Below are 71,605 nucleotides of genomic sequence, written 5' to 3'. Positions count from 1 at the left end.
TCCTTTCCCCTTGCTTTAGTGCTATTTGTGCTCTGTGTCAATCAACTTTTCAGTCTGTTCAACACTTTCATCAGAATTTTTCGGTGTCAGAATATTTGGTGAAAAGAAAACGAAAATTGTTAGAAATTAATCTAAAATGGAAGCACAACGATCTAATACCTTAAATGTTTCCATCAAGAAAATGGAGAGCTCAAAAACTGAAGCGGAGATCAAGAAGAGCAATGAGAAACGCGGCAATCAAATGTCGACTGCTGGTATGGACGCAAATCGCCGCTTCTTTAAGATGCGTACCAGTAATTTGGGTAAGTGACATTGCAATTGTCTATTGTCGATGGTGGGAGAGGAACGGAAACATTATTGGTGTGCGGCGATTGCCCGTGTATTGTAGATTCAGAAGATGTCCATATTTTGGTGCTCATTTTGGACATCGATTACGGACAGAGCTACATTCAGCCGGGGAAAGTAGACATGGTCTTGAATGTGGTGGACGCCTCCATGGTGCTGGCCAATGGCCATCTGCTGGAGAGACCGCACAACGAGGTGGGGATCATCGCGTGCTCCAGGAGCATTGTGTAAGTAAACGCAGAGTCCTCTCCCCTTGGACGCTCCTTTCACAGCTATTTCCTCAGAATGCTGGCTCATTCCATTGATGAACCATTGACCACGTACGACTTCCAACTGGACACGATCAAGACCATGGAGTACGCAGTTTCGACTAAGGTCGAGGCGGAACTGAAGCGTGAATTTTCCATCGAAAAGCTGAACGAGGATAAGAAGTCCTCGCTTCTAGCCGAGTCCCTCGGCCTGGCTCTTTGCTACATCCAGAAGCGTCGTCGCCAGATCCCAGACACATCCCATGGACGCAGCGTCCAAGGGCGCATTCTCATTGTCACCGGATCAGTTCTGCACGAGGATGTCTACAAGAACTACGACAATGTGATCCAGGAGGCCTTGGAAACGAATGTGACCATCAACGTGTGTGGCGTGAAGGTGCCGAAGCAGCTGCCGCTGCAGCGTGCCACGGACACCACCGATGGCCTCTACTTCTGCACCAACGACACGATGAGTCTGTCTGGCGACCTAGTTGACCATTTTCTGTACCCAACGTACTTGATCAAGTCTCCAAGGTCCCACATTACGGTGCCGGCACGCTGTGCCTGCCACGGCTTTGGCAATAAGATTGGGTTCGTGTGCGGCAAGTGCAAGCTCGGTGAGTTTCTGGGTTTCTTCTCTTCCTCCTACAGAATTATACAGGAACTAATCTTGTGCGATCTCTCCTGCAGTGCTATGCAAACACTCACCCTACTGCGATGACTGTCGGTTAGTAGTATCTGTATTTTATCTGACTTTCCCCATTTTCACTCATTGATCTATCAGCGAGACCAAACAGCCAACGGGCACTGGAGCGATCACATGCAAGGACACCTATCAGAACGGCATTGTGATGTGGACCAAAGAGGTAATAATTTAACGAATAATTTAACGATTAGAAGTGTGATACTAAAAGCATATCCGCTTTATCTTATCCTTATCTGCGCAGAAGCCCAAGTTGATCCACATTTTGGAATCTCAGCTCGCGAGACGTGTGCAACTAAATAATACGGGAAATCCCTCCGCAAGACGCGTCCACTCGATTGTACGCATAACCAACGCCCCAGATGTAGACTTACACCTGACCATGTGCGGGCACTTCTAAGATTTTAGCGCCCCAAAGACAACCTTACTCTCAAACACCTTTACACTGTGTGCGGGATCTAATAACACAACCAAATGCAACTCAATCAACTCATGGGCTCACACTCTACAGAAACGCACTCTAACATAACAAGTTCATTCAAAAGGTTCATGATTAGCATTGAACCTTTTGGCGCTACAACATACGCCCTTTACACAATGTGGCATCTAAGCGAAGGCCAAAATGTGGCCAAAAGTTGCGTATACGCTCCACACATTTCCATTGGAAATCATACAAAAAGACAATCAATTAGTTATAATCGATACATGGCGCCCAAGCGGCAGAAGGTTCCACATCGCCATTGAACCTTTTAGCGCTTGAGAAACACTCAAAACCCTATATATATTTTGTTAAAGAATTAACTCTTGATCGCTGAAAGGTTAATACGCTACTATTGAACCTTTTAGCGCAAGAGACACACTCGTAACGTTTTGGCAAGAATTCCTCTGGCACATACTCGAATTTGAATTCATATTCTATTCCGAGAAATCAAATTGCAGTATTTAAATCCTATGTAACACTGAAAACATTCGTATGTCAATGTATGCTGAGTAAAGTACAAAAGCGGTTAAAGATTACCATTCATTCGTTTTATTGCTGCAGGAAAAGTGCGCTTGTCCTGGCGTCTTTTCACCAAATTCCTCCAAAAACACACAGAGAAATCACCACAATAACAGACAACAAACAGTTTGTGTTTACTAACCGTTTGGTTCCTTCTTTGGAGCACACTTTTGGCCCGCAGCCTATTTGGTTGATTGGGTTTTCGGGTTGCCTCTGGTTACCCCTCTTTCGATTTGGACTTGGCTTTGGCTTTGGTTTTGGATTGTCGTTCGTATGGCTGTTGCTTATCTTCTGCCGCTCAGTTTACACTTTTGCTGTTTTCTTATTTTTATTTTCTTTCACGCTTCGATGGACAGTTTTTTCATTGAATATTAATCATACGCACTGTGTCTGTGGCGCGGGATGAGCCGGCAGGAAACACCGAAAAAAAAGCACAACAAAAAGCAATCGTATAATTTCACTCTGCCCAAAAGAGACAAATCGGCATTTGTTATTTGTGCCGCAGCAGCAGACAGCAGCAGTAATTCCGTGTGTATTTTCCGCTCAAAAACAATCACGATTCGGGCTAAAAATGATGACAATTATCTGCGAGACACTTGACCGACTGTCTGTACGAATCACCGCAAAGTGAGGGACACTACTCTTGGCACTAGGACACACGTCACGACCTGTCGCTGTTCGGCGATTGTTCGAATGGCTGACTGGTTGGCTATGACTATGGCTTCGAGATGGTAGCCTGAATTGCTAACTGAATGGCTGGCTGAATCTGGCTGGTTCCGTGGCTGTTTGGCGCAGGCAACTGGCAGCAGCAGAGTTCGACGTTAAACTGAATGGAGGCGATGGCAGTGGCAGTGACAGTGGCGTCCCAGCACGGAGGCGCCTCGCCTCCTCGTTTAGTGGTGAGTTTTTTCTCGTGCCGAGTCGTATCGTCTCGTGCTCCGTCGCCGCAATGCCTGACGGCACGTGGTGAAGAGAGAAAGACAGAGTGAGAGAGAGAGAGAGAGCTGTGCAACGACCTTGGCTCTGGCTCGCTCTTTGCCAGCTGTTGATTTTTCTCTTCCTTTCGGAAGCGCATCGCCTTCCCGTGCCAACATCATCGGTAGCTGGTAGTAGTGACTGCGATTGTCACCGGAAATGGGACTCTCGATGGGTCCTGCGGCTGTGGATTGGGGAGAAAGGATTAGAAGGCATTCAGAAATGAGAAGGCCCGTTTACATACCAGAAACGAACTTTCCTCGTGCTGGAGCAGACCCATTCTCCAATCCGACCAATCCGAGGAAGATCCAAGTGATTAATTGCTGCTCCTATGGAACATCTGAAATAATTACAATTCGTTCTTTAATGAGCCAGAATCCACATAAGCGGAAAATGCCATCATATGGGATATGGGATAGTTTTCCTCGAACTTTCAGCCAAACTGAAGAACAATTTAAGGCAAACTTTAAGTTAATTCCGAATAGTTTTGGGCAATTTAGATACTGACGCCGATAGTGTTACTGGCCCTCTGAAGAAGCGAGGCTGAAGGCCAAACTTAAGTCAAGAAATTATGCTAATTGGACAACACAACACAACTTTTGACAAGCTACAACTGACACAACACTTTGGCTTAACACAGCACATTCAACACATCCCAACTCTGCTCATCCTTTCTCTATCACTTGCTCTATATGCAATCCATCGTGAGCGAGAGAGAGAGAGAGAGAGAGCAACTCCGTTTAGCAGGGAAAGTGGATAAGTCATGTGTTACACATCACTTGATTAGGCATTAAATAAATGCTCCGACAAGTTTACACTCAATTACATGAAGTTGGCTTACGAACCGAAGCCCTATGCCATCCATACGGGCAGTTTTAGGCAGAGTTATTCAGTTTGGAAAGTTGAATTGCTTGCGAGTCGGAGTCGGAGTCGTAGTCAGAATCGGAATCGCACTCTGCCATCGATGAGTTTCGATCCTGCCTGACTGACGGGATGGGATATCGAGTTCACTCGTTTTTCTATGGGTTCTCGAAACTTTGTAACAACTTGATGAATTAAGCAGCAACTGAACAGGGTAAGGGATGACTGATGGACGTGACTGAAAGACAATCGTGAATGAACGTTAGCTTAAGGGAAGCCAAAATATTCATAGTATTTATACATACCTACGAGAATTATTCTGCTCCTCATGATCATCGCTTCCTACTGATAGGTGTCACAGGGTATCATCGGAGGACACATCATAGCCTTAGCTGCCATGCAGCGCCATGTTGTGGCGAGAGTGATGCTGAGCATGCTCCCCATATAAATTATGCATTTTAGCCCTGGTCCATGGCTTGGCTACAACTTGTGGAATATTTGTGCATTTTCTCGTTGGTTTCTCGTTGCTCGGGTCATCAGGCGATTCGCTTTGCCTGCATTTCTCGCCTGCTCGACTGCCGGGCGGTCTGCCTGGCATGGCTTAATTGAGAAAGAGATTTGATTAATTTGCATGCCATAAACAATTTGCAATTTGTTTGTGCTCTCAAAGTCCGGGGCATACCGTAATTAAAGCAAAGCCCTGCGAAGCAATTCAGCAACTTTGCCAGCGAGATTCCTCTACACTCTCCACTCTCCACCGAGTTGATCTTGTGCCCCAGTCCCACCCACAGCCACACCGTTTGCAGCATCTGCAATGCTTTCAATGCTTTCAAAAGGTGAAAAGAAATGTCTGTCACCAAGGCAAGGTAAGCAGATTAAGGCCTGCCTTCTCTGACTTGGCAATGCAGCTCAAGTCCATGCCACGACATGCAAATGATGATGATGGGGCATGCCTCAGAATGCAGCAGTACCTAGAGTGAGATAGAGAGAGCCTGTAGTTGGAGTTGCTGCTGAATGTGTTTGCAAATATTTACTCAATGTATTCATGTGCAAACAATTACGCGTTCATTTGTGCGACTTTCGAGTGGGGAACACAACAATGATGCTGCAGATGGCGATGCAGATGCCCATACCGGTACAGATGATGATGACGAGAGAGAGAGAGGGTGACGATGGCATCTGTCTTTGGTATGGCACAGCCGGCAGAAGCACTCCATTGACTCCCATCCCATCCATTCTCTCGCCTTTGTTTCGACTTTCCCACTCACATATGCATAATATCCTTGACCCGCTTGCGCTTTTGTGCGTGTGAGAAGAGCGCCAGAAACTCATCCTCTTGGAAATAGGAAATGCAGGAATAAGCTATGCTGCTAATGGCGTGCACATAAATATTGATGATCCTTTGGTCGTGTTCTTCTTGTCTGTTTCTTCCATCAAAGGCTCTGCATCTAAAAGGAGTTGCAATATCAAGAAATTTAGAAATTGGATTTATAAAAGCCAAGATTATTGCTACACAAAAGGTGCCAGCGAAAGAGGAAATACTACCCAATACTAGATCCCTTTATTGTCCTTCTCTCTGGCATTTGCCAAGTCAAAGTCTGCTATCTGAAATTGTTGTTGTTATGGATGTTCTTAAGCTTAGGTCCTCCATTCCCTTTTCCTCCTGAGATCTGTGACCTGTGACTGGAACATAACCGACATAAATGTTCATGGGCTAACCAAATGACATCTGTCCGTCTGTCCGCCAGTAACAGTTCGTTAAGTTCACCTGATTTGCCTAGCAATGAATTGTCGGGGCACTGTCTCGCAGTCATCGACACGCCGATGTGAAAGACAAACAGCCTTATGACCAGGCTGTTAACAAAGTGAGAGGCAGGGGCAAAGTGCCAGTGGCAGGTGCAGACATATTGTTGCACTGTCCTGCCCGTCGACTCGAGTCGAATGCCTGGACAAGACAATTGACTGGAAAATGTTGTTAATGAACTTTGTGCGACATTTTGATTAGCTGTCAGGTGACGGCACCCGCACTCCCCCCCAGATGGTGGTGGTGTTCCAGTCTCGTTCGTGTCGTGTTGCAAACAAAGGTCAACAAGTGACTCAGAAGCCAAATGATGGATGTCAAAGTTGCTTCTGGTAACACTTGACATACATTTCGGTTACTCCTCTGTCTGTGGCACAAGCAGAGATAGAGAAATGAAGATGGAAATGGAAATGGGGAAGCAGCAAGGACAGATAGATACAGGGAGAAACGGAGACAGACAGCCATGGAGAAAGGGAAACAGAGATTCCGATTCCGGACCCGGACCCGGACCCGGACAATGCCATTTTGTCACACTGTGATAGAACAGCGAAAATAAACAGGCAGCGGGTAGGGGACAAGACGAGATGGGATGTGATGGGATGAGAGGAAAAAGTTTGTGCGGAAAAGTTGTAAACTTAATTTATAGTTTTTAAGCAGCCGCCAAAGGGGTGCAGGTTGCAGGGGGCAGGAGGCACGGGGCAGAGCTGGTTGCAGGGTCACAGTTAGAAAAATGTGTTTCGCTGCCATCGCACTCACACACACACACACACACACACACACACACGCGCGCAAATAGTAATAGAGAGAGGGGGAGAGGAAGCGCAAGAGAAGGGAAATTTTCACATTTCATTCTCGCCTCGTCGCCAGGAATTTCCAAATGAAATATTTGACTTTAAGTCTAAAAAGTCAGCAGAAAAGTTGGGCAAACAGACTGCGACTGCGACCAAGTACCCAAGTAGCTGGCAGGGCAGCCACCGACCAAACGCCCACCCGCCCCAAGCCGCATTTAAATGTGCATTAAGTTCATACCGAACAGGAATTCCCTTTAAATGTGTTCGAGAACCCCAGAAACACAGCACATACATCCTCTTTCCGATTTGGGGTGACGCAACATCCACGCGCTCGTCTTATGTGCACATGCATACATACATATGCACATATATATGTACATCTCACGTACCTTGTCTTCCTTATAATGTCTTCTGGGTGCAAGATTCTGTCTTCAACTTAATAATAACCATATCTTACGGCAGCCGTCAGCAATCCACTCACAAACATCTCCATCTCCCTTTAAAGAAACACCCGCGCAGCGCCAGTTCTTTATAAATATTGTAGAATACATGTGAGAATGGCTACGATTGCGCTGTTACATTTCGGTGTTATTGATCAGGACCAGTGTTGCCAGTTGGTTTGAGACCATGGTATATCTATAAAAGGTACGGCCATTCCACTCATCAATGCGCCTGAACTGTGCGCACATTGCTCTCAAAATATCGAAAACATCGGTGCCCGCAACCATCGAGTTTTCTCCGCTTTTGCAGCTAGTCATACAGTTATTAAGGTTTCGCGGCTCAGAAGTTTAATCCAGGGTTGTCCAATTAAGAGTGTGCCCATACCTCAAACTATCGACTCATATTGTGATCGATATGTAAGATGGCGATGTTGTTTTCTCTTTATTTATTCACCCAGAAGACATGCAGGAAAACAATAAGTACGCCAACAGGAATGGCAGTAATATTGAGGGCATTATGCAACCGATTACTTCCATGGAAAAACCTATGCTTAAGTCGGACTTGGCAAAAGCCATGAGGCAACTGGGCATGCGCGGCACACGGCCTCTGCGCAGCTACACGTAGCTGGCTCTTCGCAAGAGCGATGGTGCCGGCGCTGTCATTGTGAATCCCCCAAGCAGCGGACGCTCGTCGAAATATATATTCGATATTCGTCCCGAGATAAAGAATGCGTCACCTAATCTGAATGTGGAACAGGGACGGGACCCCTTTTCCTGGTTCTAATGCCAGAGGCAAAGCGAATGCAAGAGGTCGCAAGCTTATTCCACGTATTTATACCAAAAAATATCGTCGAGGGTGACCAAACGGGTAATGTATGTACATGTGATGGCAGTCGGCTCGAAATTTATTCTATCTTCCCAACGAAACGGGCTGCCTGTTGACTACACCCGTTCGATTTCACAGGATCTGCGAGAACGGTGACATACAGGCATTGATATTGGGCCACATTCAACATACCGTCGAAGGACTACCCAACGCCTATTCACATGTGAATCTTCAGCGATCCCTGGAAGCACTGTAGAAAAGATCTGGCAATTTTTTCAAAATATGCAAGAATGTAAGAGAATGTTCTTAAAAGTTCCACTAGTACTGTTCAATAAATCTGTGCATATATTTCCAAGGTCTCCACGAATAAGAATATACGAAGAAATAAAGGCCAATTAAAATGATTCACATACGTAGAACTTTGAACGGAAAACTATGCAACCTGCGATACCGAACTAAGGGTAATCCAATCCCCAGAGTTAGGTGTTGATGCCACAGCATGAGACTACCTGCTACACCTTCACTGGCAACAAGAGTCCATGCGAAGAGAGAGGAAATAGAAGCAAAAAGTTTTGACAGGCGGCATGGCACGACTCCTCGCCCTGATGGGTCCCCTCCCCACTTGGCCGTGCTACACGTTTCAGCCTTTATGTTAACACGTTCTGTGTGTCGATGTCCTCTCTCTTTGCTCCTGCTCCTTTGAGGATTGGAGAACGGCAACGGGTTGAGGAAATCCCATATCAGAGATCAATTCCATTCGAGACGAAGAGTGCGTAATTATAGACTTGTAGTGGGGCCCCGCAATGGTATGGTTATACACGTATCCATTGAATTTTCCAATTCAATAGGCCCTGGCGGTGGACAGATATTTTTTCGAGACAGTTCCTGAGAGTGGACGGGCTCTAAATGACTTGAGTGTTTGTCCATTGGCCAGGCAATGTCTTCCACAGCGCCCATTCAGGGTCCAATTTAGCCTTTATGTGTCCTCATCGTTGTCGTTGCCCCGCCCTAGGGATGTTTCTCCTTTTTGGAGCACGCACACGTAGACGACCGGACGAGTGGACGGGTGGACATTGGACATTGGACACACACAAAGAGCTTCATATGGGAATGGGAATTTGAAATCCTTGCGCCGACTTTACTGATTTTCCCTCAATGAAAATGCCAACATGTGAGAGCATACAGAAGGAATACAGGAATACAGGAACACAGGAATACGGCATACGGCATACGGCTACCCGGGCAGGCCAAAGAGTGCGGTGGGGTGGGGTGAATATGTTGTACGGAGCAGATACAAATGCATCGTAAACATGTCGCCGCGCTATATTGGGACGTCAAGCAGCCAGAGCATCGCCAGCCGTTGCCATTGTTTGTTTTCTTGCCCCCTTGCCTCTGATTGCCGTTGCAGCTTAAAGTCAAGAGTTTGCCAGTTGGCTTCTACGGTTCGCCTGAAATTGAACTGAGCAGCAGCAGGTTTCCCTTAGCATGCAATAATGTGGATAGTTCTGGCAACGTGAATTCGGGTATTATTGGAACGCAAAAATCACTTAAAACTCCCGCCTCCGATCCGATCGGATCTGATTTGATCTGTGCCACTTTGACTGTGCCGTGTGGCGTGTGGCATGGCCTGTCTGAATGCCTGCCAAAACATGAAAACATAAAAGACAGCAATTTATGGCACATTTGCAGCCTCAGTTGTATCCGCTCTGTCCGTCCGTTCCTTCTGCGTCCTGTTTTCAGGAGGACGTTGTTGTTGCGAGCGAGTCTGCTGCGGCCGTAAAAAAGTGATGCCCCAGAAAAAGGGGCAATAAAGCTGGCAAGCGGAATCAATAATGCGAGCCGAGCCGAGCCCAGCCGCCTTGCCAAATGTGACCCATAAACTGGCTTCAATTTGTGCGCCAAGGTGCCAAGCCCAGCCACGCCCAGCCCAGCCCATGCCCCAACAGATTTCAACGCACTCTAGTGGGCCACCAACTGCGGCAGCAGCTGAGCCACAATCTTCATCCCAAACGATACCCGCAAAAATTTGCGGATTAGTTTTCTTGTTCGGCTCTCCGATAATGTGCACAAGTTCAAAGATATTCAATTTGAAAGTTTGGGCTGCACCATCTCGAGGAAAACAGCGTACTGCCCAGAGTCGCACAGCCTCTCCGGTGCTGAAGCTCCGCAGCATACGGCGGCCGCGCATTTCAGATCGCTTTTGATGATCTCCAGAGGGACTGACGGAAGACGTCCCCTCTCTTATTCGGACTGGGTCATCGGACGGGTTCTGCATACCGTCACCAGCACGGGCACATGGAGACTCATCTCTTGGACACTGAACGTCAAGTCTCGCTCCGGCACGGCTAGATCCCAGCGGCCACGCACAGGTCCCGGCCTAGGGGCACGATTACCCTGGGCTCCCCGTCCATGTGGGCACTCATTATGTGGTTTAGCAAGTGGGAGTGGGCTTCCTGCTAGTTGCACGCGGCGATCGGGCAGAGTGGCTCATCCTCCTTGTCTTGGCCGAGGTCTCGCGTCACTGCAGGAGTGCCCGAGAAGTGACGAAGAGACGACATTGTGGTTCCCATGGTTTAACTATTTTTATTTTTGTACTCTACTCGTAAACCAAAATAATGTAAATGATGACATGTGATTATTTATTCTTCGAATTCCATTTGGTAAGCCAGTTCGGCCATTTCGTCGAGTGGGTCAATGGCATCGCCGTCCTTCTCCTCAAAGGAGACGTCTCCTTGGGCGCGTGAATTGCGCACTGCTTCCACGCACTTTTCAATATCCGCAATGAGAACATTTTTGATTTGCCGCTCGCGTTCCATCTTGGCGATAACGTTCCAAATGTAAGCGGTGGCCAGGCCTCCCACAATAGGGGCCATCAGGAGCACTACTTTCGGCAACATTTCTAAAGGAGAACATACGGATTCGCATAAATAATGTTTCTATTTATGTTATTTTATTTTGTAGCGTTGTAAGTCACCTGATTTTTCGTTAAGTTTGGTTCAAGCGTAATTTGCACTCCAATTGTAAGCAATTTTCTAATTTGTCACTGTTAGGGATGCGAGCTGCTGACCAGTGATGGGAGAAAAACATCGATGGTGCTATCGATGCATCGATGGTGCTATCGATGCATCGACGGTGCTATCGATGCATCGATGTTTTTTTTTCCATTTTTATAAACATCGATTGCCTGTTTAGGTTTTACGTCTGTTAATATTTAAATTTTGTACAATTAATTAACAATTTGTGTAAAAATATGAACCTGCGGGAACTGCCCCAACCATTGGAGGAGTTTTCTGTGCGGGGATTGGCCGTCAATTTGAATGCGCTGCAATAGCTAGCATATTATTCTACGGCTAGTACTTGGTTCAGGTGGTAGCAGGAGAAGCATTCCGATTGTCCGTCCGTGCGTATCCGGCGGACAACAACCGGAGCTAAGCGGAGCTCCGCCCCTGATGATGATGATGACGCGAGATGGCAGCGATGACCTGCCTCTTTATCAGTATCTCTTTCCCCTGCTCGTTGGGCACTCGCTTCTGATGGCGTATTAATGACCGGAATGTGGCATGTAGCTGACTATTTCTCCTCCATACCCTTCTTCATCATTACATACTCTTGCAGGAGGTACATATTACGTCTTAGAAGAGATACAAAATCGTAAAAGCCGCATCTGTATATGACAATATGTATGCAGCTTCCGTAGGAAAGATTTCCGTAATAATATCAGTGTAATGCTGGCAGCATCACCAAGGCTGTCGCAAAACTATAAAAGAAACGTGTTAGATCGACTTGGAAAAAGTATCAAATGCTTCGGTTTGGTGTCCTGGCTTGCCAGTGTGGTGTGAGCGGGACAGAGAATCCAGTGGCCATGCTGTCGGAATGCATAATTGAAATACGAATCGGGTCTGGATCCCATCGTCTGGAAGATAAGAAAACGACAGCGTCGCTCTGTGCCCGGGTGCATCTGAACAGAAAGAGAACAGACGATTGCTACGAGGGGTTGGAGGGGACACTGCCCAACAGGGAGAAAGTGATGGCGGTGTAACATGTAACATGGTCCAGCAGATGCTGGGTATCGCCAGAGTAGAGCACGCTCTGTCTCTCGGCACTGGCATGGGTTACTATAGGGCATCCAAGAGAAGGGTCAAGGGTCTCGGGCAAGCATAGGATAGGGAAAGGGAAAGAAAAGTGAGAAGAACAAGGAGGACAGAACAACGTGGAACAGAACAACAGTTTTCATGGTCCAGACGCGAGCAGCGGTTCTATATTCTTGCAGATTATAACCGTGCATACCTTACAGTCATGTTCCCCTGAATCGATCAAAAGACTTACATATATTCTATTCTGATTGCTTGAATTGGCGTACATATCATCCAAAAATGTATTGACCATATAAGCGGTGGCTGATCGTTGAGAAGTATCATGCTTAAATGTATCTTTTCAATGCCAAATCCGGTTCCTTCCCTCAGTTTCCACACACACACACTCACACACACACACACACACATATCACTCATGCGCCGCGTATGCTTGTGGGCTGCTCCGACGATGGCGATCTTAGTGCCGATATGAGGCCGCAACATCTGCCAGTTGTTGTGTGCTCTTATACGAGTATGGGTGTTTGTTCACTGATGTATATGTTTATATAATTCCCACTTACCGCTGCTGCCACACCGTACAGTTTATGCCCCGCTTCACTCCGCACCACTCCACTCCAGTCTACTCCACTGCTGCCCCTTCCTCTTTCTAGCTGTTGTTCCTCCAATGTTTGGCTTTTATTTGCTGTGTATGTGCTTAAGTCTTGGCACACATTGGCACACGGTGCGGTTCGGTTCGGTGGTACGGTGGGTGGATGCCGTTGCCGTTGCCGTTGCTGTTGCCGTTGCCAAAACGGAGCAAACAAAACCCGAAACGAGGCGAAATGAAAATTATGCTCTCTTTGGCATTAAGTTTATGAATAACGAGCACATGTAAGTCGGAGTCGGAGTCACAGTCCTCCAGTCCTTGCTTTTGGGGCAGTGTCATGGAGTGTGTGTGTTTGCTCTTCAGTGGAGCTTACAGGAATTTATTTTGTGTCATAACTAAACACACACATACACATTCCTGTCCCCTGTCGCATCCTGTCTGCCGATCAAAAGGTGTTAAATTCAGTTGTTCCTAAGCGCACAAAGAACCACAAAGACATGCACCAGCTAGCACTGGGGAAGGGATAGGGAACTCTCATCATTGCCAGATGTGTACCAACTTTTTGATACCCTATAACTCAAGTATTTTCTCGTGAATAGCCTTGAATACTCCACTCTGTTCGATCTGTTTCGCTTTCTGGCCCATCTGGACTTAAAGCAATGGCCTTTCTGCCTCATCTACCCTTTGAGTACAGGATATACACATTGGAGTAGAATTTATGCATTACCTGGCGGAAAGAACGAAAACTGTTTGCCTCATGGTTTTTGGGGCACCTGCATAAAGGGCGATCTTTAATCGACTTTCATCTATACATCTCTAGCATCTCTCGACTTGGCTCCTATCGACCCCTATCTCCATCTCTCAATTCTCAGCCATTTTGACTCGTTCGCTCTCCATCTCGCAATTCTTTCTCTCTCTCCTCTTAATTTTGGAGCTGCAGCTGTCGTCTTGCAATTGTTTGATTCAATATTTCAGCTGCTTGACAGCTTTATTTTAAATAAATAAAGGAACTTTTGTGCCAGAGCTGTGTATGTGTTCGTCTGTGTGTGTGTGTGTGTATCGGGTGCCTCAAGTTACAAATAAAACGCCACCGAAATGAGCTTAAGAGCTTATGGAACGCTAAACAAACAGCGTAGCGCGCAAAGCCGCGACGCTGACGCAGCGGCAGTCAGCGACTGAGAAGGAGACGGAGGACGGAGGACGGAATACCACCCACATACACACACACACATCACATGCATACATATACATATGTGCATATGTACATGTGTGTTAGGTCTTGGTCCTGGCCCTGGCTGGAGGATTCCAGCTCCTTGGCTGATTCCTCCTTTGACTAGTCGCTGGCTTGAAAGGGAATCGCTTTTGCCTTTTATGACTAAGTCAAATATGAAAGTAAGTTGCCAACAGCTCACTCTTCTGACTGACTGCCACGCCTCCTCCCTCTGACACCCTTTGACGCAGTCCCCCTCTCTCTCTCTCTGTTTTGCAACCACCATCCTCCATCCATCGAGCGATCCCCAAAGGGCAAGGAAGCAGGACAATTTGATTTATTGCCACTTAAAAGGCAACATTCAGTTTTCTTTTCTTTTTTCCTTTTGCAAAGCATGAGCCATGGACCATGGGTGCGGGTGGGGGTGGGGTGGGGGTGGGGGTGAGGATGTCGGTGTGTGAGTGGTGAGGGGGGAAAATAAATAACACGTTTACACATCCAAATGAAGCAGCCACAGAATGGTGAAGGGGCCGCAGGGCTGTGAGGAGCTCTCCCAAAAGTTGTTGAGACTTACAATGGCGACGAGATTGTTAATAAGAATGCATATATTATGCCAACACCCAACATGTGCGCCCAAGCGGGGGCGAGGACTACCCCACCAACCACACCCTTTCTGTCCGCATAATTAATCGTCAGACGGGGCCGATGCTCACGGCGCCCCTCGAGCGTAAGGAGCGGAACTGAGCAGGGGCGCCGCGCCATTCAAATGACCCGTGAATCGGAAAAGTTAGCCGGAAAAGCGTGCGCCAAACAATCGATTGGCACTTGCTGTGAAATTGCACTGCTTACCGATCGATTAGCCGGGGCATTTTCCACTTTACCTCTCACTTTCGACGACAATGAAGTGGATCTTTTAGGAGAGAGACATTTTTGAGACATTTCCCATGAAGTGTCCCATGAAGTCTCCATTAAAATTATCTCTCTCATGCGTACGTACATTTGTATGTTTTCAGGCTATAGCGGTTTTATACACATAAACATACACATACACATACACATACACACACACATACATGCATATATATTTAAATTTTCTGAAAATGCAATCTTTGGCTGCAGCATTAATTTTTCTTTGGTGGGTATAAAGCGCATTCAGACGGGGTATGCGAAAGCATGCTGCAATCCGCCTTAAATAATCATGAAATCTCGATGCAACGCCGATCAGTTCTCCATTCCATGGTTCATTGTAAGCTCTTTTCACTTTTGATTATTTATTCATCCTAGGCGGATTATATCCCAATAAAATTCATTCAATGCAAAACCATTTTCCAAACGGGGGGAAGCGCGCACACATTTATGTACAATATATATTTATAATTTGCCATAAATTATTTTTATATGTTTCGGCTTAAAACTAGACCAGGCCGCGGACCATACCATAGCCGGACCATTCCCGTGCCAAGCAGGGCACATAATTTTCGTACGCTTTAAAAACGCATTAAACTGCAATGGCAGCAGTAGAGAGAAACAGAAACATGAACATAAACACGGACATGGGTACGGACACGGACACGGACACGGACATGGACACGGACACGGACACGGCCATGGCAACATTGACCGGAAGCCTGTGGGTGGAACCACCACCCACCACCCATCTTACCCATTCATCAGGCATGCTTGATTTCATTTAGAACAGAAACACAGAAACAGACACCCACACCCACACCCACTCTCTGCATGGGTGGGTGGTGAAATTGGGGCAAAATTTATGACCGCTGACCAATTTTTAAATAGCCAAATGCGCACCTGGGTCACACCTGCGCATAATGCGGTTTTCCGTGCACATTATGCGAGGAATTCGCGGAGCTATTCATACTCTATTCCAACTTGGAGGAGAATCAAATGCAGGGATATGCCAGAAAAGTACATATAAATCAAAGTTTAAATTCCATCACAGATTCGTGGAATGCTTGGAATGCTGTGAGAATCCATTGTTCAGCTGTCTATACAATTTTAACGGATGATTTTCATGCAATAGGGTATCCATTGGTCAATCCGCTGCATTGATACCCTCTCTCACAATTTCGGAAAATTCCTTGGCAGCTCAGTGCTCGGAACATTTTTAATTAAAAAACATAAACTTCATTGGTTCTGTGTTGGGAGATTTGTTGTTTTTCGTGTTGATTTACTTCCTGACACGCCCATATACATAAATATATTGCCACCCCTGACGGCCCCCTGCCCCCACCCAGTGTGCACACTTTTGTGTTTAATTTTTATTATTTGCCATGGAATTTTAATTGAATTAGCCATTTAGCGTTTTTGGCTAATTTGCATGCTGCGGATCTAAGCCAGCAAAAAGGAGCAGGAAAATATTTGATGATGCAGCATGTTTCACGCACAAACGCACACACACCACATCCACCCCCCCACACATATGGATGCACATGCTCGAATCTATGAGTGTATGAGTGTGTGCATGTGGGGGGAAAAAGCAATTTGCTATTTTTATAGAGTCCGTTTTAGTTTAGCTTTAATGGTCGGTCCATTCCGCGGTTAAATTAATGTTCCAATTAAGCGAGCCGCAGGAGGCGCTGCACCCCCCGAGGCGGTACGGCGCATCTGCGATCAGAGCGGCGCCCCCGCCAATCAATTGGTTACATGATTTCCCCCAATTTTCCCCACAAAATTGTCCATAGATTACATCGTGTCCATAGAGTACTCGCGAGCGTGTGCCTTTTTTTACACGCGAATAATTATCAAGTTTGCCTTCGGCGCATCTCATTAAAATGCAGACAAATCAAATTTTCATTTACCAGAGCCAGGGCCAGGGCCAGAGCCGGAGAGTGCTTTCCACTTCTCCATGTTGAATTTCCCGTTACCGATTTGTGTGTGTTGCATTCAGCTGGGGGGCAGATTGCAACCGCTGCAGCGGTAACAAACAGGCGCTCCGAAAAAAGGAAGTTATTATAACAATATAATTTGTGCATGGAGTCGGGTTTTAATTACACATTTCCAATCGCGCCGGGGCCCCAGCAAATTGATTCCCCCTTGATTGGCCAAATCCCCAATCGAGCCACGGCCTCATCCATTCAAATGAAGCCAGGCCCGAACCAGCCGACCCCTGGAAGAAGAGGAGAAAACTGAATAACATTCACGAGTATTCCCGCCAGTCAAATGCTGCAAAAACATTTTCAATATGGCCCCTGACAAACAAAAAATACAACGGGGGAGCCAAACCAAGTGGAGAAAAGAGAACAATAGCCGGAATGTGCGAGAGGCAGTTACTCGTACAATAAAAGTGGAGCCCGGGGGAGCCCGGGGAGCAGGGAGAGCACGGGAAACCAGCTGCAGGTGGAAGCGAAGAATACCCTGATCCATGGGTCATGGGCTTCCACTTTGCATCTGAGTTTCCTCTGGCCATGTGCCCTGCGGCTGGGAAGCATCGATGCCGAAGAAATACGTTGGGATGTCTCTCTATAGGAATATCTACCTGTTTGTCCTTGGATCTTTGGATCGACATCATTGTTTCCACTGCCCTCGCAAATGTGTGATACACCTGCCACAATCTGTTAGGGTAAACAGGACACAAAAAAGGGGCTAGACACATACACATACACTTTTCTCTGCTGTTTATGAACTGGAACTGCAAACTCGAACTTCATTAGGTGGACCGCCCCCCATGTTTCTGGCATGTTTCCGCAGGCTTCGGTTCCCCTGTTAGTTGCTTGGGCGCCCCCACCAGCCCCCAGCTGCCCCCAGCTACCCTTATGTCGATTTGAAGTTCTCTAGAGATTGGGAATGAGAAAGAGAGCGATTCGCAGCTGTCCAGCTGGCGCTTGTTTACCTTGTGCCTTATTAGATCAAACAAGAAAAAGCAGAGATTGCACCAAAGGCGACAGGGCTGGGAAGGATCGCTGACCCTACACTTAAATCTATGGGAAATCAGTGTTGGAAAACAGTTGCTGAAACAGTAATCATTTTCGAATTCTTGAGCCACGTTTCGTTTGGTTTTGTTTCGTTTCTCATTCTATTTGGATCTGCTGCTCCGCCGTCTGGGAGGGCAATTAATCTACGGCAACAGCTGGTTTTTCTGTAATTACTTTTGTAGCTACTCTCCCTCTTGCACCTGTCTGGGACAGCCAGGACAGCCGCCCACCTACCATCTACTTGGCTGTCAACACTTTGTTTTTGCTTCACTGAGCTGAAAAATTATGCATAGACCCCGTTCTACAAACGCCCCTCCGCCTCAGTTTTTGGGCCTGGCCAAGGGCCATTGTGCCTAATGACGAACCGTTGATTTGTGATGTTCATTATTCGACAATGAAGACGGCAACGACGGTGGGATGGGTATGGGGGTGGTGGTGTGCTTCATAACTCACAACCTGACAAATGGGATTTGGAACGTGGGATGGCGCTCTGGAGCTCTCTGATGAACTCTGGAAAACTAATTAAAACACGTGGAAAACACATGTAAGCCCCCCCACCATAACATACATGCACACTCACACTCCCAAACAGCTGGCCATGGGGCAATGGGACAATGGGGCGGCATCCGGAGTGTTGCACATGAATATTTTAAAAGCCTAGAAACGACCAAGCGACAATGTCCGGCGGCTAAGAGGGGTACCATCCACACACCGAAGAGGGATGCCCATAGGATTTTGAGAAAAGTTTCATTGTAATGAGGAGGGCTAATGGGGAGAGCTGTGCTTCACTTTTACTCGTGTAATTTTGTGGAGCAAGCCCCTGGCAAAAATACTCTGTGAGGGTATTTCCTTAGTGCAATTGATTCGAGAGCCAGCCCTTAGAATTGAAAATCTGTTGCGGGACTTTCCAAGAATTACTCTTCCCTTCTCCTTCCTTCGGCTGACTTTCTTTCACATTCTAGCCCCCACCATATTTCATATGCAAGTCACTTTTCAATAGGGTTCCAATTTGTCAGCTGCTGCTGCTGCCAGTGACCTTTCCTGATGAGGTCCTGGAGCCTGACAGATGACGTGCGCTATATTCACTCGCCGGAAGTGCAGAGTGCAAAGCGGAAGTTGCTCATATCAACCCACAGTGAAACAGAGAATCATAAAAGAAACGAGCAGAAAAACAAAATTTAGCTTCCGCTTCGGACTTCCGCAGGCTGGACATCGCCCACCCCTACACTTCCCACCCCACTCGCCCACTCCCCACTTCCATCTGCCCCCCCCTACGTGCCAATTAAAGCTAAGGTCGCGACAAATAGCCCACTCCCCTTCCTGCTCGGAGCAAAAACAAATGAAATCTAAAATGGTGAACAAATAAAACTAAAAGTATGGCAGACAAACGACACCGCCAACACATTGACGCCGCTGGGTCGTAGGGCAAAAAACCGCACCACTGCACCACCAACGACCCCACCGAGTGACCGAAATCCAACCGATTCGAGAAATGTAACCAACTTCTGTTCTGCCCCGTTCTCAACATATTGTTTGTCCTGCTGGACGCAGCCTTGGTGTTTGGGTCTGGCTGTAGCTGGCTGTGGAAATGCTCTTATATTTGCGAGCTACGTATATCGATTTGGAACCTCTTTAATTAATTTTTCTTTCGTTGCTTTGATTGAATAGCCCTGCGATTGCCATACATTCTTCTCGATCACAATCTTCCATGTATCAAAAAGGGATCTGTGCAATTATGCCAAAGCTCCTCTTGGACCATGGATTCCATATGCTTCACTTGGGCTCCCACCTCGAAGGTCTTGATTCCCATCCTGCTGTACCTACGCCAACATCCGGACGCCCCCTTGACCGCATCGACCATTGCGATGGCGATGGCTATGGCTATGGCGACCACGATGCGCGGTGCATTAAAACGGAAGCGGAAACTAAAAGCAGTTATATTTTTGTGCACTTGCATCTGTTGTTCTTGCTGTTGTTTTTCCGTTGCACTTTATTTTGGAGTTTCCCCTCCGGCTATTGGCTGTGGGAGACGGACGGGGTGACCGTTTAGTAGAGTTCTGCCTGGGACAGTTCTGTATGAGACGCCCAACCGCCCCCCTGCATGTTGGCTCTTCTTGTACACCCTTACAGAGGGTACTATGTCCTTTACGGGAACTGGTAAAATATTACTACAGCAAGGCTACAGCAAGCAATGCAATCTGCACGATTATGTTGATCTTTAGATCTGCAATATGTACAATTTATTCAACAAATTAATCCTCAAACTTTGTGGTCGACAGCAAAGGAGCGACGATTGAACTCAAGACTTTTGGAGAAACGTTTCACTGATTTCTTGATCTTTTCCAGATCGTGCAGGTTCCGTTTTTTGCCAACGAGTGTTCTGTCAACGAACTGCATCATCTTAAGTTCCAGAAAGATCATTTGGGTTTCCAGCTCTATCAGTTGCATTCGGTGCTCCATCAGCCGGCATTTTGCGATCGACGTGAGGCGATAAATGCCCCATAGTACAACAAGGCCAAAAATGTGAAATAAAGCTGACCAAAACATTGTGGGAAGTAATTTACGAATTTACGTTATAGACTATGTTTTGAATTCAGCAAGGTTCACTGACAAACGAATTAGGGCGTAGAGCTGATGTGTATTCTGACACGGAAGTACAAGGTTCCTTGAGAAGAGTGCTATGTTCCTGCAGAGACCTTGAACAAATATCTGCAATGCAAAGAAGGAAGCTGAGCAGAGATGCTTCGATTGAAGGGATCCATCCGGAAGGGTATGCGGGGATTCGTCGGCTTCGTCGGCCCCCGAGCTGCTAGTCTTTCTTGCATGTTTATGCCCATGTTCCTGTTTCTTCTGTGTCGGGGACGGCTGTAGCTGTCGCTGACTGACTTTCTGTTTGTTTGGCAATTTGTGCCACGAAAAAACATTCACTTTTGAACTTTATCAGTGGCGGTGACTGGGCTGCACCACAATCACAATCCACTGATAATACACTGATGCATGCTGTATCTGTATCTGTATCTGTGTGTCTATATCTGCAGACGTATGTATCTCTCTGTGTGTGTGTTTGGTTTTTGTGGTTGACTTGGTGGCTGGAGGAGGGGCAGACTGGGAGCTGTCCTCAAAAATGTGTGTTGGTTTTTTACTTTTGCCAGTTGTCGTCTCCTCGTTATCTCTTTTCCCTGTGCGCCCGACTCGCTCTATCTCCCTCTATCTCTTTTTCTCGTTTTCATTTCAATTAAGTTGTAGTTTGCTTATTTTTTTGGTGCCGGAAATTGTTGCTTTTTTTGCCAATTTTAAATTACATTTTAACAAGTTTTTGTTAACAGTGCATTTTTAATTAAACTTTGATGTCCATTCGATTGGCGGCCTGTTGCTGTCCCTCTCTTGCCATGTCCCTCGTTCTCGTTCTTGTTCTCGTTCTCGTTCTCGCTCTCCCTCTCTCTCTTCTCCTGCAGCAGCCATTTTCGTTTTTAGGCCGCCATATTGAACAGTGACAGCGCCATCTAGCGAGCAATTAATGTGATTTACGATCGCACTTCATTTTCAAAATAAAACTTTTCCCCTTCGTTGCGTGTTTCGAAATTTAAAGAATTTCCAACACCACCCACGACTCACGACCCTGTGGGGAGCCTCCCGGCTAGGAGGCGGTGCCTAGCAGCCCCCCTACAATGGCTCCTCTGGCACACACAAACACTTACACACATGCAGGCTGCGTTTCTGGTGTGTAAACATGCGATTAATAATGAAGGAAATAAAAATAAAGTATGCACAAAATGAAATTTAAAATAAAAAACAGAGCAAAAAACAAAAACAAAAGAACGAGGGGGAACGTTGTGAGTTGCTGCGGACACCGCAACTCTACAGTTATACCCGATACTAAGTCAGTATGGCTCTCCTCCGGCAGACGCCGCTTATATTAAACGACACGACAAAGAGTGCGTGCGAGAGGGACAGAAATTCAGGCTGAGCGTGTCGTCGGGCGCTGCGTAGCCACTGCAAATTGATTTGTTCCTTTTGGCTGATCTGATCCAGATTCAGCAATCTGATAGATATGATCATTGTCTATGATTCTGCGTTTTTAGTTTTCTCGTATCCTCAATATTGTGGATGCAACACGGACGGACGGACAGACGGACAGACAGACAGGGCTCAATCGACTCGGCTATTGATGCTGATCAAGAATATATATACTTTATGGGGTCGGAAACGATTCCTTCTGGACGTTACACACATCCACTTTTACCACAAATCTAATATACCCCAATACTCATTTTGAGTATCGGGTATAAAAAGAAAAAACCCAGAAACAAAGCGAGCGAGGAGCAGCAGCGGAAAAAAGCAACACTGAAACAAAGCAAAGCAAAGCAAAGCTGCAAAAGAGCGAGAGGAAGGGTCGAGTATTCGATGATTCGACGATTCGGGGACCGAAGCATTAAATACCCTGGCGATCTACTCCTTGAAGTTTGAACAGGGGATCTCCTTCCAGGAACACACGAAAAGCTACATTTGGACTCACAATTTTCCCAATAGATATTTTCAATAGATAAATGAAAGTATCTACTGCTTGGAGTAAGGGTCACTGATGCCTGCAGTGCTTCGTCCATACAATCAAAAAGATGCACAGACAGACCTGGCTCGAAGTCATGGTCTCCTCTCTGCGAGGGTATAAAACGGGAGTCTAACGCTAGGGGCCTATGAAAAATCCTTTCGTGACATGGCCGGGGACGCTGAAGGTGGAGGGCGGAAGGCGGCAGGCGGAAGGGGCTGGCTGGTGAGGGGAAATTAAATATGCGTCTCATGTAGACGCTTTTTCCCCCGTATACTCGTATATTTTTGTTCCTTCTTCTCTCCTTGAATACGAGTATTTATTTATTTTATGTGCGCGGCTGTGCGTGCATTGCTGGACTGCGGAGTGGCTTGGATCGGTCGGTGATTGGTGGGGCGGAGTGAGGGGAGGAGCAGGGTATTTGAAGAAATTAAAAAAAGGGTGAAAGAATGAATTAAATGCGTATTGCATACATTTCTGGGTCATTTCAGGATATCCCCCCTCCTATCCCCCGAGGTAACATTTGCGGGCCTTGGCATGGGCCTTGTGGCAGGGCGTGGCATGGCGTGTGGCCCATGTTTGATGGCTCATAACTCAGCGGCTGCTTAGCGGATCTCGATGTGCCCTGACGTGCGATGGTACTCGTGTGGAGTGGAATTTATGAGAGAGGAGGATGGATGGGATTGTAGGGGGCTACCTTTTCGGATCCACTGTGTGAAAGTGGTTTCATCGTCATAGTACGTCTGTTAGCTTCTTTCATGATGATAACTATGCTGCCTGATGTTTTCCTTGATGATTCCCTTGCCACATCATGCCATTCCTTTCTGCTACTGCCGCATCAATCTCTGCATCAGACTTGTCTGTGCCGGCCTTAATGGAACAAACTCTTTTTCATTTGGTTAAACATTAAATTTTCAAAGATGCCATTTTATTTGCGCGACATTAAGAGAAAAACATTACAGATCCAAGGTTTGGCGAGTGTATTCCAGTCTGCGCGCTATGCGATCGATGGATTTTGTCATCTGCACCAGCTCCACGATTTCCAGTTGTTTTCCTTCACGTGTTGTCTCGGCGACTAGTTTAATTTCAATTACCAGAAGATTCAGGGGTATTTGCAAACGATTTATCCGGGAAAAGCGCTCGAACACCTGGCGCTCTTTAGCCGTCGTGAGGTAATAGGCCACAAACAGTACAGCAAGGCACGCAACGTACACAAGATACAACCAAAGCATGGTGAGAACTAATTTTAAGGTTTTTCGTCGATATTCAATTATATTCGAATGTTTTCAGAAAGTTTTACCGAAACACTGACAATAATTTCAATGTTGACTCTGAACAAAAAGGTTCCTTACAATTTTCTCAGTCAACATATTTTTGTATATTCCCAAAATCTTGATCAAAGTTTGCTCTGATTTGAGCCTTGGATGGAGTAAGATTCCTATATTATAAGCTGCCATTCTATTGGAGGTACCGATGTGAATGGCGAGAATTGGTATATAATCCATCAGGTGGCAGCTTGCTCTCTTTTGAGATGAAAATGAATAAGCTACGAGCATCGGAAGCTCTGGGAATCGTCCTTCCTAGCATCTCCTTCGTGTTCGTCTCAGCTATTTTGCCCCTCAACCTCCACCTCAACCATTTAAGGTAATGCGATAACAATGCACATATCCACATACATTTTACACCCGAATTTCGTTTGTATATCGTGGCAACAGGGAAAACAAGTTTCAGAAGAAAATCAACAACAAATTGGAGAATGAAAATGAATATAAAAATAAAATACAAATAAGACGAAAATGAAAGTGCCAAGAAAAACGAGGGGGAACGATGTGAGTTGCTGCGGCGACCGCAACTCTACATTTATACCCGATACTTAGTCCGTATGGCTCTCCTCCGGCAGACGCCGCTTATATTAAACGACACGACAAAGAGTGCGTGCGAGAGGGACAGAAATTCAGTCTGAGCGTGTCGTCGAGCGCTGCGTAGCCACTGAAAATTCATTTCTTACGTTTGGCTATAATAATAATCCGATCTGATCCAGATTCGGCAATCTGATAGATATGGTCATTTTCTTTGATTGTGCGTTTTTAATTTTAACCTTCATTTAACCTTCAATAATGTTGCCACCGATTTTCGTCCTTTTCGGGGGCGGAAGGGGGTGCTCTAGCTCTTATAGTCATTGAGAACTAGGCGCAGACAGACATGGCTCAATCGACTCGGCTATTGATGCTGATCAAGAAGATATATACTTCATGGGGTCGGAAACGATTCCTTCTGGACGTTACACACATCTATTTTTACCACAAATCGAATATACCCCTATACTCATTTTGAGTATCGGGTATAAAAAGGGAAAATACCAAAATGGTGGAAAAAAAGAGCACAAACTTGTGTGTATGTGATTGTGTGTGTGTGTCCGTGTGGTTGGGGGCTAATGAGGGAGGAGGAGGCAGCAGGTGCGTGTGTGGGGGCATCAGAGGGAAGGAGCACTCAGGTGTGAAATTTTATTGAGTCGAAATACGAAATATATGCAAATTGCGAAATAATTTAATGGCGCGTTTAATTGGGTTTTTAGCGATGAAGGAAAGAAACGAAACGGAAACTCCTCCGCGGACTCCCGCACAACTCCGCCAAGAAATTGGTCTTCAAGAAGGATTGTTTTGGGGCTGATTGGAAAAGTTTTTTGCTCCGTCTTCGAGCGAATTCTGGGGGCGAATCAATTGAAATTGAGCGCTAATAAGAATTTGATGTGCGGTAAATGGGATGTGGGGCACGGGGCATGGGTCATGGGGCATGGGGCATGTGGGGCACGGGGCATGCCGAATAAGTAGGTGCGTCGGGAATAACTGTGATTCCGTGGCAAAACGGCAATCAAAGTTTTATCATTATCATTTCTACGTGAAAATGTCTAGAAATTGTGCCCTCAAGGAAGCAAAAAAAGAAACACCCAAAGAACCCAAAAGAAGAGAGGAAGATGGAAAGGCAGGAGAGGCATACCTGAGGAAGAGATTCATTTCAAATTTCGTTTGAATGTGATATGCCGTGCGCCCTGTGTTCCCCGTGTTCTCACTACATTTGTGCATTTTAATTGAAATGTGATGCCGGGGGTGGGGTTGGAAACTTTCCTTTCGTTTTCATTAACTTGAAAAGAGATAGTACCAGTTACCACTCGCACTCGCACACGCACACGGACACGGACACGTATCCTCACACAGAGATCTCTCAATACCACAGGCCGGAAGAATAAAGTTGCTGCCAAAAAAGAGCCAGAGCCGTTGCCATATTCATAAGCCAAGGAATGCCAGAATACCGCAAAACGCACAAAGTTTCAGGTCCTTAAAATATTGAGAATAAGTTGTGGACGGTGGAGGGGAGGCGGTGCTCGGCGGGGGCAGTGGAGCAGGTGACAGACTCATCAACGACGGGCAGCAGGACACAGGTGAGAGATGAGAAAGAGGAATAAGCAGCCCCATACATGTTGCTCCAAACCAAAGTTATCTCCCCGTCAAAGTACTCGCACTCGCACTCGGACTCGGAGGACTCGCAGGACGCAAGAGATGCCAGAGGATGGTGTTAGGATGGCATTGGGTGGCTTAGACATATCGTCGCCCTCAGCTGTGGCCCATCAATCGGCCCATTCCCGGGCTGGCCAAGAAGTTGTCGTCAATGTCAGAGACGAGGACGAGGACGAGAACGAGGACGAAGATGGGGGCTTTGGTTTCCCTCTGGCTCTGGTTTTCGAGTCCTTCTTCTCTTTTTTTATGACGCGCGCAGCTCGGCCATTATAAATTATTATTCATGAGCGGATGCGGATATTGAAAAGTTTCATTTTGCCGCCTCCATCGCTGCCACTGCTGGCGCTGCTGTCTCTATCTTTATTTCAATTTTTGTGCCCCGTCGTTTGTTGTCGTTGTCATCGGTTCCCTCGGCTTCTCGTTCTCGGTTCTCCTTGGGTCCTACTTCTACTTCTGCCACTTCTCGGTCTTCTCCATTTCGCCTTCTCTGTGGCGGCTCCTTTCTCCATCTTTGTTTCGTTGTTGTGTTTGGCACACAGCGCGTGTTGTTTGGAAATTAGATTTGTGCACGTTTCTTGTTCTGTATTTCCGTTTATCGGCATCTAACTCCTGCTCCTGCTGCTGCTCCTTTTCCTTCTCCTTCTTCTCCTTCTCCGCCGTTTGCTCTCGGTCTTCTTTTGGTCCCTTTTGGCCTTCCGCGTTGTGTCCTTGCAAAGGGAGCATTATAAAATTGGTGAAATGTTTGCTAGCGCACAAAAGAGCTTTGGATTTCGCTTTCAATATCCAACGGAAATGTAGCTCTTGTCTCTTCGACACTAAGCCCTTTTTTAGATAGGGAATTTTAGAAATTTAAGTAAACATAAGACTATATTCAAATCAATGAGGGCACACATCATTTCCACTTGAGCCCCGAGAGGGTATATCATTTGCGGTGTTTTCATGGATGGATTCGTATTTTCCTGCATTATGTTGTTGTTGTTGGTCATTTTCTTTTGGCAGTACCTTTCTTAGCTGTTGCTTTGTTTCCTTCTTTCCCTCCCTCGTCCTTCTGTCCCCTCTCCCTTCTGTTGAATGCAACAAAGAAAAAAAAGATTTGTTGTTCGTGAGTCTTTGATTCCGTTTGCCCGCTTGGAGCTTCTGTGGGGGGCATGGTGTCAGAGGTGGGGAGAGGAGTTGGTGGGCTATTGGTTGCAGGAGGTATGTCGGTTGTTGGCCAGTTATGATCCAATATTCGTGGTTGTAATTGAATTAGATGAGAGGCAAATAACAATGGCTGCTGACAAAATTGGAAAGCGCCATGGACGGAGACGGAAGAAGGCAGTCCTGAGGCCCAAGAAAAGGATGCCCTGCGAGTGGCAGGCAAATGAAAGTCCCATAAATGAAATGCAGCCTCAATAAAACTGCACAGTCACTTGATAATATTCATTCTTATAGAAATCTGACAAGGGATTATAGGAAACTATTGAGATTGTTCCATAGACTCTGACAGCCATGGCGGCTTTACGCCAGTGCCTTCCTCTGTCCTCCTGTCTAGGATCCTGTATCGTGTATCGTGTATCGTGTATCTTGTATCCTGTATCCCACAATGAGATACCTCGGGGCATGCGGTAGAGCCGCTTACGAGAGTACGTCTTATGCTCCTGTCCTCTTTGTATCCCCCAATGCATCAATCCTTTGGCCAGCTCTCCCCACATTCATATCCCATATCCCATATTCCTTTCATGCTATGCTGTGCCACATCACATACGTACGGATAGGAGCCCGCCCTTTTTTTCATGCTTGTTGTTCGCCTTTTTCCAGCTTGCATTTCAATTTCAGTTTTGACTCGGGCTTAGCGTCAAGTTATTGTCATACGCCCTGAATACATGGCCATATGCAGACAGACAGAGGCCCTGTTCTTCTCTGGCCCCATGGGTGCTGGGTTCCTCTTTCCTTCTTTATTCAGGCTCTCCGGCTAAGCCACTGTCCCTTGCTTCCCTCTTCCCAGTCTCCTGTCCATACATCCTACTTACACACACACACACACACACACACACACACACACACACACACACACACACACACACACCACGCATCTGTATTTCTGTCTATTATCTGTATCCGCATCCGGATTCGGATTCGCTAGGCCAGGCCAGGCCTTCCTTCCTTCCTTCGCCTTTCCTTCTGATTTCTCTCTCCCTCTCTCTCCCTCCCTCTCTCTCTCTCTCTGTCTCTGTCTCTGCTTTAAAATTGATATTCCATTGACGTTTTGGCGGAGGGCCCCCCTGCACTCGTCACTCTCCTCTGCTCCGCCAACGCTCGGAGCGAAACTCAAGTTATTTATGTGCTCGTTTACAACTTTCCTCCGCCGGTTCGGTACGGTACGGCTCGGTTCGGTTTGGTTTGGTTTTGTTCTGCTCCTAGATGCTCGTCCTGCTGCTAGACGTCGTCCTCGCACTGTTGTTTGTTTGTTGCTGGAAACCGCATTGATTGAAACAAACTTTCGCTTTGCGTAGTCCCATCTATCTATCGGTCTCTCTATCGGTGGCAGGCATCTCTCTTACCACGAGCAGATATCTATCTGTCTGTCCGTCTGTCTGTCGTTCCGCAGTTTGATTAGCGTCATTGAGTGACGTGCGAACTTTTTAATCAAACTTCTGGATGTCAGGCCAGGCCCGGAGCAATTAAGATATTTTCAGCCACTACTTAGCCTAGCTCTCTGCACTCGCTTTCTCTCTCTCTCTGGAGAGGAAACTTTGATTGTTATTTTATGAAAAAGAGCTACAGTTCTCGACCTGATCTAATTTAAAGAGTAAGCCCCACCCTCTCTCTCCTGGCGTATGGAATATGGGACCATGGCAGCATGAAGAGCATCAAATCTCATACACAAACCGGATATGGGCTTTTTTATGGCATACCCTGGAAAACCCTTGCTCGCGCCGCATCGAAATGCCAAAAGCACCACACAAAAGCGAGCTGCAAAATTGAAATATTTTGATGTGGCCTGCGAGAGACCTAATCTGGACTCCCCCCACTCGCACTCCCACTACCCCTACCAACCCAACAGAACCCAACCCCAGAGCACACGCACACATTCGTGTTGAATTATAATAAACCAGAAATGAGGCTCCGCAAATACCGGAAATCGCTAGTCGGACAGGCCGACCCGAAATCGTAGCCGGACTCGGACTCGGACACGGACACGGACACGGCCACGGCCACGGACTCAGACCCAGGGCACGTAAAATATACGAGCTCACGTACGGATCCACCGACTGAGAGGTGGATATAGGCGAAAGGGTGGTTCTTTGGGGAGGGGGGAGTGAGCAGGGATACGGGATGCCCAAACTTGTATTAATATCCATTAGATTTATGTTTGGCAAATGTAACCACAGAAATTACGCTTTAAAGTCGGACCCCCCGAAATGAGCTGCAATTTTTCGTCGATATCGAAATGGGAACGGAACGCAGACGACGGGGACAAGGTAGTAGTAGCTGGGAAAGGAAGGCAGGGGAGATGGAATTCTTTGGGTTGCCTCGACCCGACATTAGATATGGCCAAGAAAGGCAGGCGGAACGGGGGGCAGGGAGCACAGAGCAGGGAAAATGTGGCAGAGAGTTGTTTTAATAGCTAGGGTCGGCCTCATAATTAAACTCCCCGGGACTCCGAGCCCCGACCTCTCTCTCGCTCTCTCTCCCCCTCTGGGGCCGCATCATTGCCGCTGCCATTCCGTGTGTCTTGGCTCACGGAAAAGGGGTCTGGTCTGGTGTCTGGGGTCTGGGGTCTGGGCACGACACGTACTCCGACCATACATAACATGGACAACCATTTGGCTCCTTGGCTCGTTCGTTGGCGAAACTTATGGAAGGCACACGGACCTTAACACTTTGGTGCCACATTAAGGCTGCAAATTGTTAAACGTGGCGCAAGGCATTGTCCTTCTGTCCCGCTCCTCACCGACACCTGAGCTGTGCCCGGATGGGCGTGTCGGCCACCAGGAGGGCCAGGACTTATTACCCAAGTTCATTAGCATTTGGAGAGACCAAGACTTCGGGCCAAGGTTGACTCTGGTGCGAGTAGGTGGCGCATCGAATGTCAGGCAATTGACACTTGACACGGAGCCACTGACATGGGACCTGGACAAGTCATTTGAGTGGGTGAAGAGGGTGACTCCGGACTCAGGACTCCGGACTCAGGACTCCTCTGAAGGAGCTCGCACTTCCTGGGTACTTATTTATAACTCATGCTCGTGCTTTTCTCCTCTCTTCAATCATCGTTGAGTCTTCAGCTTCTGTTTCTTTTAGAGCCGTTGCCACCCCCCAAAAACACACCCACTTTCTTCCAAAGATTCCCCAAACTACGTTTGCTCCTCTCTCATGTCTCTCATGTCTGTCATGGCTAGAGAACTTTCAGTTAAATTCACCGCTTTAAGCGAATTTTCCAAGCGCTCTGCTGGCAACTTTTGCACAAGTTTTCCGCATTTTCATGGCAGTCAATTTGCTAAATCAAGAATGCGACAGCAGCACAAAGGGCAGCGAGAAAGGAGGCAAAGAGGGCCAGGAGTCGAGGAGTCGAGGAGTCGATGGCGAGCAGAGGAAAATAAATATGCCAGCTTTCAGAAGGAATCGGAACTCGATCCCGGTCCCAGTGCCCGTCTCAGGCATCAGGCATCCTCTGCCTTCCGTTTGCCGCTACCCATTTTCCCTCGCTTTTCCCTATTTTTTATGTATTTCACTTATTGATGAGTGGAAATGCTGTTGACATTATTTGTGTGGTCGCCGCCAGTCGGTCGCCCAATGCAATGCAAATTTGTTGACACAAACTCAGCTACAACGACCAGCCACAGGGACCAAAGAGCCAGAGACGACGAGAGACCCAGTGAGACCCAGGGACCCAGAGATCCAGAGGCCACCGACCAGATACTAGAGAGTGGTGTTGCACATGCATATATACATACATACATACAACTGTATATATGTATGTATGTATATCTGAAAGGCCTGAACCTTTCTCGACTCCTTCTCTGAGCAGCAGCAGCAGCAGCAGCAGCAATCATTTGCCCATGAGAATCAAAGTCTCGATTCTCGTAAAAATGATTCATGATATCGCATTATTTCCGTATCATTTGTAATTTCCAGTTTCCTGCTTATTTTGCACCCCCACCCTACACCCAACACCCAACACCCACACAGACACACACACAGACGGAACTGTTGCAATTACTATCTATCTGGTATTTTATAACTTTTGTGCCACCGCTCTCCGCTTGTGTGCCCCCATGCTCATCCGTATCCCCAGTCGTTGTAGTCGTCGTCGTCGTTGCTGTTGGCTGCCTCCGCTTACCTCGAGTCTTGTGCTGATTACAGCACCAAAGTCACAGTCACAGTCAGAGATAGGGATACACACATACACACACACACACACACACTCATAGAGAAACAGACACAGATACAGATACAGAGGCAAAGAGTCACAGACAGAGGCAGAGACAGAGACAGAGTCAGAGTCAGAGTCGAAGAGCTACAGTTACAGGCGTTGCCGTCGTCGTCATCATCAAGCTTCTCAACCTCATCCTGCTCCTTGTCATTGTCCTTTGTTCTCTTTTCCTTTTCCCTTTATCTGTATGCGTCTGTGTATCTGTATCTAGGTCTGGGTCTGTATGTGTGTGTGTGCCCAACACTTTTTCTTGTAGTTTTTGATGAACATTTAATTGAATTCTCTTACTACATCGCGCTTTGTCTCCCACACAGAAACACCGCCAACTGGGAGCACAAGTCGGAGAAAGCATTATCAGTCCCTTCCCTTCTCATTACCCCCTCGAATGTCTCTCCCGAATGTATAGACGTGTGGCTCCGGGTCCGGGTCCGGGTCTGTGTCCACATCCTTAGCGTTTGTCGTCGTGTGCAGCACAAGTTATGCTTTCACTGCTTTCTTTTCTGCTTCTTTGACTGATTTTTCTGTGAATTCTATTTGGTCGTTTTCTTCTTTTTTAGGGTGAGAGAGGGAGAGAGAGAGACAGCTGGCATCTAATTAAAATTCCTCTCGGAATTTTTCTAGCTTTAAGCTGCCATGACAAAATACGTATCTGCATCTGAAAGTCAGCGAAAGATCCAATGCACTGCATGGAGTTTTTGACTGTCAAGGATGGCTGTATAAATGAAAATTAAACAAGGTCCGTTGGGCTCGAATATGGGCATATTAGGAGAGGATCCAACATTGAACTACGTTTCTTACGGTGGAATGTTTGTTTTAGGAACTGCAGTGAACACTTTTCATCTAGGGTTCATTCAGGGACGACCTTCTAGTGTATGACTCTTGAATGTCTCTCCCGCTGCATAAAGATTTTCGCAGAGAGCACCAAGAGCTGGAGTGGCTGCCCACTAAGGCAGGGCAGATCGATAAGAGCTGTGGATTCGATTGGGCATTGAAAGTACGCTCTCGGCAAAAGGCGGCTGGGTGGCTGGGTGGCTGGCTAATTGAACTAGTTCCCTGCATGCCATGCAAACAACCCGAGGAGTCGCCCTCTTCCCATTCAGTTTCAGGCTCTCATTTTCATATTGCTCGTGTTGCCTGCCCCCATGGAGCATCGCCACCACCACCAGCAGGAGGAGGCCATGCTGGGGGAGCTGCTCCGACAAGGACACCGAGAAGGACCCCTGAAACACACAAACACACTCACACAATGACAGCGACGATGACGATGAGGACGGTAATATCAAATGGTAAATAGATAAAAACAACATGACTTAATGAGTGGTATTTATTTTTATGCTAATTACTTTCGAATAAGCAGCGCTCCACTTGATGCAGCTCCTGTGTTGGTTCTACCACCCTCCCTCCCTCCCTCTCAGTTGGCAGTCGGGTAGTCTGGGGAGCTGCTGCACAAAGTTCCACCGTTAATGAGCTGGGGTTCGTGGCAATATTTGTGGTGCAGGCGCCTTCACAGAAGCACACAAGCGAATGGGGCAGCATCGGGATCCTACCAAGCGGAGCTCTCCGTCCCGCGGTCTTCCAGTCTCCCCTGGGGTGCCGGAATAACAGTTGGCGATGGTGGCAACGATGGCATAAAGTAAATGCCATTATAGTACAAGTTCCACAGTAAAATTCATTGAAATCTACAAGGGCACTCGCGTTGAAAGCCGTAAAGTACGCAATAAGACAGGGCACAAAGGAAATCCTTACTCAGTACTCACCCTTTTTCTCTCGGGCATCCGTCTTCCGAGAGGAACATCGGGATCCTTCACTGAGGTTACTTCAACACCGTTGACTGCTCATGGATGATCACCGCGAGGCGGATCTTCCCCTTCCGGACATCCCTACTTTTCAATGTTATCCGCCGTGGATGCACCATCTCAAAACCGCGCCAGAGGTCACCCGACGGATGCAGCTGCGGGACTGCGTCATTCCCTTGTCGCGCACAGTGGCCGCATGCAGGCCGCTTTCTGGGCCCAGACGAGGTATCCCCTTTCCACCCAATGACCTATTTGATTCGAATTTCACAATATATTTTATTTTCTTTTTCCATTTGTTTCATTACGCTACTGCGTATCTTTGCATATCTCGCTCTACTTTATGTGGTCAACAACGCTTCCTTCTGCGTGTTACACACGATCCTAAGCGCTTCGAACACCGGATATAGGAATATATCCCTACACTCTTTTAGTATTGGGCATAAATACAATATACAAAGCCATTTAGTATCGTATTCCCATGGTTTCCTCTTTGGGTCCCAATATTTTCTTTTGATTTGGTTTGCTTTACGAGTACATAACTTTATTGACTAAGATCAGAGTTGGTTCTTTCGCTTGCGGCCCGGACGCACTGCGTAGACATCGTCGGGCAGGAGCTTCCCGAGGCGGGTGGCCGCCAGGAGGCGACGCTCGTGCACCTTGCGGTGCTTGGTGAGGTGGTCGGAGCGGGCGAAGCACTTGGCGCAGTAGTCGCATTTGTAGGGCTTGACGCCGGAGTGGGAGCGACGGTGGCGGGCCAGCTCGTCGGAGCGGGAGAAGCGCCAGCTGCACTCCGGCCAGCTGCAGGCGTACGGCTTTTCGCCCAGATGCCTCCGCAGGTGGGCCTTGAGGTGGGCGGGCTTGGCGTACAGCTTCTCGCAGTTGCCGAACGTGCATAGGTAGCCCCTCTCGCCCGCCGCATTCTGACTGAGCTGGGGCACGGTGGCAGTGTCGGTGGCAGCATCGGTGGCAGCATCCGTGGCGGGGGCTGTCGGAGCTGGCTCCAAACACGAAGGCGACACTGGCGGTGCCGGTGGCGGCGGTGGGGGGGCGGCCAGACGCAGGTTGCTGTTGCTCTCCTCGAGGAAGTCATCGCACATGTCCGTGCAGAGCGGCGTCCGCTCTGGCAGGAAGTCTATCAGCTCGGGTATCTCCACAAAGTTGTCCAGCAGCCGCTGCTCCCATTCGCTGAGCTCCGGGGGAGAGCAGCCGGCGGTGGAGCAGCCAGACAGATCCTGATCGCTGAAGTCGAAGAACAGTCCATGGTCCTCGTCCTCCGGATGGCCGACGGTGTAGTCGTTGCTCTGGTTGTTGTTGCTGTCCAAGGTGATGATGCCGTAGTATTCGGTATCCACCACTGGCACCTGATCGCACTGACCTCTGGCCTCCGCATAGCCGTAATCCAGGTCCGAGCTGGCGGTCAGAATCAGATCGGAGGAGACGGAGACAGAGACTCCGCACTCGTCATCCAGCTCGCTGTAGAGCTGCTGAAAGGCACCCGTGGCAAAGAACTCCATGATTGCAAATGAGCGGAGGCCGGCAAGTGTCCAAATATTTATGGGATTTATGGATCTGATGTGTCGCACACGCACTCGCACTCGCACTGGCACCAATGTCCCACCGATGACCACGCTTGACTGACACTGACAAAACAGTCCCGTCCCGGAGTCCCATCACGGAGTCGTGATGATCGCGGTCCGATCGCTTTCACTGATTTCTCGCGGGGCTCCTTGGGGAATAATTAGCCAGCCAGGGAATGTAATAATGTATGCGAACGCTTGGCGTTTATCTGATTCGCTGCCGGCGTCATTAGGCTGGAGAAGATAGCCCGAGCCCACAGACAGTCCTCACCAGATGTTTGCCATTGATCGTCGGCTGTCCAGCATGGCATGGATCGATCAGTGGCGACACATGTGTTGCTGGCTGGCTCTCTCTTGCATGTATCTTGTATCTGCGTATCTGTGTATCTGTGCTGTATTCTGTGTTCTGTGACTGTGACTGTGGCCAAGTGCCAAGCTGTGTCAGGCGGGGCGAGATAGCTGCGTCATTGATCTGTGCGAGCTCTGGGATAAGCCCGGCGGCACCTGCTTTCCCCCCCTCCTCTCTGTCTCTCTCTCTCTCTCTCTCTCTCTCTGTGTCACTCTCTGCATTTCCATTTGCATTTCTGCATAATTTTGTTTTCAGTGTTCCATTGTTTTTGTTTTGGTCTCGGGCCTATCAACAAATTTGCTATTAATTAATGAGAATAACAGACAGAACTAGATATGCCCAGGGGGCCATCCCCAGATTGGATTGTTCAGTGATTCCAGCCACGGCACAACATGTGCGTGTGCGTGTGCCTTCGCATGTGTGTCATTAAAGAGAGGGAAATGCAGATATGGTGTACATTTGAAAACTATCCACAAGTCGGAGTATCCTCGGGTCTTAACCCTCAACCGAATGGCATATATCCTCATTAAGTGAATATCTTAATGGACTGGTTCTTCGTGAGATGATTGATTGATTGATTAGAAGACGACTCATAAATGAAGCAAAGCAAAAACCTTCTAGAAACCGTCTATAAATCGGAAAGCGAATATGCCCCAACTGGCGGGAATCTCGCAATGGACGAAAACCTTAATTAAAATTAATTCCGAACGAGCCCGGAAAAGAAGGGAACCCTTAAGGAACGAGAGACACACAATCTCAAAGTGTAATCTTTGTAAAAACAAGATTCTCACTCGCTTCTCTTGGTCTGTTGTTCCCTCATCCCATCCGAATTAAGAGCATTATCTTTATCTGGCTTTCATTTGCGTTGAACATCTTCATCTTCTTTGACTGCTCACATTCCGCATTTACGCGATTTCTCTAGCCTGCTGTCTCCCCCCTTTTTCCCCATTTACCGTTTCGCATCCTAGGGGAATTTTCCATTTTCCATTTTTGGCTGGGAAAATTAACATAAATTTAACGTGCGGCTGGCGTTTAAATTTACTTTTGCCTAATGAAATAATCAGGAGCTGTAAATCGTTATGAGGGATGTGGGAGGGGGCTTGTCTCCATCCCCCTCGAGTCTCCACCACGCGCTTCATGCTAATTGATATTGCAAAAATCAAAGGCTGTGGCGCGGCATTAAAAAGGATTTAGGATTTAGGATTTAGGGGATGTAAACACAGAGCGACAATGGTTTGGGTTTCAGTGTCTGGCTTTGGGTTTCAGGCCTTTGCCTTTGCCTGGCAATTTGTAATTACGAGAGTATTGAGATTTTGATTTCTCTATATCCCCTGCCTGCAACCTCCCCTTTGTGTATGTGTGTGTGTGTGGCTTCATTTGAAGTGGCTCAGATAACATAAATTAGGATGCTGCCGGCAGGCATCGTATCGCATTGCTCCTTGCTCCTCTGTATGCACACATATATATATGTATATGTATTTGTAACCACATCTGTATGTGCATCTAACTGTAAATACATACGACTCTCTCTCTCTCCATCTCTTTCTCTGGAGTGTGTGGCAGTCGACCGCAAGTGTCATAACGAAAATTATGCATAAAATTTCACTGTAAATTGCACTTGGCAAAATGTTGTCACCTCGACTCAGGCCGCACTTCAGTTGCCTCCCGCCCACCCACAGGCACACACACACACACACACACACACACACCCACTGGTGCTTCTTAAGCCCTTGGTGCAAATGCTGCCCAGCTCCGACTGTATTTGCGGGGAAAATCCTAGAGATTTAAAGCCAACTGGACAATATCATTTCGAATGTCGTCCTAGCAGCAGTCAAATGAGCTAAGCGGTTGTCAGGATGCATCTTCGAAGCAAGGACAGAGAGAGAGAGAGAGAGTGCCGGAGGGGTAGGTGGAGGGGTAGGGTATAAATCAGTTGCCTAGTTAGTTCAAGTTTCCCTTATCAATCGCAGCTGAGCAGCTGAGCTGCTTGTTTTCATTGGATTAGACAAGTTTGTTCTGCTTTCAAGTTCCATCTGCAATTCTGTATGGAAGAGGCAAGACGCAGATGGGGCAAGGGATGGGCAAGGGCATGGGCCAAAGGGATGAGGTATGAGGGACTTAGCGCGGGACGAGGGATAAGGATAACGGGCCGACAAAAGAAGAGCTCTCTGGTTGAGCAATGTTATGCGGCTTATTGTTGTGGCAAATTAAATCGTATCTCTTTTTCTATCTGCTTGTGTGTGTGTATGTGTGTGTGTATTTGTATATATTCGTTTGTTCGTTGTGATTATTGAAAGTCTTTAGGCATTTATCGGAAACATTCCTAATTCCAATATTAACAGAATATGAATACCATTGTTTGGCCACAATTCGAATCGAACATTCTTCATTGTCATGTCGTAAGAATTCAATGGTTTTGGTTTTGCTTTTGCTTCTGCTCGAGCAGGTCCCATTCCGGTCGGGTGTTCGAGAAAAGAGGCTTAAATCAAGCGGTCACCTATCCGTATGGCTAAATTGAATCAATTAGGAGAGGCTTACATTGGGATTAGTTACATTTTGCCATGGCATTCCACAAGATGACAAGTTGCCCATCACATTCACTGATCAATATGTACATGCCAGAAGAGGAACATTCCCCAAAGCCCCATAGAGCCGAGCCCTAAGCACCGAGCACCGAGCACCGAGCACCGAGCACCGCCGGAAGACATTCCCAATTAATTACCCAATTTAGACCAGGAGGCGTCGCGCCAAGTGGGGGAAACTTCTGTAACTGTTCGAAGGGAAAGGGGGCTGCAATGTCTGGAGTACAGCAGGAGCTTGTGAGCGAGAGAGAGAGAGAGAGGGCAACAGGTCAAAAGTTTTTACTCCGAAAGCTAAGAAGTCCTTTGCCCATAAAATAGTTAGAGTCCACACTGGAGCGAAGGCATCGCCTTCCAAGTCTCATTTCTGGTCGGTGGAAAGTTTTAATAAACTCGCCAAAGACAATATTTTGTGTGTGGATTCGATGTCAGGGCATGGCATGGCAAAGCGGCTAACCAGAGAACCGAACCGAGACAATAATTTGATTTCGGCCAGCTGGAAGCTTGAAGCTTGAAGGGGAGAAAGCAATTTGCTGTGTCTACACGTCTCCGGGGCCAGCTCATCCGAAAAACCGTTTCGGATGTGGTCCGGCAATGGCAGGCAGCAGGACAGAGGACACTCACGCCAGGTACTCGTCTGTCTGGTCCTTCGGATGAGTCTTGAGACGGAACGCAGAGGACGGACGACGGAGGACGAAGGATGGAGGCAAGACCGAGATTAAGTAAAATGCAAACATAATCCAAAGACAAGTGAGTTAACTGCTCTGACCCAATTTAATTATACAACACAACCCTCGGGGTCGTGGTCGTGCTCGGGATCGGGGTCGGGGTCGAATGGGTGTCGTATTGGTTTTAGTACGAGCTCCATGTAGTACAACTTGCAGAATTAGTATTTGTGTTGTTCTAGCCACCAAAATTGAGGCATCAGGCCTTCCTGGCCACCAGAGGATGCTGCCTCATGGCTCATCGCAAGAGCAAAGCTAATGCCCGTGCCAGTGCCAGTGCCAGTGCCAGTGCCAGTGCCAGTGCCAGTGCCAGTGCCAGTGCCAGTGCAAGTGTGTGTCTCCTCTGTGCCTGTCTCTTACCCTATATGCTAGTAAGCTGGATTTACACGCCATCCCACCGACACCACCACCGACACGCATCGAAATACATCCACGAGAACACATGACATTATTGTAGCAAAAGACAGCAGCAGCAGGAATAGCAGGAGCAGCACCGACAGCAGCCAACAATTAGTGTTGACAGACATTGCACTCTGGCAAAACCCCCAAAGGAATTTGAAGGCTTGTTCTACACAACACTAAGGCGTCGCCCAGCTCTACGCCATCTGTGGATGGGGTGTGCAGGGTGAACAGCGTGTTGGAGGGGTGTAGGAGTGTATTAGGATCTAAGAAGGGTGTACTGTGTGTGCGCGAATGTGCGAGTGTGCGAGTGTGTGTGTCTACACGCCCGATTCATGTACTTGCATATAATTTGAGTTTTCCCGTATACTCCTGTACTCCCATGCTCATATATGTTCTTGTTAAACTGCAATGAAATTTATGTTTAGTGCAGAGCACAGAGCACAGAGCACAGAGCACAGAGTGCCCTAGTCCCACGAAAGGTTTGCCTTCGTTTCGTCTAATAACTCTGGCGGAGACAGCCTGACAGTATAACAGTTGGTATAACACCGAATCGGACACTTGAAATTGATGGATGGAAGAGTCTGGTGCGGGCACATACGGGTATGGGTATGGGGGCAGAGAATGGTATAGAGCTGAACGAGGCATTGGCACCCAAGCGGATTTGCTTAAACATTTTACTAACAGATTAAGCCGAATTAAATCACTTTGCGTTTGCAGCCAACATAATTAGGAAAGCCAACAGGAACAGAATGGCAATCACAGAATGGCATTCAAGTGAATGGTCAATGGTGAATGGAGAAGGGGCCCAGGCAGAAGCAGAAGCAGAAGCAGAAGCAGTGGTATGCGTGGGTGGGGGCATTATGTTGCATATGCTAAACAATTTGAGGTTACGTTTACTGTGGCGGCAGGTGCACCGTCTCCATGGTGGATGCATCGACCTCAGGGCCAGCCGCAGCCAGAGAAACACAGCTCCGTGCCACAATGCAAGTATGCCTAATGAGGGGGTGGGGATGGGGGTGCACCCACGGATGGGTGGATCACTGTTGATGGCCAACAATAACAGCTGCCACAATGGCATCAGGTGCCTGGCCAAGAAGCAGCTGCTCTTCAGGCCGTACAACAAACAGCGACCGACCGACAGCAGCCAAAAGGGCAAAGGGCAAATAATCCCTCGATACCCACCAAAAGGCATCAACTCGGGCGATTGGCCAATTTGGACCCGAGGGCCGAATGAGCATACTGGTGTGTGCCCGAATGTGTGCATGTTAATGAAGTGCCGTGTGGCCGCCTCCCCCTTCCCCTTTCGCTTCCCCTTTCGCTTCCTCTTAGCGTTCTCCATTTCCAATTCCCATTCTACATCCCGCATAAGCCACGTTGGTGTAAATACAATGCAACCCACGTTGATGTACAAAGTTTGTTGCACACTTTTCGGCTGCGGCGTAAATACACAATTGAATAGAATGGACAATGGACAATGGCAATGCCCCACTCTGGACCCTCACACATCTCTGTTATTGTTGTTACACTACACGAGTGGTGGGGTGGGGGAGGTTCCCTTGAAAACAAAGTGGCACAAAAATGACATTACACAAAAGGGATTTAGTTAGTTTATTTGTAGCATATCAGCAGCCATAACTGTCAAGTGGAGGATGTTGTTGCTGCTGTTGCCGTTACTGTTTGGCAGGGCAGCATGACACAGACACAAATGCGACACACAAGAAGCAAGCAGTGGGAGCAGGATGGGGAGTGTTGGGGAGTTTTGGGGAGTGTAAGATCTAGAGCGGCCATCATCATCAATCATTTTGATTTGCGCTAAAAACTATGCTACGCTTTGTTACAACAATCCTGCATTGCATAATACATACAACAAAAAGACAACACCCACCAACACCCATTCACCGAAATAAAAGAACAACAACAGCTAGCGCTACAGCCATCCACCAACAACAACAACAACGACAAACACTGGAGACGATAAACTACGGCGGCAACAGAACAGCAGAACAGCCAGCGGGGGGCGGGGGCATGGGGGACAGGGGATAGGGGGCAGCGGGCGGCGGGCAGGGGCAAGAGCACTGCCAGACAGAATGACAACAACCATTCATGTCGACAAGTTGCGCCGGCGTTTCTTTTCCCCCCTTTGTTTGCTCTTGTAGTTTTTCCCATTTGATGCATTTAGTATTTTGCAGTATTTTTTGCATACGCCATTTGCATACTACCCACCCATCCACATATCCCCATACAAACATCCCCGTTCTCGTAAGTATGCACTCTCTATGCATGCATTAGGTTTTAGCTGCTCCACTTAATAGAGAGCATATAGCGAAGGGTGTTCTTTTCTGCTCTTTTCTGCTCCTTACTGCTCCATTCTGTTCTGCTGGTGACGGAGTTTGAATTTGAGTTTGAGCTGCGAATTGGGGATGGATCTGGGTCTGGGTCTGGGTCTGGTTCTGGGGTTGGGGTTGGGGAAGGCTGGGCTTAAGTATTTTTACGGCTTGCTCGTAAAGCTGCTTGTCAAATATTTTTGCTGCATTTTAAACATATCGCTTCTGGTTGTCCCCGAGCAGGCCAACCACCCACCCACTCCACCCATCTTCTTCCACCCATCTACCACTGGCAGAGGGAATATATATGAGAGACATAATGAAATTTTAATTAAGCTCAAGCAGCAAGCAGAATTAAAAGACGAAATGTGCGCCTTTTAATTCAATTTATAATTACACACACAGACACTAAGAGAAACTGAGGCGGAGAGGCAGAGGGGCAGAGCCAGAACCTGAGCCAGAAACAGAAACAGATGAGAAGCCTTCCACTGGTAGGTAGATCTAGGTAGTTTCTGTAGCTGTTTCTGTTTGTGCCACGGTTACCCGTGCGGCTGTGCGGCTGTGGGGCTGTGTGGCTGTGGGGCTGCCACATTGCAGCTGCTCCTCGTGCTCCTCGTGCTCGCTCGCATCGCTGCGAATCAATTAAAAAGACATTTGCGAAAATGTTGCCACGGCAAATTGAAACTGAAACGACAACACGAATGCTTAAATGAGCGAATAAACGAAGATGAGTCTGGCAGCGAGAAGAGAGAGAACGATACGACGCGATACGATACGATGCAGAGGGAGAATGAATGCATAAATGAATGAATGCCACATTGCACGAATGACTGATGATTGTCCTGATGATGACGATGACGAGGACGAAGCAAGTGCGAATGTCCCACCGACCCGACTCGTCTCGAGTCGACTCCCCATTGCGAGTGCCAGTGCCTGTGCCAGTGGCAGTGCGAGTGTGCGGCTCAAGACGTTTTCCACTTCCACTTCCCTGTGGCACGTCCGCTGAGCTAATGTGATTCAATAACCCAGCATCTGGACAGTTGGATATGATTGCTGATTGTTTTTCATTCGCCAGAGCCGCCAGAGCGCTTCGAACGCCACTCGAGTGGGGTGCAATTAATGATATTCGAGTGCACAGGACAGATCGAATGTGGTACAGTACGTACGTACATTCAAGAATAAATTGAATATGTATGACAACCCTGGAGTGGAGCAGTGTGCGGGCTTTGTTAAGCACAGTTTATTGTCCAAACTGAAGCGGCAATCCGAATGCCGAAAATCCATATGTGGGCAGATCCAACGCCCTGAAACATAAATCACAAACTCAACGAAACCTTCAAATGTTCAATAGGAGAATGCGAATGCATCCCAATTCGCAATCCCTTTCCGCATTCCCAGTCTCTTTTTCGAATCGCAATTGAACTAATCTCATGCCATGCAGCATTCCCTTTTCGCTTTCGCCGAAAACTTTCTAATAATTTCTATTTGAAAGCCCGGCCAAAAGTTGTGCGTGGTGTGCAAAACTGTCATAACTCATAAGTCGCCCAGGCAAAAGCCAAAACTGAAACTGAAAATGAAAATGAAAATGAAACGGAGACAGTGGCAATGGCAATGGCGGTGGCGGTGGCGGTGGCAGTGGCGTTGGCAGTGGCGGGGTTGAGGATATGGATAGGGGCTAAAGTGGAGGCTGTCTGTGTATAATTACATGGTTCGACTGTTACGGCGGAAAACAAATAAATGAGTTTACTTCGGCCCAAAAACTTTGCCATCGAAACTGGGGCTTCCCCCACTCTCTCTGTGCTGCCGAAGAACTGCAGTTTGTGGCCATCGATCCGATCCGTCCGGCACATGCATCAGATTTTTGTTACGCATTCATGGGCCCTTAAAGTTTTATGAAGCCAACATTTTGGCATCCAGATCAAGTTATGGACGCAGGCAGGCAGCATATGGCCAAAGCCCCCACACCTCACCCACCCACACGACTGAACCACTAAAAGTTCTACCACTCTTCCCCCCTCTCGAGAGCAATCAATCGATTTAGTGTTCGGTTCGGTAGCAAATCCATGTAAATTGTATGGCAAATCAATAGAAATTCCCAATTTATAATAGGAGCCCAGCAGACCAGCAGACCAATGCAGTGGCCCAGTGGGACGCCTTCGAAATACCTGAAAACCTGGGACCCGAAGGTCCTTGGGATTCAAAATTAATTCAGATTGCAATTCCTTTGAATTATACGCATCACCAAACTATGATTTCTCATGAAATATTAATGCCAGCATGCGACATTTGATATTTGGCGATGCTCTCGCTCCCGCTTTTTGTTTTCCATTGACTCCGCCCCACGCCCCACGCCCCGCGCCCCGCGCCCCACTCCCCACTACTCACTCAACTATCCAGAGACGGAGACGGAGACGAAGCACGAGTAGAGCCAGAGCCATGACCAACTTCGTTATCATTGTCAACATGCCATTGAGTCTCGTGTCTGGAGAGTCTGGCATGGCATGGCAGGGTCCGGCCCCGCCCGGCCCGGCCCGGCCCGCATCCGTCGTGCGTTCTCCCCATCTCTCCGCCGCATAATCAGAGCAATTTCAAAGTTGTGTCTGTCAGAAAGGCACAAAATGTGGCCCACGGTCGTCGCTTCATGCCCCATACTGTCCTCTGTCCTCTCCTCTGGTTTCCCTGGGATTTTTTTCGTCTTCCCTCTGTCTGTCGTTTTTTGTTGGCACTTCCTTTTTGACACCGGCGTTCCGCTACGTTTCACGGCTGCCATTTCACCTGGCTTCACCTTCCACGTCCCACATTCACGTCCCACATTCACGTCCACGTCCAGTGTCTATCAATGCCGGCGATTGTCCTGCCGCCTGCTGGCGCCCGGCTCTTGCTTGTCAGCCGGAAAATGTGAATTTATCACACGAGCACGTACGCATATTCTCGCACCGCGCCATTGTCCTTTTTTTACCAGCTCTCACTCTCTCTCTGTGGGTGGATAAGGGCCGCAGAGTGGCACGATTGCTTCATTGGAAATGCTGCCAAAGATTAGTTAATATTCGCATTTGAATTTGGTTGACTGCCACTGAGGTCAGAGGTCGCACAGATTCTCCTCCAGAGGGTCGCTCTATGGGCTTCCCAGCATGTGAATTAGAATGTCTTAATTGCATCCTGTTTGCGGCAAATTCACTTCTGCAACAATTAAGAGCCAATTTCTCAGCCGACTACAGCGACAGCGACAAGGATAGCGATAGCGACGGCAAGGCAAGGCACGGCACGCCTTGGGGTTTCTAATCAACGCGACAGGCGGCGTGGCATGCCGCGGCATTCCGCGGCATGCAGCGCGGAGGCATGGAGTAGAGACCCTCTTGGAGCTTCGCCTTTGTTTCCGCTGCGCGTCAGATGACAACGCGACGAAAAAGCCCCAGCCATTAGCCTTTCGGCTAAGAGGAAGAACACCATCCGAGCACAAATACTCCGCTCACTCCTGTGGTGGCATGCTCTCAGATTGATTGGCCTATCAAAGGGGGCTAGGGGGACACTCGCTGGGCTAGGAGATTTTTTACGCACAGACTGCATGTAAGTCATCTTAAGTGGCACTAAAAGCTTGCACCGTGATTGAGTGGCACATCAAAGAAGGAGCCCGCCTCCACGACTGACCCCGGGAGGCTTGAGTTGACCGGGAAAGAGCAACAGTCTGGGTGGCAGGTGGCGCACTTACCACTGGCACCACACGGCAAGGAGACAGATGGAGGTTTCCCTTTCGGAATGCAGTGCTTTATTCTTCAATTGACATGTGCTCGCTGGTGATCAGCAGAGGGTCCCGATCCTTGGCAAAGGCATCCGGATTGGCGGAGCTCTGGCGATGGAAATGCGGCGGATGCGTGCACGGGTTCGCGAAGGACACAGAAGTGTTCAGGATCCGCGTTCCCATCCGTTTGGTCAGCTCAGTGACGATGTCCTCGTTCTTCTGCAGCCGGACGGGTACCCAGACTTGGCGACGCGTCAGGAGCACATCCTGCCACTGCATGCGATTGGCCCGACAAATTTTACCGATGCTGGTGTCGTACTTGAGGGCCAGACTGGTCAAGGTGTCATTCCTGCCCACCGGGTGAAGCAGCCAGCACTTAACACTCGTCAGCTGGCTGCCGCAAATATTGGGTCCCCACAGCTCCTTCAAGTGCAACTGAAGCTCAGATGGATTTGTCTTCATTTGCCCATGGGCTTCGTCATCGCGGCCACTCATGACTGACACAGAGGGGACAGGCTATCCGATCGGGAACTCGTCAACTACAAATCGAACTGTCGTGCTTGTGCTTTTGGATTTCTTTGAGGCATATACAAAAGCCACTTTGATCAAAAACAACAACCGACAACACGGAGGAGTCTTCATTATATTCACATGCCCCACTGCACCATCGTTATCGTTATCGTTGGTCGTTGTCACCATCGTCGTCACCTTCTTTGATGCTTTCTGTCGCTCTGTAGCCCTCTGATTCGCGGTTTATGCAAATTACTTGGCACGCATTCAGTTCGGATGGGCCTCCGCTGCGTGTACTTCGCTGCTTGTGTCGTAATCAACTCATGTGAGCGCGGCCATCGCTGCGTATACGTAATCAACTCCTCCCACATCTCCACGGTACTCCATCCTTGCCAGCGTACAGCTGCGGAGTTGTGTAAGCGCATAATACGGACGTTTGGCTGGCTGGCTGGCTGGAGGGCTTGTGCCCGTCCCGGGTCAACCGCAAAGGTGTCATCACAAGCTCGTCCTCGTCCTTGGGCTGCTCGGGGCAATCGGCCAGGATAACGATGTTTGCAGCACACGGCTGCTTAAGCCGGCTGCTTATAATCTCTTCCCTCAGCGGTGCTCTCAGTGCTACTGCTACTCGAGTGGAAGGGGCATTTGGGAGTGGCAATGGGACCGGGGACGTTGGGACGTTGGGACGTTGTGTTATGGGAGCTTTACGCAATTTCGGTAAAAAGTCAAAGTTACTTACGGACTAGTCATGGAGTTGTATAATCCCTCCTGTAAACAAGAAGGGCGAGCGCAGTGACTGATTCCGAGCCCGAATAAGTGGTCTTTATTTAAAGGAATAAACATTTTGTGCGGCATTCAGGGGATAACAAGGGTAACATCTCCAATCCTGGGGTCTTCCACCGAATGCAGTACATCATTATCTCTGAACGGTAAAAAATACCCAGAATGTGAACTGTTTGGCCCCATATTCGTTATCGGATTATCTGCCTCGAGGTGGCACTCGCACTGGCACCGAGTTCCATCCTATTTCCGTATGGTTTTATAGGCTTTCATGTAATGCCATTATTATTTAATCGTTGGTTGTTTTTTCAACTACTTTTATTTGCACGGGGTGTGATGACACAACCTCAGTGTTATCCATTAATCGATTTTATTTTATTATCTGCCGGGGCAATCGAATTATTCAGGAGTTTACGCTGCGTGAGTGGAGTGCTTCAGGGCTTCAGGGCTGCCTGTTCGCAATGGTGTTATTAATTTGTATATGTTCTCCCCAGCCGGAGACAGTCGATACATACCTATACGAGTATATATACTTATTTTAATATAAATCAAAAGAATTACTGAATCGAGAATCCCCCCAAAAAGAGACACTGGCAAGCGACTTACCTCATTGATTGCGGAATAAATTGAATCCCAGGCTAACACTTCCTTCCTTCCTTCCGCACAAATTCAATTTGCTTTTGTTTTGTTTGCTTTAAATTTCATAATATAAAGAGGGCTCAATTCGATTCGATGTTCATCCTGCCGACTGCCGACTGCCATCTGCCATCGGTTTCATTTGCGTTCCATAAAATATGCGAAATTGATATGACAAAAACACGGAGCAGGAAAAGGGTTCTCCTGCAAAGGAATTATTGGGGGAGGATATTCCTGTATCCAAGGAGTAATCTAGTGTGAAGGCATTTGACTATCGCGAGATGGAGGTGGAGTCGATTAAGTCCGCTCCGATGTGGCATTACGCCATGAATGAGAATGAGAATGAGGTCGGGGATGGGAATGGGGATGGGGATGGGGATAGGGATGGGAATGGATAAACAAACATTCGATACTCGTATCAGTAAATTCGTAAATCCGTTAGTCCGTAACTGAGCAACAATTTACCTTTGCCGAAACTCTCTCTCTCTGTCTCCCTCATGACAGTGGCAAATGCCACAACCAAATGGGGAAAACGAATGTGAAAAAGTAAAGAGAGCTGGAGTCACTCCACCTTTCATCCAGAGATATGCCGCCCGAGGCCGAACAGACGACAGCGAGATCCTACGAGGAGGACAGCGATATACCGACGTGCCGCAAGGCCCGCAACTTTGTCATCTTCATGCTCTTCCTGGGAATGGCCAATGCGTATGTGATGCGTACCAACATGTCCGTGGCGATTGTGGCGATGGTCAACCACACGGCCATCAGCGACCACGACCACCGGCACAGCCAGGGAGGGGAGTTCGTGTGGAGCTACAAGACGCAGGGCTACATCCTGTCCAGCTTCTTCTACGGCTACGTCCTCACCCAGATTCCGTTCGGCTTCCTCATCAAGTACTATGGGGCCAAGCACTTCCTCGGCTGGGGCATGATGCTCAATTCGGTGGCGGCCTTTGTGGTGCCTGTCTCCGCCCGCGAGGGCGGTCCCATTCCCCTCGGCGTGGTCCGTTTCATCCAGGGCCTGGGCGAGGGTCCCATAGTGCCGTGCACCCACTCCCTGCTGGCCGTCTGGATCCCGCCCGACGAGCGGTCCCGGGCGGGGGCCGCCGTCTACGCGGGCGCCCAGTTCGGGACGATCATCTCGATGCCGCTGAGCGGCCTGCTGGCCGAGTACGGCTTCGACGGCGGCTGGCCCTCGATCTTCTACGTGTTCGGAATATTGAGCACCGTCTGGTGCGTGCTCTATCTCTGTCTGGTGCCTGAGAGCCCGCAGGCGAGCAAGAGGATCACCGAAGCGGAGCGTAAGTACATTAACGAGATGATCTGGAAGGCCCAGCCGGAGGACACCGGACGTACGCCGTTCCTGAGCTTCGCCAAGTCGCGCTTCTTCTGGGCCATCATGGTGGCCCATGCCGGCCAGAACTACGGCTACGAGACTCTGATGACGATGCTCCCCACCTACATGGACCGCATTCTCAGTGTGAACATCAAGGCGAACGGAGTGCTCTCGTCGCTGCCCTATCTGGCCATGTGGCTGATGGCCATCGTGTTTGCCATTGTGGCCGACGGCCTCATTCGCCACAGGCTATCCATTACGGCCACGCGGAAGATCATGAACAGCTTCGGGCAGTACGGCCCGGCCCTGGCCCTCATCGTGGTGGGATACGTCCATGAGAGCCTCATCCTCACCATCATCGTGTTCGTGCTGGGCCTGGGCCTCAACGGGGCCATCTACTCCGGTTTCAAGATCAACCACCTGGACCTCTCGCCCCGCTTCGCCGGCCTGCTCATCTCCATCACCAACTGCGCGGCCAATCTGATCGGCCTCACGGCCCCCATGATCGCCGGCCACGTGATCCACCACGGGCCCACCATCGAGAATTGGCGCATTGTCTTTCACATCGCCGGCGGTGTCTATATCTTCTGTGCCACCTTCTACAACCTCTGCGGCAGTGGCAAGCCGCAGTGGTGAATGGACGTGGAGACCGAAGCCAACTGAAACTGTTCGGGAAAAACAAAAATGGCAAAACAAATACAAAAAAAGATATATAGCGGAGCTTGTTTTGGCCATCAGCCTGCGGATGACAGGACACAACCACTGAAACAGACACACAGAAGAGTAGAAGAGCATTGGGGAGGAGAGGAGAGGAGAGGAGAGAGAGAAGTGCCATGATGAGCGCACAAGGACATCAATCAAACGGCCGCTTGCCCCTTTGCCTCTTTGGCTTTTTGGCCATTTATTTTCGCATTTGCGCCATTTATTTTATGAAACATTTTTGCTCCTAATTAGCAGGGATCGGGATGCACTGGTCCGGTCTAGTCTGTCCTCGTCGCGGTCAGCCAAACACCAGCCTATTCCTATTCCATCCATTCCGCTCTTGTTGGACCATCAACATTGCATTTGGAGCATCAACAGGCCAATCTGCATAAAATAAATTCCAATGAAACCATTGAAGCTAAGTTTTACTTTCGTTTCGATGCGTGCACTCATTGTGCATTCGAAATCGCAATCAAAATTAAACTTGAACGCATTAGCATATGAATGGAAACCAGTCCGGTCCGGTACGGTCCGTTTTCTCAATTCGAAATAAAAGAATTCCACATTCAATTTGTTTCAATATTTTCAATATTTGCAGAGCGACTTCCAGTCGTCCAGCCATCTGTGAATCCTTTCAAAGAACTCTTACTCTTGCGGTTGCGGTTTCACTTTCCATTTCCGCTAACCTTCGATGCTTTCCCTGCTTAATCTCCGCTTCGTTATCCTCTAAACTTTTCAATTTTCCTCCAACAATTCGAGCTTCCCTTCTGCTGCTCGCCGCGGACTCATCATATTCCAAATCTCGTTAAACATCCGCGACTTGCGATGATATCTGAATCATTGCATTGGCCATGGGCCAAAGGAGGAGGGATGCAGGGAGGGATGCTGTGGAAGAATTTCAACAAGTTTAACCTGCTTAAGTTTCATTGCAACAATAATTTGCGTGCGCATCAAGAGCACACAGAGAAGGAGAGAGAGAGAGAGAGAGAGATAGCTCCATATCCTTCGCTATCAGTCGCAAGGCACAGTCCCTGCTCCGAGCATCGTCCTCTGTGCCCATCCTTGCATCCCTTTGCCCATCGTTAAACACACTCGCCTGGCCACAGTTGCAGGTGTTTCACACACATACACACATGCACACACACACAGATACATACGCATACTCACCTGGCCACAAAATGTTCGCCACTCTTGTAATAAGCAGACTAGAAGGCAAACGGATGAGCTGGTGCTGGTGCTGGTGCTGGTGCTGGAGCTGGAGCTGGAGGGCCAGAGTCAGATTCAGAGTCAGAAAGAGAGACCCCGATGGGGATCTGACGGGTGGTTGGGGGGGTGAGGGACGAAGTGGTAAAGTTGTGTTGGCGGAACAGTTGGCCAGAATGTTAACTTGTCTGCACGTTTCGTTTTGTCGCCAGTGAAGCGACTAGATAGGGAGGGACATGTAATTGGGTTTTCACTTGATTCAACATGCGCCAAAATGTCAAAGTGCACCGCAAGTTTTGCCGTCTATTTTTGGTTCGGGTTCTGGTCCTGGTTCTGGTTCTGGTTGTGCCCCCTCCGACGCTCTATGGCTGTATGGCTGTATGGCTGTATGGCTGTATGGATATGTCTCTATCTGGTTGGCTTTTTCTGGCGCTGACTGCGATTCCGATTGCAATTCCAGGTAGTCACTGATGTGACAGTGAAAACTGGCAACACTGCATCGCATTCCACGAATTGATTACGTGGCATTTGAAAAGCTTGTGACTCCCGCATAAGGCTAAATGTTCCTGACCATCAGATGTGCATATAGTGCATACATGCACACTCCTATCTGATGGGTGGTGCCAAAAGAAAGCGCGAAATGCCAACCGCAAGCGTTTCGTTCAGCAGATAAAAGCTTGATGGAAAGACATCAAATGAGATACATATTTGTCTCAAGTTTGGGGAATCGCAAATGAAATAAAGGAAGAATGCATCTAAATTTAAGTAAATCCCTCGTTTAGATGCCACAGACTACTGTACGTACTGTCCTGTTGCCAGTGATTCCGGGTCTCTTTTGTGTTCAGGTGTAAATCCCTGACCTGCGGATTCAATGTTTCCATTATAACCAATACACAAATGTATCTGTATCGATGGTATACCTTTGTTTCGCTGCATCTGCATCTGCATTTGCATTTGCATTTCCCCAACCGAATGAGGACAGTAATCGGTTTTTGGCATTTGCTTTGTCCCCCAGAATTATAGATGTGAAATGCGCTAATTAGGCGTCGAGTCCTAAATACCCTCGTTAACGGCCGCCTCCTACCTCCCACCTCCTCCCTCGCCACTCGGAGATACTAAACCATGAATCTGAATCGCGGAAAGGGCAGCTGATGGCGAGTCGCTTTCAAGGGACGCATCCATTTGTGTTTGTGTGCTACTCGTAAATAAATGTCATAATTCCCGCTTTCAAACGGGGTTTTTTTTAGCTCTATTTTACGAAGGTATTATGCTTAGCGTAGGTTTTTGCGCTTTTCCATATTGATATGAGATATTATTCTACCCATTTGCAATGATACATACACACATCCTGGGGGCCTATCAAGCGACTGACAATCAGCCGCATATCAAAAACAGACTCTCATCATCAGATCTACCTTTACATGAACATTCATCCGTTCGGTGGCTCTCAATGTTTACGCTTTGATATTGAAAAGTTACGATAATGTGATTTCAACTTCGACTTGCCCCAATCCCCACCCCCATCCCCATCCCCATACCCATCCCCATTCCCATTCCCATCTCCGCATCAACAGCCTTGGGGGCAGTCTCTTTCTCTTGGCTAGTTTGTGGCTCTCAAGTGGAGGCGACTCAAGTGTGTGCGATGCCAGGCAGTGGGTGTTGCCATATACTTCCTTCTTTCCTTCCGTATATGTATTCCATATCCCCCGTAGCTTCAGATTGAGATTCAGCTTCAGGTTCAGATTCAGATGCCACTCGTTATTTTTGCAGATTTGCGAGCTCTTCTGTGGCCGTTTGGTTCTGCTGTGGCTGCTCTGGCTGCTCTGACTCCTCTGGCCGTGTGGTTTTGTGGCTATGTCTGTGCTTTTGACAAATAAGCAATTTATAAATCATTTTTATTTCTCCATTCCATTCCTTGGTGGAGCGGCTGCAGTTCCACGGACGCCTCCTGGATGCCTGGATCGCTCTACGGCCCCTAAGGATGAGGATACGGATAACAAGTGGAAAGTGGACCTGGTTGGCACTTGTTCTCTCTGCCTCTGCCTCTGCCTCTACCTCTGCTTCTGCCTCTGCTTTTGCTGAATATTTAACTTCTCACATCCAATACTACTGCTGGTGCTGGTCTCGTTTAAGCCGCTTATTGATTTTATTATGATTTCTTTCATTTTATTTCCCTTTCCCGTCCAGTTTCACTGTACCAGTACGGCTACATGCGGAGCGTTTTAGGACATTTTTTTGGAACAAATAATACAAAAAGCAACAGAACAAAGCACTCAATTTGCGGCCTAAACTACAATTGGCCCCAGTGCCGAGGGGCCACTGACCGTCCGGTCAGGAGAATGGAGAATGTTTCACATTTTGCACACGGAAATATTTTTGGTGTTTTATTTCGATGCTCGCCAGAAAACTGGGCCTGGGATATGGCATAACCAGAGGCCTGGGCCTGAGCCTGGGCCTGGGACTGTGGATTGGGTGGATCAATCAAGTGCCGTAAAAAATAGCTTTTCTAGGCGGAAATATACCTCTGCCTCTGCCTGTCCCTCTGTCATTACATTTCTCGTAAGTGACCTCTTGTGGTCCGTGTTTGTCGGTTTACCCTCTGATCGTTTAGCTTGGCAACCACAGAACCTGGACGAAACCTGGACTCTGTCTCCTCCGTGTCGCCGTCCCCAAAGTGGACAGAGTCAAACTGTTTGCTGTGTGCAAATTACCTAACCACGTATCCATTCGGTTAATGGTTAAAGCCTGTCCGGTGATCATCGGGGCAGCGAGTGCCAGGGGCACTGAACCCTGGGCAGCCCCGGGGCAAGTCGGGAGGTGCCAACCGCAGCTGCAGTCTAAGCGGAAACAAACGAACCCCATGGTGATGTTGCAGGTGCATTTGACAGATGCCAATTCAGAGATATAGAGATACAGAGGTACATGCGTACATGGAAAGTACTGTGCGTAACATAAACTTAAAAATGGTTTATCGGAAGAGTTCTGGAGTGTGATCAGTTATCGAATACAATCGATAAGCGCACACGCATTACATTTCGACTCTGCCCTATGGTCTTCGGCGCTTCAATAAATTTCTCTCACTCTCTGTCTTCGTTCTCCTGGGGGATTTGACTGACTTATAGTTTCGCCAAGCACCGTACGTGCTGCACTGACAGTGAAACAGCTTGGAGCGAATCGAACTCGAATAGGTAATCGGAGTGTTCGCTCAACGGACAGCTGACTGTATGTACAGGGCCGAAAGACATGCAACTGTTGCATGGCCAAGCAGTGGTGTGGAATGGAGTGGAGTGGAGTCGGGCTATTGCGATGGCGATGGCAATGGCGCTGCCCAATATTATTACAAATGGCAATAGATACAGATACAGATTCGAATGGCGTTGTGAAAAATGGCACAAATGCTCCGGATTGTGGGGAAATTTTGAATTTGGCAGCCAGCTGCCTGCATGGCTGTTGCAGCCACTGCCATGCCACTTGCACTCCTTTGGCCGCCCTGTCAGCTGCAACAATGTGCAAATCTCGTTAGTGAAATGATAGCCGGGTGCGCACATGCCACATGGATGTGGATGTGGATGTGGATGTGGCGGCTGGCAATGCGGTGCATCAACTGCAACACCGGAAGTGCACTTATGCCGCGCACTTCTATTTCCGCTGCTGCTTGCTGCTGCCGTCGCTATTTCAGTTTGCAGTTTCCATTTGGGCGATAAAGATTGATGGCAGCCCCAGGCCCAGTCCCAGTCCCAGCCCCCGACCCAAGGCCACGGTAACCTCCCTCTCCCCCTAATTGCTCATAATTCGTTTCAATCGTTAGATAAACAATTGGAAAATTCAACTCCAATTCAGCCAAGCTACACGGGGGATGCTGCCCTCTGCTTCTCTCCCTCTCCCTCTCCGTCGCGTCTTCGTCCGGAGTCCAGAGTCCAGAACAAGTCAAGTGCATCGGAGCATTGTTGAATTGTTGAGCAGAGAGCTGCTTTGGATCTGCATATTTTTGCAGAATGCTGAATAAATGGGGAAAAATAATGTATATTCCTGCATTGATTAAATGAAATGAAATGCACTTTCCAATTGATGGATGGATAGATGGATTGCCATTGCCAATGCCATTGACATTGCCATTGCCATTGCCCCGCACAGAAGGACAATCACTGACCCTCAAAGGAAGTTAAAGACATTCTGGGGTTATTTATGGTACAATTGCCACAAAACATTTAATCCCCTGATTGACTACAATTAAGGCAAAGCCCGGACCCAGAACTGGTGCCTTTGATGGATTGCCTGCCCCGAAATGGGGGCACGAATTAAATTTATATTTCGCATAATTGAAAGTGTGTAAATGCAGATTGAGTGAGTGTCTAATGCAACTGATTGATTGCCAAGCTGCATGCTGCACGCTGCATGCTTCATGCTTCATGCTTCTTGTTTCGTGCGGAAATCAGTTGAGTAATTTGGGGCTTATGGATTTTGTGAGCGAATGAAATTAGCTGAAATTAAATGTTCTCGATTGCTTGTATGTACATTTGTTGTGATTTGGTTGGGTCCCCAATGGAATCCGCCATCATTGTAATCGCACTTCAAGTGGCTTTCTGTTGTTTGAACTCGAATGGTCAGTTTATTTATTCAATCTATGCACCTCGCCCTGTGGCCGAACAAAGTCCAAAAACATGAACGAACATTCAGGCATGTCGTTTGCTTCATTACAGTTTGTTTGGCCACTCTCCTAGAAGCCACTTGATTGATGGATTGATAAGCGGACCGATTGACAGCCGAACCGAATCGTGCTCCAGCTCCGGCTCTAGCTCCGCCCAAAGGGATGCCTGGGCTTGTCAAGTGTGTCATGCAGTTTCTCATCGAATGCCGACACGTTGCCAACACATTTGCCAGCCCTCAGCCGGGATGGGTCTACTCTGTGGATGTGGCACGCTGCATTTCCACGTGTCTATCGATGTTTCGCAATGTGATTGGAAAATATTTGCCAAAGCTGAAGGAAAAATTTGAAATAATAATAAACGGTTTATGGGCGCAGCATTGACTACGGATGACGGCAACAAGGAGAGAACTAAACTGCCGCTCACACATGCAGGACTCCCCAACAGCCACAGGCAGAGGCACATCCACACCCACACCCACACCCACACCCACCTATTCCGAAAGCAGCCCAATCCCGACCCAAACCCAAACCCAAACCCAAACCAATCCGACAGCTTCACGCATCAACGTTGCCGTTGTCGTTGTCGTTGTCGTTGTCGTTGCCGTTGCCGTTGTCCTTGTCGTTGTCGGTGTGTGGAACAACAAAAGCTAAAGCCGCACATGGTTGTTGTTGCTTTAAGTAATCCGATTTAAAATGCACCAAATACATAATACACCCGCACAATCGCATTCGCATACGATCACGTCGACTTCTCCAGCCATCTAGCCGCCGCTCCACCGCTCCACCGGTCCACCGCTCCACTCTCCACTTTTATCCCTTCAGCCTTCGCATTTGTCCTCAGTGTTGGATAACGTCAAACTACATATCGTACTTATAGTATATAGCCAGCCTCCCACGGGTGGGAAGGAGTCCTTATCCTCCTCTCGTTCTCGTTCTCCTCGCTCCTTTGGCCCCTTTGGAAGGGGCAATGTGGGTTTTGTATTTTTCGCATTACTTGCTTATTTTTTACGGTCCCTGCGTGTGCATGTGTGTGTGTGGGTGTGTATCTATGCGGGTGTATGTGTATATGAGTGTGAGTAATATTACTCTCTGTTGTCGTCGCCAACGTCAGCAAAGTTGTCGCCCTCAAATTCAATCTGCATTTTATTCCATTTTATTCACCCCACCCCACCCCAACGCCCATTGCCCATCGCCCCGACTTTAAATATATCTAACAACTACACGACCAGGTCGTGATGTGTGTGTGTGTGTGTGTGTGTGTGTATCTGCGAGATGGGGAAACTTATGTGTGGGATGTAGAGTGGAGATACCAACAAAGTCTGTTAAATGATGACAAAACTGAAGCCTAGACCGAGTGATCGGCTATCTTTTGATCTTGTTCAATCGATCGTTCTTATGCCAATAGTCTTCCGATCTCCGTGGTGTCTACATACTCTGCTTACAGCCAAAATGAAAGGTGTATATGAAGAAGATCTACCTAACGATATGAATATTGATAGCTTGGAATGCCAATGGAAATTACCCGAACAATATATGAGAATCATCTGCCATGAAACTCCCATAGTTACCAGACTTGTCATTTGAGGATACGTCAGCTTGTTCTTCCGATATAGTTATGGACCCCATCGATGCATTTGGTATCCCAGTGCCTGTGGGGTTGTCCATATCCGTTCTGAGTGCAACATACCCAGATGGCCAGAGGTCACACACCACCATCAAAGTTTGCCCATTTCCGGCCGTAAAGTGTTGCCTGCATATGGGGTACGGGGTAGCGCTCCGCTTGTGTATTAGTCAATGCATTACGGGATTTTATTAGCATATTTGGCTGGACCTCTGGACCCTAAGCTGTGGATGGTTGTGCATGGGGAGAATGCAATGTATTGAAATGAAAAATGAAGCCAACTGTTGACACAGAAACGGGGAGGGGAGAGAGATACACATACTATATTTTATTGTGTGTGTGGGGGGGGGGGGGGGGGGGAGAGAGAGGGGGGCGTATTTTATCAGCATATTAACGATTATTTTCGACATTGCGTATGAATACTCGTACATGAATAAACAAAAATACGCCATCAACAAATAAATGCATGTATAAATAAAGCCAACATTCCTCGAGGATACATACATATATATATATGTATGTATGTATTTATGCAACTACACATGTGTGTGCAGTATTTGTTTGTGTGTGTGTGTGTAAGCACCGCCTGGCAATAATCACAATAACAATGTAAAATCGCTTAGAATCCCACCGCAAAATTGTAACCACTGCAGGAGCAACAGAGACGGCAGATGGCAGCAAACCAGTCACGCACACGAGAACAAGAGAAAGGCGGAACATCACCACAAACCATACAGCAGAAGAACGAGATAGAGATAGAGATAGAGCAAGGGAAAGATGGAGATAGAGATAGAGAGAGTCAGACTGCGAGGAGAAGCAATGCAAGCATGTGCGCCACAAAAACAACCAGAAAGAAGAGAAAAACAGTAGGAAAACGCCAGACCAGAGAGAAAGAAAAAAAGTTATTCGAAATGCCTCCGGGCACGTACAATCCATTCATTCAGCAAATACCAATAATAGACACGTACGGTACGGAGAATGAAAGCCAGCCAGCCAGCCAGCCAGCCAGAGAAAGAGAAGGACAGGAGAGGTCTGACAGAGAGAGAGAGAGAGAGCCATCGAATGGCAGAGCAAGTCAAAATGAAGGCATTTGAAAATGGCACAAAACACAAAAGTCAATGAATAAGCAGCAGTGCAAGTAAAGCAAATTTGCCAAAGACAATGGGACTTTCCACTGGCGAAGAGATGGAAGGGTATTGGAGAATACTCACTCCATACTCCTCTATAGAGAGGACGACACACATGGCATAAGAAAACAATATGGCAAAACAATTTAGATAAGTTCAAACAACTGCCGAGCCACCCCCCACGCCACACCACCCGCCCCCACTGCCCCACGCACGGGGCGCACAGTAAACGCCTTGGAATGAAAATGTTTTTCTTGCTTAGGAATGCTGCCCCCCAAGGGTATATGATTGGGTGCAGGAGCATGAAGCATAGTTTCAGGGAAAGTGCTCCCCCATGTTCTGCGGCTCGTACTCCCAATAGTGGAGCTTCCTTCGCAGACTTTCATCTTTTCCGCCGTGTGCCGCGATCGTTAATCACCGCCTGAGGGAGAAAGGAGACAGTAAGCGACAGGAAGCTACATGGAGTGGACGGGTGGGGCATAACTGTTTGGGAAGTGCGTGCCTTTCCTGGGATCTTGTGCCCGTCTCCTCCATTTCATCGCCCTTTCCTGGCTGTGAGTCCTTACTTTGTGTATTTGTCATGACATTGCACTTTTAGCTCGAGCTGCTGTGGAATTTCATTTTGCTCAGCGGCAACCAAATATTTATGAAAAGATGTGATGAGGGTGCGTGCACCGGAGGTGAACACGGGTGAGACTCTGAGACGGGAGTCTTAGAGAGAGGAGGATCCCCAAAAGTAATTTGACCGAGTTCAACGTTTTGTTTCGAGTGCCGGCAATAAAAATGAAATATTGAGATTAGCCATCAGCTGGTGGATAGTCGAGCAAAGGCATACCCTGCCTGAGAGAATTGGACTGCTTTCCAAGTTCCAAGCTCTTTCTGCTCTAAAAGCGAACATCTTTTTAAAGTCTCTCGAAGAGGATCCCATCTAAGAAACGCATCTTGTGGGTTGTTTGATGTATTACGAACATCAATCAGGAAAATCAATGGTGACAATAGTCTGTATTTCTATGTCATTCCTTTCAAATCAGAACATTTCATTTTCTATGCGTTATCTATCTTCTGAAGGCGACGATCGAGTCGTACAAGCAGAGGCGCCATCCACTTCGTTTTCTCCAAGACTATGTCTTTCTTTAGAATCAATTTGGGAAGGCTCTCAAATCGATTTGCCAGGCAAGGAGGCACCTGATACGAACCCCTGAGCCGCAGCAGTAGCAGACAGGGCTCAATGATGTTCGCAGGGACATACTCGATCGAATCGATCACTGTCCCAAAGATCAAAGTGTTAAAATACTGCCCAAATAGTGTCCTATGGCCATTGGCTTTATTCTGGTTAATGGTTCTGTGGTCTCGTGCTTAAAGGGAGTAGGAGCAGATATACGTATGATATATGTAGTGCCTCCGAATAATACCTTGCAGAGGGAGATCTTTTACTGAATTAGCATTCCATTAAATTCTTTAAAGCCACGATACCCGCTGGAAGGGTATGCCTATACCACGAGCCAACTGCATTTGTTTCATCGTTATGGGCCCCAACAGCTTGTCAGGTTTTTGTGGTTCTTGATGTCCTTTTGTTGTCAGCTTAAGCTGATAGAGCCCCTGCCCTGCGACCTCTTAACCTCTGGACTGCCTGGTTCGCCGCTTCCTTCCAACTGGGCCCGCTTCCTACTGCTTCCTACTGCTTTCTACTGCTTTTTACTGCTTCCTACTGCTTCCTACTGATTCCCCCCTGCTGCTGGTGCCGTCGTCGTCAGCGTCGCCGCCGCCTCACTAAACCCATTAAAACGTCATAATCAACATAATCATAAAGATAATGCATAACAGAACACTGGTGGTCGGTCGGACGCTGTGGGAGAAGAGGAAATTTGTACGCCGGTCAGCCATTTTTTTCCACGCCCCTGCCATCTCCATTCATCTCCATCCCCTGCCGCGGTTGTCTGGGATGCTCGTGCTCATTATTATTGCGTCCAGCTTGGCCACAAAAGGCGACTAAAGCCTGACCTTTGCTTAATTATGGTAATTAGCACACAAAACCCACCCAAGTCGCGCCAAAAGGAGCAGACCAAACGGAACGGAACAGAGCGGAGCGGAGCGGTCGGAAGTGGTCGCCATGGGAGCAACATGCACAATTTTTCTGCTAGCGAAGCTGCAGCCAGAGCCACACAGGATCCCTCCACTGGATGATGACGTTGACAACGACAAGGACGAACCAAAGCTGGGGATCTGATATAAATATTAAAATATAGTCTGGTAAAAAAAAACCCAAAAAACCAAGCCAAGGACTTAGGAGAGGGGCGAGAGGCGCGAGGCGGGAGAGAAATGAGCTGCAGCCAAAAGCTGAAAGGCGAAAGCCGAAAGTGAATTGCTTCCGCGTTTTCATTCGCCTTAAACGTTAGTCATGTGGCAACCCTGCCACGCCCAGCACGCCCACCACTGCCCCCGCGACAATGCCAGCGGCAGCGACAGCAGCAACAACAGCGACAGCGAATGCAATAATATTATGCAATATTTGTTTCACTTTGTTCTGGCCCTGTTCCATTTTGGCCATTTTTTCTGGTGTTGGTTCTTTTTTTTCTTCTCTGTCCTCTCTGTCCTCTGTCGGTCCTCTTTGCTGCGTTTAATTTGTGCATTTTCATTTAATTTGCCGTGAATTTGTGGGCTATTCATTTTGTGTGTTTTTGCAGGGGGTCCGGGCTCAGCGGGGGGGGGGCCAGGCTAAGTGGAGGACAACTTTCAGTGTTGTCAGCTTGTGGCCGAGGGGCTTCCCCTTGCCACGTTCCCCGTGGCAACAAATTATTTCATTCTGCCAGCGGCAGATTTTCTTTCTTTCTTTCTAATTGTGCGATATTGGGAGTCTCATTTCTCAGTCAAATCAACGAAGGAGTTCAACTGGTGGACAAATGTCCAATAGAGAGCTCAAGAGTGACCATGCTAGGGTCAACTGTCAATCTGGCGTCAAATACGAGCAAGCTCTTGCCCCAAGACTCCTTTGGCCTCATTAAAGCTAACACACACACACACACACAGACACACACGTGATGAGAGAGAGAGAGAGAGAAGGACGAAGTAAGGACGCTTCAGAGCAGTCAGTAATGTTTAATTTATTGCTCTGCTCAAATTGAAACTAAGCGCCATTAAAAAACAATAAACTAAACATGTAATAAATTCAGGCCAAGCACACAGCAAGCACAGACACACACAAAAACGTATACACATACACATACATATACATACATCGACACATGAAGGGAGGAGATGGAAAAAATTCACAAAATAAATTGACCAAATCTGTTGGATAAAAGGATTTGAAAGCAATTAATTGCCAGCGTATAGAAAACATCAGCACACAAAAACACACACACACACGCACGCATACAGGAGCCTGTAAGTGTAACCGAAACAGGAGGATGGGGAGCAGCCACCAGGATACGACCTCCAGTACCAGCAGCAACCTCAAACACTGGTACAGAAACAATAAAAGCAAGCCCCTAGAACAACGAAACTGCAGTTGCCAAATTACACAGAATCAACGATTGAAACGATTAAATCAATAACGAAACTAAAAGGGAACAAATACATCGTTTAAAAAAATAAATTAGTTTTCCAAACTTATGGATATACATATCTATGTATTGTATGGGTGTATATTTTACTCTCCCATCAATTTATGGGAACCAACCAGGTACTCATTCCATCATGAGATTACGAGTAGCTATAGGAAGAGCTAGGCACTGAAGCACTTCGCTGCAGTCATATCATGGTAGCTTGTTGACTTTTTGTTGTAACCAAATCGAAACCTTCTTGCATACGTAATATACCCGTGGAATCTAATCAAAGATGCTATCTTTCTGCGAGAGCATAGAAAGAAATTCAAGATCAATGCTCAGTGATGTTCGTGGGGACAGAATCGCTCAAATTATGGGTACTCGCCGCCTCCCACTCGCTTTCGAATGAGATAAATATTTTTCTAGTAGGCTTCGTTTTATAGCTAATTTGAATATCGATAGCTACAGTTGCTATGGGCTCGATCATTCATAGAAGTGCTAGATCTCGACGCGTATCGTCACTCTGAAATAAATTTTTGTTACTAAAATTGTACTTTTTAACAATTTTTTTGGAAAATCGGAAACCAGTTCAAACCCGTGATAAATCATGGACAGTGCGGGACCGTCATCTAGTGGAAGCGGTACAGTTTCGGAGGAAGGAGAGGCTGCTTCTTGTGCATCGTACTCGTTATCGTGCGGTTCACTTGCAGTTGGAAACGATCCCGACTCTGGGACCTCGCAGTCAGCATCGACAGTAAACGCCATGGCCGAGGATAACGCAAGCGCCGACCGTTCTGGCGATGTGGAGCCTACCGATGGCTCGGCTTTTGCGTGCAACATTTGCTTACATATAGCAAATAATGCCGTGGTCACCACATGCGGGCATTTGTTTTGCTGGCCCTGCCTACACCAGTCGCTGTCGACGCATCCCCATCGCCAGCTCTGCCCCGTGTGCCAGGCTGGCATTGGCGACGACCAGGTCATACCAATTTACGGGCGAAATCGCACAACTCAGGACCCTCGCGATGGAGTTCCCCAAGGCCCTGTTGGCGTCCGCACTCCGCCACGGCAGGTACCTGAATTTCTTGAACCTGGATTTGCTGAGAATCTCATCATGTCGCTTGGCCTTGGCGTTTTTCCCTTTGGTTACATTACAACTTCATTGGATTTTGTTGAGCTGCTAGAACCAGCGCAAGTCGAAGAGCAGCTGGAACATTCCAATCTGTTTCTATACGTGGGCATTCTGTTCATCGGATGGCTGCTCGCTGCATAACAAGATGACGACAAGAAACTCCACGCTCCACCAGAAAATTTCCAGCAGTTACTTAGACTAAACAAATTATGCATTTAAAACACTTAAACTATTGTGAAAATTCTGGAACATTTTTGAAATATGATCCTGAACCGCTTTCAAAAATTGTTGGCTCTAAATAGATTCTTAGATTAATTAAAAATGAAAAAAACATGCTGAAACAACTGAATGACGCAAGGTACAGTGCATTTTTGGGTTAACCGAAAAACGAATGCAAATAAATAGCAGCAACCGAGAGATTCGCAGTTGCTTTCCATCTCCCTGTCCTTTAGAACGTCGCGGAGGTCGGTTTGATGTCTACGATGACTTCCATGGTATATTCCGCTCTAATTGCCCATAAGCCATTCGAAGCCCTAGAATTCATACCCATCGACCAGCTGCTTGGTCAAGTCCCTGAGCAGCTTCTAGCGGTGACTGAAGATCGGTTATAGTCCACCCTTCTAGCAGGGTGCGGTGTCTATTAATCTAATTTAAATTTGACAAATAATATACGTATTGGAAAGTAAAGTATATGTTGTATAACTGCGATAGGCAGTTTCAGCATCTTAACAAGCAATGCCTTTGCCTTTGCCATGGCCAGGGATAGGGTCAGGTCCGTTGCCGTTGCCTTTTGTGGTTGACTGTTTGCCATTTGCTTTCATACGCACCGTTGCACATCGGCATTTGTGTGCTTTTGCCATGCCGCTACTGCTACTCCTTCTCCTACTACTGGCTCAAAGCTCCGGGCACTCCGTTTCTGTGTCTGCTGCTGCTGCTTTCGCAGCTCTTGTGGTTTATTATAACTGCATATATCATGCAAATATCCACACAGGCAGAGGGATGCATCGGGAAACCAGCAAAAACCCTAGCCAAGAGCCCGAGCCAGAGCCCCCCCAACACAAACACAAAACACAAACATTAACATGAGAGCGGAGAGCAGCCTTGTATCTCCAGTACAACGGTAAATGCGGTGCCATGGGGGTTCGGTTCGGTTCGGTTCGACTCGGATAGGATTGTGCATGTTTTTGGAGGAGGAGGAGGACGAGGACGAGGACGGCAGTGACAGCTTCTTACACAAATTCGGGTTTTTCCATGCTTTTAGGTTCTGGCTTCTTATATTCTCTGCTCGTTTACAAGAATTATTTTATAAATTTTCATAGTTTTCACTTTGATTAAAAGAGCGGTCATGGCTTTTGTGGCATAGATTTGTTGGGCAGCTCCATTACCGTATAGCAAAATGCCTTCAGACGGCGCATCTGCACGCAACAAAATCTAGTAGTAGTTTCCCGTAAAAACGAAGGCAATGACACACAATTTAACAGGTTTTTTTGGTCTCCAGCTGCAGCTTAAAAAAAGGATCTAAAACATAAACCAACCCAAATGTTTGGGAAAGATTGAGTGCAAATACTATTACGGATTAGAGGGCTGCCAGCCAGTTCTCGTTTCGATCAGAAATCCACGATAGATCCAATAAGAGGATTTTAGGATTTTTCCCTCACTAAAGGCTCTTCGGAAATGTCTTGAAGTGTAAGTGTAAGGAACCATTGCATTATTGACATTAATTGCTCAGCCAGCAAAAACCGCACAATCTGCTCACAAATCCCAAATCGATGTGTGTATGTGTACACTTTTGTTTCAATATTTGACAAATGCATTTATAATTGCATGCCGCAGATAAAGTCCACCCACTCGTTCTCTAGCCACCCAACTTCAGATGTTTCTTGGCCTGGTCTGGTCTGGTCTGGTCTTTGGGAGCAATTTGTAATTGGCAATTTATGGCATTTCCTTGTTGTCCTAACGAGCCAAAGTTTCCAGCTCCTGCACGCTCCTGCTCCTGTTCCTGTTCGATGGATACCGCCGTGTCGTCGGGTCAGGTTCTACGGATTATCGACAGCACGAATTGAGCGAGAAATTATTTCAAATGAAATGCGATTCGTGATCTCCGTAGCTCTCTGCAGCTCTCGGTGGCTGCCAAGAAATCCTAGCCCCCTAACCAGGGACATTTTATTACCGCTGGCTTGTCATTTGCCAGCAAATGCCATTTAATTTCATTAATTAATTTGTTTTTCTCTTCCACACATAGGGGAGCGACACGCGGCAGCTGCCGCAAAAGCCAAAAACAACAATTAAACATAAATCTTATAAATTTCCGTAGCCAAAACTTGCTGCCAAGGCTTTTTGTCGCTGCTTCTCTGCTCTGCTCTCCAGTCTCTCCTTCTTGCTGAGATTTCTCGCCGTGCCACAGAACATATTTCATTTCGGCTGCAACTTTTCAAACACGCCCACCACGCATGGACCCCGCCCACCATCCTCTCTCTGGAAAAACTTTTTCCAGCAGCAGTAGCAAAAGCCGGCGACGCCACGCCAGGCAGCGCATTGTTTGTTGTCTAACAGTCTATGACTATTTAAGACAACCTTCCACACACACGCGCACACACACACACACACACGCACACACACACACACACACTTTCAAATATAATTTAATTTTACTATTTTAGTTTCGACTGGCGCTGGTTTTCCCATTTCCATTTCCATTTGCAGTTACTTTGTCGCTGTCGCTGTCGCTGTTTGGGAAAAGTGCAACAAGGCTACGCACACACATCGAAGGACCACACAAAACATTTGTTACAATTTCCCACGTAAATACTTCCTGCCAAGAAACGCTTTCGAACACACAAACACACACCCACACCCGCACACACACACACACACACATATGCAAAAGCACAATTATAATTGTCATAACACAAAAGCAGCTGAAAATTTAGTGCCAAGTGCGAAAAGTTGCACGTGGCCGGTCCTTGATGCTGGGAGCCAGAGCGCCAGAGAGCCGGAGAGCCGGAGAGCCGGAGAGCCAGGCGATTCGTGCAGCCAGCGAATGTTCACCATTCTCCATCCTCCCGTGCGAGGGCAGAGTGAAAGTTTATTCAAAACTAAGGACACACTCGTACGAGCATATAGGGAAATTTCGAGGGTCGAAATAGAACACCATTTATGTACATCGATAAATTGCAATTTATCCACATACAACTGATACTTTGTTTCATCATTCCATAAAAGAGCCCTTCCAAATCATTTGGGCAGCTATCATATGCTGAGATCTGTTCGTACTGTAGATAGGTTCCGTTCTATCCGGCTCCGTTTTGCTCTAGAAATCAGTTTTTCTTTTAAATGGTGGCATTTCTTAAGAAACTCTCGTTGAAGGTCTGCATGCCCCTTCACTATATCTCTCTCGCTTTTTCTTTCTCTCTCTCTCTCTCTCTCTCTGGCAGTGACACGTTGATAAATGACATTTGCGGCGTCAATGTGAATTTTATAAATTCTCGCAACTTCACGCCCGCTGTGAGGTTCTCTGCCACAGAGAGAGAGAGAGAGAGAGAGAGATGGCGGTGGTAGAGCGACTGTTGGCCAAAACAAAACGCTGACGCCAGCAGCAGCAGGGCAATGCTAGGGGGCGGAGGGATTGCGGGGAGACGACTGGGTTGGCCGAAAGAGAGCTTTTTTCATCGCCTTGGTAGTTGCATATTTTTTATGACACTTTTGCGGCTTATCAACGTCACGGCAAACACATGGACTTGAGCCCATCCACGCTGCATGCTGCACGCTGCACGCTGCATGCAGCCTCCAGCATCGTGCACCACTAACCAATTTTCCCAACCAAATCCCCGTCGCCGCCCCAGCCCTGCCGCTGGCTATCCCCATCCACATCCCCATTCAGTCACATTATTTACATTGTCAACAAGCTGTCGAGTGGTTTTTCCCGAGCACAGGCGCAGTTCTTTCTTCATTTTCATTATGCTTGCTGTTGCTTTTCCTGCCAGTCTTTTCTTTTTTCTTTTTTATTTTTCCTTTTCCATGCCTGTGAAAGTTTAATTATAATTGCCGAAATCTGCCTCGACCAGAGTCATCCATCCATCCGTTCATCCAGTGCGGAAAAGACGCGCAAGGTGGACTTGTGCCGATTGCAGAGTGGATAAGAGCTACCAGCTCCGAAGGAAGATAGTTTCTCTGATTCAGAGGGAAAAAGTACTACACGCTACACGTAATCCCCATGAAGCAATGACATCTACATCTGAATACAAATGTACATTTAAAAAGGAGACAGCAGAAAGGCAGGAAACGATCTAGTCCATAGTGTACAGTCTGCTGGGAATATCATACTCGCTAGAAAGCGAAAACCAATCGAAGAGTAAGAAATTCCACTGGGACGCCGCTCCACTGCACTCCACAACCGAAAATCCACTCGAGCAAACAGCTCAGATCGGCGTAAGAAAACTTTGAGGGAAAACTAAACTGCAAAAGAGTGGAAAACTGAACTGAAAACTGAAAGCTCAACTCAAGCGAGAGATGGTCGGTGGGGGAATGGTCGTTGTCGTTGTCGTTGTCGTGGGCCTGGGACTGGCCTGGGACTGGGACTGGGATGGTTCTGCGTTTGGGAGCTCAGAGATAAAGTCAAATACTTGACAAGTCACAGGTAACAAGTATGAACTTATGAAGCCATCAACTATGTCACAGTATGTGTGCGTGTGTATCTGTGTGTGTATGTGTGTGTGTGTGTTGGTCTTTGCACAAAAGTGCTGCAAAGTTTTCAAATTATTTTTGGTTACATAATTGGAATTGATAACTTTGGCAGCTGGAGCACACGGGACTCACACGGGTCTCTCCATCCCTCTATGTTGCTTTTTTTCCTTTCTCTCTCTCACTCTCACACACGCACACACAGACACACACATGACGATGCTACACTTGTATATGTCAATAACAAGCAATTTAACAATTTTGTACACAGACACATAAAAAAGCAAAGAACTCTTGTAAAGTTATCATTCAAACTTGAAAATCAATAAAACTTTGGATACAACTGCAAAAGAAAGAGTAGAAAAATATTCCCCCAACTTTTCCACCGAAAGAGACAGGCATTCAGACAGAGAGAGAGAGAGAGAGAGATAGAGAGAGATCGGGAGAGGGAGAGGGAGGGAGCCACACACGTGATATTACTTCGCTTCCTATGACAATTCTCCTCCGTCGCTTAACAGCAACGTTTTATATTTCATTTCGGGGGTAGCAAGAAGAGAATGAATGAAAGAGTACTTCCCCCCAAAGTACTCTTCTCCCATTTGAGGCTCACTTTTTTCGCCCATTCTGGCCTTTTCTTTTTTTTTATTTCTCTCTCCACTTTCGGCTAACCCCTCGTGAAACCATCCAATGCCCACTGCTGGCTGTGCCGTCGACGCCAATGCCGATGCCGCTCAAGAAAGTTAATTAAGAAAGTTTGATTTCTTATGGCTAAATAACGCTCCAAAGTTTCACTGACTGACAAATATCGAGCAATAATCAAAAAAAAGAAAAAAAAAAAAACAAAGTATGAAAGGAGCAGGAAAGGAATGAAAAAAGGAAAAAAAATATGAAATTCCTTACCCACAAAATATTTCCTGTTTTTCGTGCCACAGCCCTACCCCCTACCCCCCACCCCTTACCGCTACCCCTGTATTGATAAGGAAGTTGTGGAATGGGGGGAGTTTGTATGCGGGGGATTGGCAATAAAAAGTTTTTGGCAAGGCCTTTTGTCTGCCTTGGTTACAACAAATCAACAAATATTTGTTTCTCCTGTAGGCCACATCCTCTGCTCTTACCTACCATTCAAACGGGGCATCAACACTTTGGCCCAAAGTATGTTAGCCATGCAGAGATCTGGGTCGTTGTATCCCTTTACTTTATATGTTTTAATCGAAATTTAAGGATTTCAAGGCAAAACATCTGTCTAGACTTGGTTCTAGTCAACCATATCTATTTCATTGGCCCATCAGTTCAGTGCATCATAGCTCTTGGATCTAATAAGACTCAAAAATCGCTTTTAATTTCAAGATAACTTTGACTCCTTCTAGAAGGCGTAGGTTCACAGCTTCTGTTGGAATTAACTGGAAATTCGCAACCTTTTCTCATCAATCATAAGTTTGGTTCTTATTTTCATTAGATAAAAGCTGACAAGCAGTATGATTTATGGGTCATAAATGGGGTATTATAAACCATCTCCAATGTACATATGTACGTACATATATCCACATCAAGGTGCTATATTTCCATCTCTATTTTGTAGGGTACTCAAAAGTCATTATGCCGTGTTGTTTTCGGTTGTTCTTGTATATTTTTGTGCATTTTATTTTACAATTATAATATTTATTAAGTGTGAAGGCCAAACGAAGCCTTCGGCTTTATGGGCTGTTAAGTGGGAGCCGAGGGCAGAGCCCGGAGGCCTTCGAAAGTGCCAAGATTGGGTTGATTGGGTAGAAAAAGCCATAAAGAAATGACTTATGAGCTGTTAACCGGCCAAGCAGGCCAAGCCCACAAACGGGCAAGGAAAACGGTCATGAAATACGACCATTTCCATTCTCATTTCCATTTCTCTATGAGAAATTCATGGACATATCGATGCCATCGGTCTACGATTTCCACCAACGAGTCCTGCATTGCTTAGACTTTCTCCTTGAGGCATTGGGGATATCCCGGCTAATTGGCCACGTTCCCACAACATGACGTTGCAGGCCAGTGCAAGTCCATTCTCGTCACATGCGACGGAAGTGGGTCCAGAGAAGGCCGACCCCGCCATGAATGTGACCCCAAGAATGCCAAAGAAGCTGCCACTGTGAGTCAGAACAACTTAATGACTTCCTGCTAGTTAGGCCTCTGTGCACAGCCATAGAGCCAGCCTCATGGCCACAGAGCCGGCAACAACGCACTCAGAACTGTCAGCGGCAACAACTGGGGACATCTGTGCGAATGAATGTTTCCTTGGGGCAACAACGACCGCAGAGAGCGGCCATTATGGGTGGGAATTTTGGGTGGCCAGACAACAAAGCCAGGGCCAGGGCCAGTGTCCCCGTTCTCCCCCCAACCCCTCAAAATTTATGTCGCACTTGCGACGCTTTATCTCCGAAAAGTTTGGGGATTGTTAGCGCCACAGCGAAAGCGAGACAAAAAGAGAGAGTACATAAATTTTTAATGCAAATTTCCTTTCTATAATTGTTCATACTTGGACACATTTGCATTTATTAAGCAGCGGATGCTCGTCCTGGCCAAAGAGGCCTCCTGCTCCACCATCTTTAGCATCAGCTTAGCTCCTCTTCATGCTCCTCATGCTACTCATGCTCCTGCTGCCCCTCTCGTTGGCCACTTAGTTTGCGTTTATTGTACACTTTTTATGAGGTTAGCCCGCACCGGCATCCGCACCCTGCCTCCAGCGGGGAGATATTGCTATTTTGTTAAATTATGTTGAGCATTTTTATGGCAAGATTTGTTTTTTATGGCATCGAGAGTTGCTCTTCAGCACTCCACGGCTTCTCCACCGCTTCCCTGTTCTCTTTTCTGTTCGCTGCCATCTCTGTTCTTTTCTTTTTATTTTTAGTGCTTATTTTTATTGTGTTACTGGGCTTGGCATCCTTGGCGTGAGTGGATCGATGAGTTCTCAAGAGCTATGCCCCCGAAAAGGCAAGCAACTAGCAGCAAAAGTTTAATTACTGTGTTATTTATCAACATTGTGATGAGTAAGCCTCGTTATCGAAAGATGCCACCTTACACTCTTTTCACAGTATTTGTAAGAACAGAAAAATATCATTGTGGTAACAGATCCAAAAATTATTTGGTATTTTCACTGTATTTTCTTACCTTTCACAGGTACATTCCAAGCCGCCCTTTTTCCAAGCCAATCCAACGGACAGCCAAAGAAGTGGCATATCATATTGCGCATACGCAGTGATGTACTGCTTTTATATGTGAATGATTCTGGAAGCAAACTTAATCGTTAACTTTACCGTTAACCCTCGATGATTTACATATGTCACAAACACACACACACACACTTGCTGACACACTTGCACCCCAAGACGGATAGAGAGCCGCCGCCCACAGCTGCCCCTGCTTCTGGCTCTGATTCTGGTTCTGGTTCTGGTTCTTCTTCTCTCGCGGCGCATTTGACGGCATTTCATTTAATAAAATAAAATGAAACGCAAACGACAGACAGCTAGTGAAGGGAGGGAGGAGGAACCAGAAGAACAGAGAGGACTGTGGCAGGAGCAAATACAGACAATGCCGTTGCGGAAATGACACTGAAGTGATGAACCAAATCAGCAGCACTTTTCTGTTATTAGAAGCTGTAAAAAAAACGCAGGCAAACGGAGAATCGAATCGAGAAGGAGGCGTGACAGCTCGAATAGGCCCCGACAATTGCCAATAGCCGAAGGGGCAGGACGACTGCCACGACAGGCAGTGGATAAACCGATGACAGGGCAAATTTGTCTTCAAAAGCAACATGTGATAGGCGGCAGTGAAAGGAAGTGAAAGCTTCAATGCACGGCACGGCACTCGTTGGAAGCGCTGACGACCCTGGCAGCCCATTACGGAGCTGCCAGCCCTGCTTAACCACACAGCAAACCAAATCAAAATTAATTAAAATGCTTCATAAACATATTCAATGCAATTAGTTGAACAAATTACTTTGCCTACCATAAATAATCAATCAGGTCAATCCAGTGCCACAGAAAATATTCCAAAAAATAAATAAAACTTAGCAAAGCTCGTGGCCGGACACTTGGAAAGTAATTTAGTATATCTAGGGGAGTAGGCGAGTAGGTTGAAGTCGTTTGCAGAGGGGGACTCACTCTACTGAAGGTGGTAGATGGCAGAAACATAAATTAAGTGAACAGCGCCCTTCCATCCGCACGCCAGTCCAGCTCCAAAACAGAACATGATTTGTTGCAGCGCAAAGTTGCATGCAACATGCCTGAACCAGCCCCATCCACCCCATCCGTGAGCTTCATTCCATCGTACTCGTAGTTTTATAATATCGAGGAACATATGTTGGCAATAACGTGCACCGCCGGCCCCATCCATTCGGGCCCTGGTCTGGTCTGGTCTGGTCTGGACCATCCGTGGGGGCAGCACCACTCCTCTGCTCCCTCACGGCTCTCTGCCGCTCTGCCTGAGCTATTATTGCATAAAGTTTTACTTTTATCATGGCCAACCGTTGGCTGGTTGGTTGGTTGGTTGCGTTGCGTTGCACTTTTCTCGCAAAGACGAAAAAACAGAGCGAAAGAACAGCAGCACGGCTCAAACTTCTTAAACCAAAGTGCCAGTACAGGAAGAAGCGAAGGCTGGTTTCGTTGGCCGAGGCTTTTGATACCCTTGCAGATCTGTGTGATATGACAACAACCCACGAAAAAACAGTCAGTTTAAAGAACAAAGACCGAGAGGTCGTGTTTCCTTTTGTGGACTGCAACTAGCTGCTGCAAAATTCGATACCCTCTACGTACATAAGTACGAGTACTACAAAAAACCGAAGAAAGAAGGCAACAACATCGATGCGAATGCGAGTGCGGTTGCGAATGTGAGTGAACAAAAAGTTGCGCCACTTGGGCCGTTTGTGGGGCTTGT

The 71,605-nt window shown here is 47.4% G+C and overlaps 4 protein-coding genes and 1 long non-coding RNA gene across 5 annotated transcripts; 2 read left to right on the top strand and 3 right to left on the bottom strand.

The window, feature by feature from the left end:
- Positions 1-130: 130 nt before the first annotated feature.
- On the top strand, positions 131-2,313 carry LOC6597273 (general transcription factor IIH subunit 3). Its single transcript, XM_026990730.1, has 6 exons — positions 131-302; positions 389-572; positions 630-1,210; positions 1,284-1,320; positions 1,378-1,459; positions 1,541-2,313. The coding sequence occupies exons 1-6, from the start codon at positions 137-139 to the stop codon at positions 1,694-1,696; spliced, it is 1,206 nt and encodes a 401-aa protein (XP_026846531.1). The 5' UTR covers positions 131-136; the 3' UTR covers positions 1,697-2,313.
- An 8,234-nt stretch (positions 2,314-10,547) lies between these two features.
- LOC6597272 lies at positions 10,548-11,019 on the bottom strand. The gene is made up of 2 exons (XR_003408982.1): positions 10,965-11,019; positions 10,548-10,889 (listed from the first exon to the last, which is right to left on the bottom strand). It is a non-coding gene; the product is annotated as an uncharacterized LOC6597272 (long non-coding RNA).
- A 22,355-nt stretch (positions 11,020-33,374) lies between these two features.
- LOC6597355 (Krueppel-like factor 7) lies at positions 33,375-34,599 on the bottom strand. The gene has a single exon (XM_002022521.2). It carries the CDS (start codon positions 34,597-34,599, stop codon positions 33,640-33,642), a length of 960 nt encoding a protein of 319 aa, XP_002022557.2. The 3' UTR covers positions 33,375-33,639.
- A 10,194-nt stretch (positions 34,600-44,793) lies between these two features.
- Positions 44,794-45,322, bottom strand: LOC6597354. The gene has a single exon (XM_002022520.2). It carries the CDS (start codon positions 45,273-45,275, stop codon positions 44,808-44,810), a length of 468 nt encoding a protein of 155 aa, XP_002022556.1. The 5' UTR covers positions 45,276-45,322; the 3' UTR covers positions 44,794-44,807.
- Positions 45,323-47,215: 1,893 nt separating this feature from the next.
- On the top strand, positions 47,216-49,154 carry LOC6597353 (putative inorganic phosphate cotransporter). The gene has a single exon (XM_002022519.2). It carries the CDS (start codon positions 47,290-47,292, stop codon positions 48,673-48,675), a length of 1,386 nt encoding a protein of 461 aa, XP_002022555.1. The 5' UTR covers positions 47,216-47,289; the 3' UTR covers positions 48,676-49,154.
- Positions 49,155-71,605: the final 22,451 nt, after the last annotated feature.

This window comes from Drosophila persimilis, unplaced genomic scaffold (assembly GCF_003286085.1).
Source record: "Drosophila persimilis strain 14011-0111.01,24,50 unplaced genomic scaffold, DperRS2 tig00000606-arrow-arrow-pilon, whole genome shotgun sequence".
NCBI lineage: Eukaryota > Metazoa > Arthropoda > Insecta > Diptera > Drosophilidae > Drosophila > Drosophila persimilis.
Note: the sequence above shows the minus strand (reverse complement) of the source record. Positions and strands in the feature narration are given on the sequence as shown.

Bases quoted from the DNA above. Each gene is read 5' to 3' on its own strand.
- LOC6597353 (XM_002022519.2), top strand. From the start codon at position 47,290: ATGCCGCCCGAGGCCGAACAGACGACAGCGAGATCCTACGAGGAGGAC.
- LOC6597273 (XM_026990730.1), top strand. From the start codon at position 137: ATGGAAGCACAACGATCTAATACCTTAAATGTTTCCATCAAGAAAATG. The intron at 573-629 runs GTAAGTAAACGC...CTATTTCCTCAG, and splicing joins GCGTGCTCCAGGAGCATTGT to AATGCTGGCTCATTCCATTG. The intron at 1,211-1,283 runs GTGAGTTTCTGG...TCTCTCCTGCAG, and splicing joins GTGCGGCAAGTGCAAGCTCG to TGCTATGCAAACACTCACCC.
- LOC6597355 (XM_002022521.2), bottom strand. From the start codon at position 34,599: ATGGAGTTCTTTGCCACGGGTGCCTTTCAGCAGCTCTACAGCGAGCTG.
- LOC6597354 (XM_002022520.2), bottom strand. From the start codon at position 45,275: ATGAGTGGCCGCGATGACGAAGCCCATGGGCAAATGAAGACAAATCCA.